The sequence below is a fragment of the Melitaea cinxia genome, chromosome 16, assembly GCF_905220565.1.
Source record: "Melitaea cinxia chromosome 16, ilMelCinx1.1, whole genome shotgun sequence".
NCBI lineage: Eukaryota > Metazoa > Arthropoda > Insecta > Lepidoptera > Nymphalidae > Melitaea > Melitaea cinxia.
The window spans coordinates 11,931,744-12,003,832 of record NC_059409.1 but is presented as its reverse complement, the minus strand read 5'-3'; the positions used below and the strand labels follow the sequence as shown (position 1 = coordinate 12,003,832).

Sequence of the window (72,089 nt, the reverse complement as noted above, 5' to 3'; positions counted from 1 at the left end):
TCTCGTATCTATCTAATATGAACAACATCGGATATCACTTAAGTTATGTTGTTTATGATTTATGATAAAATTACTACTATGTATGGAACTATGGACGATACACATCGAAAAATTCAAAACAATGTATATGCACGAATAATGATGCATCGATTGTCACCGATGTTTTGTTGATACTTTAGCTGTGCATCGATGTTTTTTTTTTCTTCATAATAACGCCCCGGAGAACTTAGTACTACCATATTGTTCATCCTGACAATAACGAACATAAAAACAAACGGTCTAAGAACCGGTGGAAGATCGACCTGCACCGATCTGATAACTCGATGAGACATTTTTTATCAAATATAATTTATAAACAAATATGCCTATGATAACTTGCCTATCAAAAAGTGTTCGTAGCTATTTTTAATTTAATTAATTTTAATCAATTTTCTTTCTTCACCTTCACTCTTGTGATAACCGAATGAGTTTGATCTCAATTGATAGTTTTTCAAACACAGAATATGCCTAGGTGGGCTTGTATATATCAAGGATAAGGCCTTGGTAAATCCATGTAGTAGGTATATATATATCTATACATATAATAAAATGGTAGGAAAGTCAAAACTGTACATTGAATATTTTTTTAAAAGAATACTTGGGGTGTCTACAATCGATACCGAAGCCAAAAATATAGTTTTTAGAATTTTTGTCTGTATGTATGTCCGGGATAAACTCAAAAGGTACCACATGGATTTACTTTAAATTTGGCACGAATATTATTAAGAAGTCGGGTCAACATATAGGCTACATATAATCATGCTATCACCTACCGGGAACGAGCAGTGAACCTTTATTTCCTCAACGCATTCTGTAACAACGTGTAATCTAACGACGCATATTTGACTGTTGTTGTTATTATATTAGTAACCATGCTATATAAGCTAGCTTCACACTATAAAAATCACGCAATATAAGTAACTAAGCCGATAAACATAATTAAATGAATATAAGTAGACGAGGCAATTTTAAAGCAGCGCCATCTATGAGATTTTTCTGTAGATATGAAATGTAAAGAAGAAACGGGTAAATGAATGTTATTTTAAAAGGTATAATCGTAGGTATTTTTGGTGCTGTATAGCGTTCACGCAGACGACGTCGCGGGCAGCAGCTAGTATATATTGATGATGATGATAAGAATAAAATAATCTCTATTTACTATTAAAAATTTATTTATCATTAAAAGTGATTTATTGTTTATGATAAATATTTATGTCAAATGCATTTTGATATAAAGCTGATATTTTAACTGTGGTAGGACACAGTAGGAAACATCCTGCTCAAAATTTGGAGCTGCCCGACTGAGAAGTACCTCAAGCAGGGTTGTGTTCCTATGGTGAATAAGGTGACCAGCTCCTGGAGGGAGGGGGATTAAGGAGGGTCGGCAATGCGCTTGCGATGCTTCTGATATTGCAGGCGTCTATAGGCTACGGTAATCGCTTACCATCAGGTGAGCCGTATGCTTATTTGCCGGCGTAGTTGTATAAAATAAATAAATACATATAACATAGGCCATACGCTACGTGGATATACACAAGTGGTCTATGCCTATAAACCTTTTTTTTACCCTTAAAAATCCATCATGGATACCCTCTGGCGCCAGGGCGCCATAAGGTTATGTCAGACTCCTACTGACTAAAAAATGTAGGTGCTGATATTGAGCTGGGGCGAAGTGGCGAATGCTAGCGCGACCCCATCTCGCCCCACTCAGGCGGACAACTGTGCACACGTGGTGGTTTTATAGTCAGTAGGAGTGTGACATAACCCTTTGGTGCCCTCGCGCCGGAGGGTATCCATTATGGATTTTTCCCACGTAAAAAAAAATAATAGGAGGTGAAAGAAAAAAATAATATAGTAGGAAACTGTAAGACATAAACGAATGAAACTGCGATTGATTGATTCAGCCTTTAATATCTCACAGGCCTCACAGCTGGGCATACGTCTCTTTCTCCATATATGAGAGAAGATTCAGAGCTTCATCCACCACGCTGTTCCACTGCGGATTAGCAGATATATTCCAGTGTGGAACTCACAGTAATGAGTAACGTTCGCTATCATGTGTATATGATAACAACTAGGACCGACAGCTTAACGTGCTCTCCGAGGCACGGCGGGGAAACCCACAAGGACAGATACCCAGACCGGAAATAAATATTTGTACAAATACAAATATCCACTCCCCCGCGATCGCCAGTGTTTAGGTGCCACGTACGCACCTTTATTGTTTTAAGAAATATTACATTTATACGCATAGTACCTGGCTGTATAGTCTTTCATCAAACTTCAAATGAAATGTAGAACAGGGTAAAATTCAAAGAAACAATATAGTTGCTGACGGTTTATATGTAACAGTAGCTGCGTGTATTGAAATACCCAACGTTTGTTCTTTGAAGGCCTTGAAATAAATAGCTATTAGTAACTAGTTGTGCACGCGACTTCGTCCGCGTGGAATATAACAAACAAGTTATTGTTCAGTTGACAGAGTTATAAAAAAAAAATTTCTAAAATAAAAGTAGCTTAAGTTACTCCTTACTACATCTGCTATCTACCAGTGATAGTCCCGTCAAATCGGTTCAGCCGTTTCAGAGGTTAGCTGGACGAAACAGAACGACAGACAGACAAAAATTGTAAAAAATGTTATTTTGAGATATGTACCGTATTCATATGCATTTAGTAAAAAGTGGTTATTTTGTTATTATAAACAGACACTCTAATTTTATTTATTTGTATATATGTATAGATGATAACCTGTATTTCGTATTGAAAAATTTTCTGAATAATATGTTCAACTATGTGTTTCTTTGTATTCACGTGTTTATTTATATATTGAATATGTGTTTATTACATTTGTTACTTATTAAGTTTATTACTTTTTTATTTAACATTACCAAATTTTAGCCTCTTCAAATGTATCCTAACGTCGTCTCCTGTACATCATAATGATAACTGGTATAAATCGCAAACAAGCGTACGGCTCGCCTGATGGTAAGTGATTATCGTAGCTTATACACGCCTGCACCACCAAAAGCATTGCAAGCGCATTGTAGACCTTGCCCCCAATTCCCCCCAGGGGTTCTGGTCACCTTACTTACGAACAGGAACACAACACTGTTTGAAAACAGGATTAATGTCTTGCTGTACAGTAACAGTATTATTTAGCTGTGATCTTATGTAAGGTACTATATATAGTACTATATATAGTAGTACTATATATAGTACTATGTATAGTACTACCCCAGTCGGACTGCTCCATATTTTGAGCAGGAAATTTCATGCTGTGCTTAGTTAAACTAATATTTTACCGACTAAGGAAAAATAATTAAGGTAAATTACCTTAGTTATAATACTAATAAGGCATGTTGTGTCCGTCAGATCTCCATAGTGTAGATGCATTTGACCGCCCGTGTGACAAGCCGGCTGGCCATATAAATGTTGGATGCGACCTACAAATTTATGTGTTAATAATAATAACTTAAATTTAGGTATTTCTATACTAATTACTATTTAATAAAAATGAATTATTTGGTTTTTTGTTTGTTTCAGATGTATGAATAAAAAATGACTGGACTGATTTTTAAAGTCTTTTACCCAGAGAATGCCATATTATTACTGAGTGACAAAGGCTATATTTAAATAGAATATAATGCTATTTAAATACAGCCAAAATAATGTTATCCACGCGGGTGAAAAGCTGGGAGTGTAATTTTATAACACTTATAGCTTTTTACAATCGATGAGACAATAAATAAGCTGCAAACTATATAAAAAAATATTGTTAATGTGTTCTATCGTGTTTTAAGAAATAAAGCCGATGCAATGAAGCACGTACAGATACAGATAGAAAGAATAGCGTAAGAAAGTCTAGATATGGGTTTGTTATGATTGTGATAAGCGAGTATGTTCTAAGAAGCACAAGTCTACTAGTCACTAGCGGTATCGCGGAAGTGCCACTGCGTCCCTGTGATTCCGCCCAGGCGTATCAAAGGGACACCCCAAAGGTTTTAGTCCGTGCGACTCGGACATACCCTCCAGCTCCCCTAGGCTGTAGGCATCCGTTAGGGATTTCCTCTAGGTAAAAAAAAAAGGTCCAGCGTTCGGTTTGATTAGCTGGGTACTGTAATGATAACTTCCGCTAGATTCTTAATTAATTTTAACCTATTGTAAATTTTTATTTAGGGTAATAATAGGGCTAATAAACACATTTCAATGTAAAGGCCTTTAGAAAATAAATAAATTAAAAAAAATCATACTTATAGATTAAATATACACAAAAAAAATATTTTTAACATAAACAATACCCATGAATAATAATTTTTTTTTTAATGTATTATTCATATTATTAAATTAACAGCACTGGCTATTGCACTAGTTCAATCCCCGCACATAGCAAATATTTATATTGGCCATAGATGTTTGTTATGGTCTGGGCGTTTATGCTTGTGTATTGTATGTATTTCAGGATCTTCGACAAAGGAGAAAATCCTACGAAGGACCGTTTGAGTGTGAATAGCATTTAAAAATAATTATTTTTGTGAATTTTACTATATGATAGTATGTTTCATCACATATTCTTTTACTTAATGTCATACTGTTATCACCTCTCATTACCACAATTTAAATATTAGATTAGGTACTTTAAATTAAGTATTTCTTTTAAGTATAATTGATAAACGAAACTCATTTTGCAAAATATTATTAACATAAATTCTTAAATGCTAAAACACCAATTATAACTGATAAGAAAACAAATGGCAAAATATACAAAGTTGATGTGAATTTGTAAAATATAGTCCTTATATTTTTTTATTGTAATCATCTATCTTACCAGTATTAAATGAAGATGATCTACGGAGTATCCCATGAACTTCATAGCCTTTTTTTATTAGAAACTCTGCTAAGTAGGAACCATCCTACAAAAAAATAAGATTTCGTTATACCAAAATAAATCAATTCAATAAATATATTAAAAAAAAACAATGCCATGTAATCTTAGATTATTATTGAATATTACACGAAAAGTTTGTCGTATCAAATAAATTATAAAAACAAGGCATAATAATATTATACCTTGCTATCAACAAACTGTATAAAAATTCGTAAAAACTTCTACGTACTTGTCCAGTTATGCCAGTTATTAAGGCTACCTTCTTGTTACCGTTCGAACTAGATCCCTCACCAGACATTTTGTAAATTTTTGTTTAATTTAAAAAGGCCGTAACATAAAACACGTTTGCTATTCGCGAGCCGGCAACGTATTAAACGTTGAGTGATAAGCTTATCACTTAAACTTTTACACATACTCAATAGCAATTATACACGCTATATAACTAAAATTAGTCATTTCTGCATGGTTTCTAATAAAATAAAAGACTATTGTAAAATGAAATGTATTTTAGGAATTAATAAAATAATAATAAAATAATGAATATCCTAAGAATTTTTATAAACAAAAATGCGGTATGAAATTGTCAATTTGTCAACATGAAGGGCGCGTTCATAGATTATACACTTATATACTGGTACAATACTGGTATACATGGTATAGATACGTACGACACTCAGAACCTACCCCACCCCAGCCTGCAAAATAATGATACTTGTAATAAAAAAAAATACTAATTGATAGATTTTGAATAGCTCGATTCAACTACGTTGTCCTTTTAAATTGCTCATCTTAAAGTATTTAATTGAAAATCAAAAAAGTCGTTGAAAAATATTCATTTATCAATAATTTCAAACTGCTATATTTTTTGATGTATACAATATTTTAAAGTACTCAAAGTGTTAATAAACTGCTTAAGTTGCATTTATAATTGCTCAAGTATAGGTTCGAACAGATCCACTTTCCTTAATTTTTAAATAAATATAAATAGTTTGAACAAATAAAATAATACTTTTGTAAAAAAAAAAGATACTAATAGATAGACTTTAAAATTATTGATAAATGAATATTTTTCAACGACTTTTTTGATTTTTAATGAAATAATTTGAGGTGAGCAATTTAAAAGGACAACGTAGTTGAATTGAGCTATTCAAAATCTATCAATTAGTATTTTTTTATTACAAATATCATTATTTTGCAGGCTGGGGTGGGGTAGGTCCACTCAGAAATTAAAATTGATGTATCACGACCTCCCCCACCAACAGATGGCATGCACATACAATTTTATTTCTATAATAATACTACAGGTGGCGCTATTTATTTCTTTTTTACCAGAATGACTATTAATCAAATAATATACTGTATGTACTTTTGACTTTTTCCACTTATTTATTAATATAAAGAGTTTATATTAATAAATTGGTGGAAATAGTGTGAAAAGTATTTTATATGTATTTATCATTAATTTTCATCAAAAAGTAACAAGTACGTACATTAAGAATATTTAATATTTTTTTGTGTCACGTATTAAAATTTTGATTTCAACTTAATTCTATTTTACCTAATAATAACAGAAAATCGAGGGTTTAAAAATAAAACACCAGTACCATATAGAATTTATAAAACTGTTGTTTATTTTCGTCTTTAATTATAATAATCGGATGCTTGTTTTTGAACATGGTCATTCCTATCAAAATTTGAAAATTTTCCATTTAATAATCGATTTTATCCCAGGCACCAACTGTATACGATCACCTTAATACAAAGATTGCAAATAAAATCAACCAAATCAACTCTATGTCTCTCACAAGTTATTATGCTTACATAAGTTCAATGTAGGGACAGTATTCCTCGTCAATTGTCTGCTTGATGATTTGAAGTACTCCTCGAAATGTTTGTGGCATATACGAAAGGAATTGTAAATATAATTGTGTCCTCCCATTTTTCTTGAATTGTATTGTCAAGTACAGATTTCTGTTGGTTAAACTTCTCTGTATGAGGTTATTCTCATTTGGGAAAGCGATGTAAAGGTCCTGAAATTTTTTAATATTCTTAAAATATTGCTTTATACATAAAGGTGATACTAAAGACACATAATAGTGAATTCTAAATGCAATTAAAGGAATAAAAAGAGTTAATTATTACATCTATTTTATTAAAGGTGTGATTTAAACAGTTTGCAAGGTATTTGTATCTTTGTTAGCAAAAAAATATTATTGGTTAGCTAGTAGTTGGGCAGCAACATATAGTCAGAAAATATTTCTAAATCAGTTTGCAATTTTTATTATCTCTGAACAGTATATAGTATTTTGTTTTTGTACAGCCGAATATATATAAAAGCAGCAATGAGTGACTCATGTTAATTTAAATTTTGGTAAGCACTCAAGAGACTAAGCAAATATTTAATTTTGTGCTAGTAATATAAGCCTTAAAGATAATAATGCCTACTGAAATAGTAGGCCAAAAAATGCCTTACTGTGAAATTAAATTAGAACAAAAAAAATTCGAAAGAAAGGGATCCCAAGTTCAAGTATTACGTAACGCAATTTGGGGGAAGGGGTCTTGTAAAACGTTACGATGCGTTACAGGGGCGGGAGGGGGGTTTGAACAACGCGTTACGTAACACTGTATTTTATTTAAATAAAAAAAACTAGAGTATTAAAATCTCCCAAGTTGGCAAACCTTTTCGTTTATGGTTTACGGGGAATCCCCCGATTGTATTGTACGGCATTTTTATTTTGCTCTCTCAAGTTGGCAACTCACGGGGATTCCCTCACTGAATTGGTACATCATTTTTATTTCGTTTTTGAGGTCAGTATCCGTTAGGGTTTACGCAGAAGCACATTGCTCTAGTCAGTGACAGAGTTGTTAAAGTGAGTTTATTATACGGTAATGTCCTCGAACGAAGGAGATTTGTATAATCAGCTGTTTTTGGCCTATAAAGGCTCTCATGCTGACTTGTCAGCACAACTTTGTCAAAAAAATGCTAACGAAATTTGGAAAACGGCTAAAGAAAAACTGAAAAATAAGGAAAAGTTTATAGAACATATAAATGATGGTAGGTATACAAGAGTTCAAGATGAAGGCCACGAAGAAGAAAGCAACAATGCTTAGTTATTTTACACAGGTTAGTTCACTGCTAAAATGTTTATATAAATACATTATTATATAAATAACATTTACATAACCTAGATTTTCTTAAAAGGACTGGTCATAATTATTATTTATTTTTAGTTACTTATGAAATCATCAAGCATGCCAGCAACACTTTTGTCAACAAAGCCAAATGTCCCCCCGATTTCGCGTACTCTTCAACAAGAACAGGTTCGTGTGTACATTTTTTCAGTACAGTTTGTCTCGGTCTGGGTGTTTATTTAAATGAGATATGGGGTATAAATATTATTGTTCTGAGTAAATACAGTACAGGGAATCCTAGTTTGCTGTTGTACGACGGCATATTGTATCAGAAACTAAAACTTTGTTTTTGTGTACTTTATAATTGTCATGACGCGTTTTATTGGGTTAACTGCGTCCCTGAGGGTCGCGGGTTCAAATCCTGCTAGGGGAAAACATTTATGTGATAAACTTAGATGTTTGTTATGATTAGTAATTGCACCAAACATTATTATTAAACATAGCAAAAAGTTATTTTTATGCAAATTTACATGATTACGAAGTACATAATTCCAGATTCAACCTGTATATATATACAAGGTGTTAGAAAAAAGTTATTTTTATGCAAATTCACATGATTATTATTACATGAGCGTGTAATCTTTTGAGGAGTTGAACATTTAAATCTCAAAAAAAATTTACTTCTCCATACAAACTGATCTCAGCTGATCGCGGCGCTTTAGTATGGAGAAGCCTTTTATTTTGAAATTTCGATGTTGCTTGTATATAATGTGTATAATATGTTCTATATCGCATGTCTTAATAATACCTATTCTTACTTTATTTTTATTTCGATTATAGAATTCGGATTCTGAAGCTTCATCTGCGTCTTCATCTCATAAGGAATTGACTGTCGGAGTTGCTGAAAGAGAGAGCACTGCCTTTAAACGAAAGATGAGCGATGATGAGCAAAGTGATACTTCGATTGTTACGGATAGAACTAAAAAACCCGGCTCAAGAAACTCTTATGAAGAAAATTGGCCTTCTTCAACAAAAAATAAATCTTCTTACCGAAGCAACAGTCACTGGCATAGCCAAGGATAGTGTTGAAGAAGAAATAAAAAAACTACGTAAAGAATTAAAAGAAGATGAAAAATTCTTAAAGAAAAAAAGAGGTAGTGCCAACCGTTCAAAAAAATTTAGAGCCAAAGAAAAACTTGAAAAAGTTGAACGTCAGAAAGAAAAAAATGATGCAGTAAAACCTCGATCTGGCCCTGGGTAGCCCGCTTTGGTTGACTCGCAACCTGCTCTCCTGGAGACTATAATTAACATTGCTATCCATGGCAGCGCTGCTGATGAGCGCCGCAGAACAGAGATGATTAGGTGTTGTCACACTCTATCCGACCTGCATGAGAGGCTGTTGTTGATGGGATTCCAAATTTTTCGAAGCGGCACATATCTTCTTTACTTCCACACGTTTCTAACACTCAAGAGGGAAGGAGGCACGTACGCACCGTACCCGAGAAGTTAGCAAGACCACAGACCGAGATGCACAAAAAGCATGAGGATTGAGAATTCTGTACTGCTACAATTAGGTCCTTGAAATCACTCGCCTCGCTTCTGAGATCGCAGCAAGTATTTGTTCTCCCTTAAGCCGATAAGGCCCGTGTACCAATAGGTTTACCGGCAGTGAAAAGTCAAAGTCCCCTTTTAATGCACATGGAATACAGAATACTTTCACCCGACCATGACTAGGTCCTGGCAGAGCGCCACAAACTTATTCCTTCTGTATACGCCGGCGACAACGTGGATTCTGACGGTTTCGGCAAGGACGAAGCTGTTGGTTACAGCGATCCGACACACATATCGCATCCTCCACAGCGAACTCCCATGCCTATGATTTCGAAACACTTTTATCAGTGCCTGCATTTAAACCCTTAATGATGACAGAATCGAACACAGTGAAGCCAGTGATTATCATTTTTGTAGATGGTGGGCCTATTTCACATCCCACAAGAGTGTACAACTACACAGTCGTTACGTGCATGGGTAGGCTGCCCAAGACCATCGTGAAAGTAGAATACGGCCACAGTGACTTGCTGCCAGAAGGGCAAATGAGTTTCTTTGCATTGTGCGCTGCTGTGAAACATCGTCTGAGGATGCCGATTGGCTCAACGAAGACGAAGTTGATGCAAGTAGCTTAATAATTCCCGAACCCTCTTTGTCTTCTCTCCGGATACCAGTAATGAAAGAGTCTGAGTGGCTGGCAAACTCGTGGACAGAGGAGCAATAATTCCAATTGATTAGTTTTTTTTTTTTTACATAAAGTACCTGCTTATTAAAATAATATAGACGTTTTTTTTTTGTTTTTGTTAAGAATACTATTAAATTTCATTTATGTTTATGTTTCTAATTGCATTTTCAAAGTTTAAATTAAACATGATATTTTATTGAAAGAGATTATAAGTTAAAAAAAAGCTAAAATAGAAAAATGCATGAGAAGTACATTGGTGGATGAAACCAAAAAATTACAGGGCAAAGTCAGAAAAACGGCGTGATTAAATGTTAGATTTCACGAATCTTAACAAAAAAGTTTATTAGGACTTTGAGCCAATTTAATATATTTGAAACTTAAGTAAATGTTTATTAAATTATGTGCGATTATTTACTAAATAAATATATGACGCAATAGATACGCATCTATTGCGAATTAGAAATCTAATGTTTTATTCATTAATCACTACCGCAAACGCGATTAGAACAATAACAAAAGTAATTTAGCGACTTTCCGGTAGTTTGTTCAAAAAAGTTGTGACATTTGGATGAAAATGGTCAGTTGGGTGTTACGTAACGTTTATAGGGGGGAGGTGGGGTACAGGAAAACGTTACGGTGCGTTACATGGGGGGAGGGGGGGGGGTCAGAAATCTTCTAAATTTGCGTTACGTAATACTTGAACGCCCCCATATATGCAGCTTTATTTTTACAATCATCCCACCCACTTTTAACAAACACTGTTGATTTTGAAAAAAACAACACAATCTATTTTTATTGCTAACCAAAATTTAAATATGAATTCCAATCAATCCTGCTGACCAAATAATTATTTTGCAGTATGAATGTTTATTTTGCAGATACTTAATAAGACAAGCTGCCTGCGTATGTTTAAATTACTATTATTATGATTTTATAAAGAACAAAAATTGCAGCCTGATTTTTATTATGGCTAACAAAATCTTTGTATGCTGGCCAAATGATTTAAAGACTTTTTTTTTGCTAACCAAATTTTAAAATGGCATACAAATTAATTACTTCTTTTTTATAAATAATTTTACTAAGTCGAATATTACTCTTGGTATAATACTTAATATCTAAATACTGCTTTGAAACGTTTCTTTAAATAATTGGATTACTCACCATCGATATCACATTTAAAATAACATTTTAGTTAAGCTGGTTTCGGCATCTTAAAATACTTTATCAAAATTGCAAAAATTGTAATCCGTGTAATAGAGAGCCAAGCTATCAGTCATGCAATAAGGCCGGGGTCCAAGTAACAAGCCAGGTGATGTCGTAACACGTAGAAGATCAAAAAGTCCGTAAACAAGCCAAAACGTAGAAAATAACACAATAAAATTAAAATCACAACGAAACCTACCCAACCCCAGCCTGCAAAATAATGATACTTGTAATAAAAAAAAATACTAATTGATAGATTTTGAATAGCTCGATTCAACTACGTTGTCCTTTTAAATTGCTCACCTTAAATTATTTTATTAAAAATCAAAAAAGTCGTTGAAAAATATTCATTTATCAATAATTTCAAAGTCCTATATCTTTTGATGTATATAATATTTTAAATTGCTCAAAGTGTTAAAAAACTGCTCAAGTTGCATTTATAATTGCTCAAGTATAGGTTCGAACAGATCCACTTTCCTTAATTTTTAAATAAATATAAATAGTTTGAACAAATAAAATAATACTTTTGTAAAAAAAAAGATACTAATAGATAGATTTTCAATAGCTCAATTCAACTACGTCAAGGAGGAGGAGGAGGAGCAGAAGGAGGAGAAAGAGGAGGAGAAGGAGGAGGAGAAGGAGAAGGAGAAGATAGGAGAAGAAGAGATAAATATAATCGTTGTAAATAGCGCATAGTTATAAATAGCGCATCGTTATAAATAGCGCTATTGTTATAAATAGCGCATCGTTATAAATAGCGCATCGTTGTAAATAGCGCATCGTTGTAAATAGCGCATCGTTATAAATAGCGCATCGTTATAAATAGCGCATCGTTGTAAATAGCGCATCGTTGTAAATAGCGCATCGTTATAAATATCGCATCGTTATAAATAGCGCATCGTTATTAATAGCGCATCGTTATAAATAGCGCTATCGTTATAAATAGCGCATAGTTATAAATAGCGCATCGTTATAAATAGCGCATCGTTATAAATAGCGCATCGTTGTAAATAGCGCATCGTTGTAAATAGCGCATCGTTATAAATAGCGCATCGTTATAAATAGCGCATCTTTATAAATAGCGCATCGTTATAAATAGCGCATCGTTATAAATAGCGCATCGTTGTAAATAGCGCATCGTTGTAAATAGCGCATCGTTATAAATAGCGCATCGTTATAAATAGCGCATCGTTGTAAATAGCGCATCGTTGTAAATAGCGCATCGTTATAAATAGCGCATCGTTATTAATAGTGCATCGTTATAAATAGCGCTATTGTTATGAATAGCGCATCGTTGTAAATAGCGCATCGTTATAAATAGCGCATCGTTGTAAATAGCGCATCGTTGTAAATAGCGCATCGTTATAAATAGCGCATCGTTATAAATAGCGCATCGTTGTAAATAGCGCATCGTTGTAAATAGCGCATCGTTATAAATAGCGCATCGTTATAAATAGCGCATCGTTATAAATAGCGCATAGTTATATATATATATATATATTATATATTCTTGATCTCTTAAGTCGAAATATACTATTATCAGTATCCATTAGAGTTCTAGCCAGTTGGTTTTCGTGCCGGTCTAATTTATATTTGTACGCTTTACAGGAAATATCAATCTCCTCCTTGATTATGGGTGTTTCCAAGGATCTGTGTATTTTTTTATTTTGGGTAAACCAGGGAGCATTACTTAAAGTTTTTAAGGCTTTATTTTGAAACCGTTGAAGAATCTCAATATTGGAGTTGCTGGCCGATCCTCATATTTCAAATCCATACATCCATACTGGTTTTATAATACATTTATAGATCAACAGTTTGTTTTCTAAACTGAGTGAGGACTGTCTTCCAATTAGCCAGTACAGGTTTTGTAGCTTAAAGTTTGCCTCATCTCTTTTGGTCTTTATGTGGTCCTTCCAGGTAAGCCTCTTGTCAAGGTGCATCCCTAGGTATTTGACTGTAGTATTCTGAGGTAGGACAGTTCGATCAAGTGGCACTGGTGGACAGTCACCTCTTTTTCATGTAAAAGTAACGTGGGTAGATTTTGCAGCACTTGCTTTAATTCTCCATTTCCTCAACCATGATCCAACCTTTTCTAGGTGCCTTTGGAGGATTTCCGATGCTATACAGGGATCCCTATAGCAAGATAGTACTGCCGTGACATCTGAGTAGGCAGCAGTTAAGACGTTATTGGAAGTGGGTAAGTCGGCAGTAAAAACTGTGTACAATACTGGAACGAGTACAGATCCAAACTGGTGTTCTGGTATAATATTTTGCTCCTCGAGTATCGGATGGAGCCTTAACTAACGTAACTTTACATAAGAGTGAATTAAGTATAAATGGCATAGGTGGTAGTTTAAAATCCGAAGGTTTTGTCTATTTGACATTAAAATGGGAAGGATTTAATTTTAATCATAAGTTCTACGTATTTAGGAATTTACCATGTAAAGCTATAGGTGCATGTAAAGGGATAGGGTGTATTAGGTCAAAAAAAATTTAAAATAAATAAAGGTGTATGTGTGTGTGTGTGTAATGTAGGTGTATAGATTATAATACACATATACTATCTTTAAGAGTGGGTCAAAATGAGGTATCTTTACCAATGCATTACTATCATCATAATTTAACAATCGGACCGCGATGTGAAGTAATAAAGTATTTACCTACGCACGTTAATTATGATTGTGTCATATACCCAAAAGATTGTGTCATATACCTATGGGATTAAAAATTAACCCTTCAGCTTTTAGTAGATTAATGACTATAGCAAAGTCAGGCCTATGAAAAATGTATTGTTTATATGGACGATTTAATAATATTCGGTAGAAACCTAATCGAACATAAGAAAAAACCTAATGACTATTTATGTATTTTCCAGACTACGAAAAGTAAATTTAAAATAATGCATAAGTCATGTTACCGGATCCTGAAAAGATTCGCGTAATTGAACGTTACCCGACACCGGAATGTGCGGATGACGTCAAGCGCTTTATTGCATTTAGTAATTATTACCGTAAATTTATTCGTAACTTTGGTGAAATAGTTTTACCATTAAATAAATTATGTCGAAAAAATGTTAAATTCGAATGGACACCGGAATATAACAACGCGTTTGAGCGCCTTAAAAAATTACTTTCTAATCCACCTGTATTGGATTATCCATTTTTCATCAAAAAAACGAATTTATTTTACCAACTGATAGTTCAGGTTTTGCTATAGGGAGCGTACTATGCAATGGTAACGAGAAACTGATTGCATTTGCGAGTCGGGGTTTGAATAAAGCTGAACTGAATTATGCGACAATTAAAAAGGAGCTATTAGCCATTGTATGGTCGATTAAATATTTTAGACCTTATTTGTATGGCAAAAGTTTTGTTATTCGAACCGATCGCAAACCGTTGTTATACTTATTTAATATGACTAATTCATCTAGTCGTTTGACAAAGTTTAGACTTTTATCAGAGGAGTATGACTTTAAAGTAGAGTATGTTAGGGGTAGAGATAATGTGGTGGCGGACGCCTTATCTAGAATAATTATAACATCAGATGAGTTAAAAGAAATGAATAGTAAGATAGTGTGTGTGTTAACTCGAGCACAAGCGAGAAATAATGAGAGCAAGATTAGTAATTCTTCTTCTTCCAGTGATTAAAGGACTGATCAACCTAAAATTGCAGAAGTACTTAAGAAATGCGATTCAGATGTAGAGTTTATTATTTTACTTGACCAGAAACTGCGTAGTATATTAAAAAATCGAGATGAAAGCATGATTATTTCAACTAAAAGAAATTTATGTTATTTTAAGAGTAAGAATACTATATTTGCAAGACAATCTTCTTTATCAATAAACTCGCAAGACGATTTATTGAAAGAACTGGCAATTTTCTGCAAAGACTTAGAAATAAAAGAAATAGTATTAAAGAAAACGCGTAAAAATAAAGCATTTATTGAATGGTTAGCTAAATATATTGCTAAAAATAAAGAAAAGAATATACACCTAACGTTCAAAGAATATTCACAGAAGACGAAAAGAAAGTGGTGATGAATGATTTTCATTTATTACCTAGTAGTGGTCAGGTAGGTGTGAGAAGAATGCTTAATAATATTAAAAAATATTATTATTGGCCTTCATTAGAAAATGACGTAAAGATTTATGTAGGTAAATGTGCTCAGTGTCAAAAACAAAAATATACAAAAATTCATAAGGAGCCACTGTCGATCACAACAACAGCATCATCATCATTTGAAAAACTTTTTTTGGATATAGTTGATCCTATTGATAGGGATAGTCCGGATCGATAGTGGTTTTTGCTATATGGAACAATGAAAGAAAACAAACAAAACAACTTATGAAAAATGTCTTTTTTTTTAGAAAACGAAATGGTATCAACTGACAAATTAAAAATTGACCATGAAAAAAAGTGTATTACACAAAAGTGTAAGGGTAAGTTTTATTAGTCAGTAATTATCGGTTAAGTAATATTATGTGTATGTTAATGACATATTAACTTATTAATTATTATAATTATAATAGGTCTCATTATTACTTGCTTAATAATAGGTACTAAGAAGAAACTATGATAATAAAATAATTTTTCACAGACTCTACAGAGAAAAAATTAAAGTCAAAGAAATATAAATTTGTGAAGCATGTAACAAAAGTTACTGAGAATAGTTTGGGTCTGACAGTAACAAAAAGGCTTCAACAAGCTGTTTTATATAGACATATTGAAGCATTATTTAAAAACTTTGGCCTTCTAAGCAAACAAGCACAGACATCTGTAGAGCCCTCATTAGAAATTCACTAACTGTGAAGTGGACGATGGAGATAGATTGATTGATGTGAATTTTTTATTTGAAGATGAAAATAATTAAAATAATGACAATATGAATCATAACATAATACCATCCACTTCACAGGAAGATCATGTTCCAAAAAATATGTGGTCCAAAAAATATGGGGTCTATAGCGAAAGACGAAGTAATCCTAGAAAATATAAAAGTCCAATGCTCAGCCTTTACTGCAAGATACATTTGCCGAAAAATGACGAAAAATGTTAAATGTAAAATGTGCTTGGAGACATAGACAAGTAGCTCTACAGAGGATAATATTTATTCTTATATCCGGCATAGAGAATACAAAGTTCATATATATATAATTATTTAAATAAAAATGCTTGCCAGAAGACAATTGCAATAAATTTGAGAAAAAATTTAAATATTCTTAGAGACTTAAGAGACTTAAACCCTTTCACTGCTTCCTTTATATCTTCAACCGCGACCTACCCCACCCCAGCCTGCAAAATAATGACATTTGTAATAAAAAAATTATGTGGTGTCATGTATTTAGGAAATTTAGTATTTTAGAAAATAACAAAAATAATTCTAAAATAAAAATAATAATAATAATTCAAAATATTAAGTGAAATAAAAAAACATGGCTTTATTTATTTTTGTCGACAGTATAAAATTACATAAATATTTAAAAAAAAATTACTAGTAATATTTTAGTTTTACAAACCTCATATTATACAGTCGTGTGACTGATATTACGTCACTTCCGTTATATATTTTTCTTACAGTTTTAATCACTCATTTTTTTCAGTTCGCTCGCCCAGTTAAATTTCAAGCCTGCTGTAAGGAACTTCGTTCCAATAAAATACTAATAGATAGATTTTCAATAGCTCAATTCAACTACGTTGTCCTTTAAAATGGCTCACCTTTCAGCACATCTGAAATTTGGTAAAATCATTTTTAGAGTAGATACCAATTATTGGAGCTGAATTTTTTTCAAATTCATTAAATGAAAATTCTTTTATTATATTTTTATGAGCTATTTTATCATAACCTATATTAGGGTTAATAGGATCCCGAGGTCTAGATATAATTTTTTTTTTGTATGATTTATTAGGATTTTGACAAATATTTACTTTTTTACTAACTTCTGAATAAGATTTATATGACGTTCGTATCTCTTTATTAGCCTCTGTATATGATACACACTGTTCAGAAATAAGTAATTTAATAGATTTTTACCTATTCAATTCAGGGCACGCTTTACTATTTGCCATATGGTTGCCGGAATATAAACAGCAAAAATAATTATTTTCATTGGCTTTGCATGATTCTGATGTGTGCTCCTGACCACACTTTAAACACCTTGGCTAAGACCTGCACTGCAATTTTGTGTCTATAACGACAACATTTATAGCATTGAATTGTGGGAAAGATCTAAAGCTCGACTGGAAGAGAATTGTAGCGTATAAAAATTTTTTTTGGGAGGACTTTGCCATCAAAATAAATTACTACAGATTCTGTGGGCTTCCACATAGTAGCAATTACACAAATTTATATATTGTAAAATATATTTATATTTTGATAATTACTTAATTTAATATAATTAATTAAATACAATTATTTGTATAAGATTTGATACTTCTTAAATAATAATTATTAAAATATAAAAATCACCCCGAGCACTTCAGGACAGGGAATTAAATAAAAATAAATAATACAAAAATCAAAGGGCCGTCCGCGATCCAAATGTTTTCAAAGCCAGTTAAAATATCGTTCGACCTTGCAGAGAGACGTGCAGAAGATAGCAAACAAACAAGATAGAAAGAGATAGACTATATTTTGTTTGTTACGTCGTCGCTACGAAAAAATGATGGGCTTTGTTTAGATTTGGTATCTCTTCTCGTTGAACAGACTTTAGAAATACTTTAAGTTACTTTAGAAATATATAAAATTCTCATGTCATGGTGTTAAACATTGAACTCCTCCGAAACGGCTCGACCGATTTTAATAAAATTTTGTGGGCATATCGGGTAGGTCTGAGAATCGGCCAACATCTATTTTTCATACCCCTAAGTTATAAGGGGGGGGGGGCATGAAGGGTGTTAATAACATATTGGCAAAACAACGTTTGCGGGGTCAGCTAGTTTTTTATAATTTCTTCTGGGGACCATTCTTTTGGCACACCCCTAACGATACTGATTCTAATAACGTTAAAAGATGTTATAAAAGCGTGATAACTATTTTCAAGAAGCAGGCTATTATTTAAAAATGAGTTCACATCTTTAAATTTATTAAATGCTACAGAAATTCTGTTTCGTCCTATCTTTTTCAAACTGCCATTAATAATATTATATATCTTATTTTTTATAAGAAAATCTCCGAATGTGATTGGGTGTAAAATCACTCCATCGTTATCGCCTTTTGTATTTTTTGAACATCAACTAAAAATGGAGACACGTCATTTTCATTATAAATATTTCTGCCTATGGGATTTTTAGAGACAGTGTTATCAGGTTGGAGCTGTGATTGTGGTACCGAAACGGGAAAATCTTTATTATTTTCATTTTTATTAGTCTCATCTGATTTTTCAGACTCCAAACAATGACAACCAACTTTTTGATTTCCCGCGTTTTTTCTAACTTTCTTATTACAGTGTTTGCAAATTTTATGAAGACGAGAACTCTTAAGTGGCTTTTTAGTCATAGAGTGGTCAGTTTCCATACTCGATTTATCGTAAAGTATAGTAATGAAATGGCTAGGTTGCGGAATACATTGTGAATTAAAATCATTCCTATCACCCGGGTTCGGAGGTTTGTTCATTCTATAAAGTAAAGATTTACATACACATACCAAAAATAGAAAAGAAACAAACTATAGGTCTACCAGGATCTGATGGCAAATTAAAAAAAAAAAAATAGCGATTTTCATATGGCAACAAACAAAATGTCATTTGTCAACTGAAATTTCGAGGAATTATTTTTTGTTTGGCTTCAAATTTCCTTTAAAAAGTGGTGAAAATGTCGAAGAAACCTCTTCGATCACAAGCAAGAATTATTGTTTTCAATGTTTATCAAAGAATACTTGATGAACAAGGTGCAGAACAAACACAATCATCGATATTGAGCCGTGTGCAAGCGTTGACTGGTTAGTAGGAATGACACGTCTTGATACTTTGGTTTGTTGCATTTTTCGTGTGTATTATATTATGTATACTAAACTTTGGTTTATTTCAGGGGTTTCTAATACTACCATAAGACGAATTGTTGCTGAAGGCAGATCTAACAAAGGCGTATTTAGTACGCCCGGTAAAAGGTGGAAAAGAAAGAAAGGCGGAAAGGTGGCAAAAAAAATAAACTTGGATAGTTTTGATTTAGAATTGATTAGAAACAAGATAAATGAGTTTTACACTGTATGAAAAGAAATACCCACTGTCATGAAATTGCTACAAATTCTTCGGGAGGAAATCATTTTCAATGGAGGAAGAGAATCATTACGGTAACAAAAATGAATTTCATTTTCTCAGAGTTTGAATATAATCCAAAAACATAGTAATCTAAAAAACAATTTTATTTTGTCTTCAGACTTATTTTGAAGGACATTGGATTCGAATTCGTGAAGTGCCAATCAAAAAGGACTATTTTAATGGAGCAACATGACATAAAGATACGCAGATTCAAGTATTTGGAGCGTATGCAAAAGAATCGAGAAGGCGACGATAAGCTAGATGTGGTTTATTTAGATGAAACCTACATACACGGTTCATGTTCAGTGAATAAATGCTGGCAAAATAAAGATGTTGCAGGCCCATCCAAAAGTATTTCGGCAGGGCCTAGATGGATCATTGTACATGCTGGTGGAGAAAATGGTTTTGTGCCAAACTGTTGTTTGGTGTATAGGTCGAAGAATACATCTGCTGATTATCACCATGATATGAATAAAGATAATTTTATAAAATGGGTTACGGAGAAGTTGATTCCTAATCTTACAAAACCTTCTCTAATTGTCATGGACAACGCCAAGTACCATTCTGTACAACTAAACAAACCGCCTACACAAGCCGACCGTATTGCTGTTATAAAAGAATGGCTTCAATCAAACAATATCCCTTACGACCCCCACACAATACAACCGTAATCAAGTATGATTCCCAGGTTCGTTATATCAGAAACACGAGAAATTAATGTGACGTTAAGTTAGGAATCAAATTTATAGACTATCAGAATTTGAAATGGTTCCAAATACTGCACATCCATAAAAAAGTCTTCATCGAAAGAGGAAGACGAGGAAGACGCAGTATTTATGATAAACCTTTCCTCTTGCATCTCAATTAATCGATTCTGTTCTATGAGCTAGCCTTTCTTTATAAATTTTGCATTGGCTAATCGAAATTATTAATATTATAGTGTATTTGTTTTGATTCTTTTATATTTTTAAAATACCTTAAAATTTTTGTTATTTCTCTCAAAATTATTTTGCTAAATGTATTATTGTTATAATTATTTGTGAAAACTTGTTTGAAAAATGTGTTAGTGGTATGTTGTGTATGAATGTACTATTGATTTTGTTTGTTCCCAATAAAAATAAAATAAAATGTAATAATTAATTAATAAACTCATAAACAGAGTAATTGGAGTTTTCATCTAAATTTAGTACCCCACATTCGCCTCAGTAAGATTTCAAAAAATTATCCTTATCAATAAATTATAAATAAGGAAAAAAAATTATCAAAACGTTTTATTCCAATTTCCCCAGTATTGCTAGCGTCAATTTTTTTCCCCTTTTTGCCATCAGATCCTGGTAGACCTATAAATACAAAACTAAATAACAAAATATATACACTTTACACCTGTTCTGAAGTATATTTAAAGTAATTTTAATAGTAGCAAGAAAAAACACAACCGCGCGCGTTCAAGTTTCCCGCTCATCCTCGACAATTACAATTAGTGAATTACAATTTTTTTGCCCAGAGAATCGGCATAGCGATTCAACGGGGAAATGCTGCCAGCATTCTTGGCACAATTCCACGCGGACATGATTTATACCAAAACTATCTGTAAATATTTAGTTCTTAAGTTGTGAATTGTAAATATGTATAATATGTTTAAATAAACAAAAAAAAAAAAAAAAAAATTACAATCATTTCAATGACATTTTATAACTTATTTGTTTTTACTATCTGACTATCTGTAGTAGTAGTGAATATCTTTGGTATATCTACTGTACTCTGTACCCAGTATATAAGTGTATAATCTATGCTCTGTACTGAAACGTAACGTCGTAAAGGTTTTTAAGTTATTATTATGATATGAAATTTATAAAATTGTTATAAAAGTTCAAGAATAAACCGAATTAATTATTTAGACTGAAAATATAAGGTCAGCTAATAGAATACAACAACATTTTAGTGTACAATAATGTGAACGCATGTCATTTTATAGTTTTATTTTCTGTAACGCAACAAGTCACAAAAATTGCTTCAAGAGTGGGGAATAAGGAAGAGTAAAAATGCCTGAAATTAAGATTACCCCTCTAGGCGCAGGCCAAGATGTTGGTCGAAGTTGCATACTATTATCGATGGGCGGCAAGAACATTATGCTGGATTGCGGCATGCATATGGGGTACAATGATGAGAGACGATTTCCAGACTTCTCTTACATAGTGCCAGAAGGTCCCATAACGAGTCAGATAGATTGCGTCATAATTTCACATTTCCATTTAGACCACTGTGGAGCTTTGCCGTATATGTCTGAAATGGTGGGTTATACTGGCCCCATTTATATGACTCACCCTACTAAGGCGATAGCACCGATTTTGCTAGAAGACATGAGAAAAGTGGCAGTAGAAAGGAAAGGAGAATCAAACTTTTTTACGTCTCAGATGATAAAAGATTGTATTAAAAAGGTTACCGCAGTTACTTTACATCAGTCTGTTATGGTTGACAATGAGTTAGAGATAAAAGCTTACTATGCAGGTCATGTGCTTGGGGCCGCTATGTTCTGGATAAGAGTTGGGTCTCAATCTGTTGTGTACACTGGCGACTACAACATGACACCAGATAGGCACTTGGGAGCTGCATGGATCGATAAATGCAGGCCAGATCTCCTGATTTCCGAGTCTACTTATGCAACTACAATAAGAGATTCAAAACGCTGTCGTGAGAGAGATTTCTTAAAGAAAGTTCACGAGTGCGTAGAAAAAGGGGGAAAGGTTTTAATTCCTGTTTTTGCTTTGGGCAGAGCCCAAGAACTTTGTATCTTGTTAGAAACATATTGGGAGCGTATGAATTTAAAGTACCCAGTTTACTTTGCTTTGGGGTTAACAGAAAAAGCTAACAATTACTATAAAATGTTTATCACATGGACCAATCAAAAGATTCGTAAAACATTTGTACAAAGAAATATGTTTGACTTCAAGCATATCAAACCTTTTGATAAGTCTTACATTGACAATCCAGGAGCTATGGTAGTTTTTGCGACCCCAGGAATGTTACATGCTGGTTTATCATTAAACATATTTAAAAAATGGGCTCCATATGAGCAGAATATGCTGATCATGCCTGGGTTTTGCGTCCAAGGAACTGTTGGACATAAAATTTTGAATGGTGCAAAGAAGGTTGAGTTTGAAAACAGGCAAGTGGTGGAAGTCAAAATGGCCGTAGAGTACATGTCATTTTCTGCGCACGCTGACGCAAAGGGAATTATGCAACTTATTCAGTATTGTGAACCAAAGAATGTCTTATTAGTACATGGAGAAGCGCAAAAAATGGAATTTTTAAAGGATAAAATTGAGAAAGAGTTTAAGATCAGCTGTTTCATGCCTGCGAACGGAGAAACAGCCATAATTAATACTCCTACAAAAATTCCTATTGATGTATCATTAAGGCTTTTAAAGGCAGAAGCTGTTAGGTATAATGCACAGCCTCCAGACCCCAAAAGGAGGAGAGTTGTTCATGGAGTTCTCTGTGTTAGAGATAATAGACTATCATTCTTAGATATAGATGAAATATGTGATGAAATAGGTATTAATAGGCATGTTATTAGATTTACTAGTACCGTTCGCTTTGATGACCCTGGGTCAGCAGCAAAAACTGCAGAGAAGCTTAAAACATTGCTAGCAGAAAAACTTCAAGGCTGGTCAATAACTATATCAGATGGCAATATATCAGTTGAATCTGTTCTGATAAAAGTAGAAGGTGATGATGATAACACTAAGAGCATTTATGTTTCTTGGACTAATCAAGATGAAGACTTAGGTAGTTACATTTTAGGATTGTTGCAATCGATGGTCCAATAAAATTAGTTCTTTAAATAATGTTTATTTTTATTTTGTTAATTCTTTAATAAATTAGTTTTAATCTACAAACACCAAGTTTTATCATTATTGCATTTCCCTTGAAACCACAGATACTGTAGTTTGTTCATGTGATTTAGTTCTTTCATTTGTTCTTCATTTCGTGCGTTAGGTTTCTGAAAAAAAAAAAACGTTAATTAATGTTGCTATCTGTCAGTAATATTATCATAAACTTACTTATCTATGGGTGTTGTAAGGTAAGTAGGTGATAAAATACTTGTCTGACATAGATTGTAATCTCTGCTATGACCTATTTAAGTAGTCTTAGTTATTTTATGTATTTACATTTATTATTAGTTAAATATTATTTATTGCAATCATTTCAAACAAACTTACTTTTACAATAATTCTTCTAATGAAATATTTCATTAAATATAATTAACCAACTTACGTTTTTTATACTAGCCGACACATACGGTTTTACCTATTATGGTTTTAATGGTTACTGCTCAGCTGATACCAGTAGGTATGTGTCATAGCAAAATGTTCATAGAAACAGATCAACAAATATCATTTCTTAATGTTAAAAAATATTTCTTGTGTGTACTTTAGTTTGTGTAAAATGACTAATCTTTCCTAAATATTTCTCATCCTTAACCGGTTATAGGTAACGAGTAATAATGCTTCGATTAACATAGATTAAACTTACCATTTCAGGTGGGAATAACCTTCTAAAATCTCCTTTGTGCAGATTCTCTCTATGAGCGTTCAACAAATTACTTTTTAGCTTAGGCTCCAGGCACGGTCTACATAGTTTGCATACATCTAGTGCCTCGCAATCTTCTTTGCATATGGTACTGCACTCGTGGCTATAAACTGCTATATTTTTTTGTGCTGATATCATATTGTTAGCAGTAGCATTATTGCTAAAAAAAAGTAGTAAGTAAATAGAAAATAAATTTAGATCTACATTTTTAATTGATACGTACGTAAATGTGTAAAATCTAAGACTTGTATCATTTTTATGAAATCAATATGTCCTAATAATCGTTCTCTGTGGCTTAACAGAAAAAAAAAATATCCATTTTACCAAATAAAAATAATGTGAATTGTTTCTAAATAGTTAATTAATATTTTCGAAATTCAAATATGCATTTAACCTATTTATACTATGAGTAAAATGATCTGTAAATACGAATCAATTTCATGCCATGAAAATCCTTTTTTACCAACAGAATAAAATGATGGTTGCTGACATCGTTTAATAAAAAAGTTTAACGACCACACAAGATGGGACAGGCCTCCGCCTCGCATCTAAATAAATAAAATATTGAATGTAGTGATAAATCTATATTATCATTATTTTAGCCGTAATACCTACTTATTGTTAGTGATATTTTATCATTGTGCCGTCAAGTCCCATATTATTATACTTAAATATATTTTATTTTAACGTCAACGTATTAATAGGTACTTTTTAATATACTGTAGCAAATCAAAAGGAAATAAGATTTACCACACGCTAGGAGCTGGCGAACTTTGAAACACTCTATTTTTATTATTAATAATTTTTTTGATAATTACGAACACAAAAAATAATTCTTCTTTTTCTTTTATAAACGGACTCTTAACTAAGCGCCTTTGCATGCTTTCATTGTAACTACCTTTTGTTTAATTTTATTTCTGTGTTATTGTTTTTTTTTCCTTTTTTTTTACTTCATAAAAGTGTTTGATTATATGTATGCAAGAAGTAATAAATAAATAAATAAATAACTGATAAAACTAACTGATACTTTTAAACTTTTGAAAACTATGAGTGATAACATATAACAATATATGTATTATAATTTTTATATGTGTCTTATTACATACATACATACATATAATCACGCCTCTTTCCCGTAGGGGTAGGAGGAGACCACTTCTTTCCACTTGCTACGATCCTTACATACTCCTTTCGCTTCGTCCACTTTCATTATTCCCTTCATACATGCTCTTCGGTTTAGGGTACTCTTGACCTGACCTTTTTAACCGACTTCAAAAAAGGAGGAGGTTCTCAATTCGACTGTATTTTTTTTTTATGTATGTTACTTCAGAACTTTTGACTGGGTGGAGCGATTTCGACAAATTTTCTTTTAATCGAAAGGTAGTGTGTGTCATTTGGTCCCATTTAAATTGATTTGAGATCTAACAATAACTTTTCGATCTACGTTGTTTTATACCGCATAACTTTCTACTGGATGTACCGATTTTGATAATTCTTTTTTTTGTTGGAAAGGGGATATGTGGTCACATATAAATTTTATCGAGATCTGATAACTACTTTTTGAGTAATCTTTGATAACGCGTAGTTACGTTACGTTGTATTACTCGTCGATGTAATTGAAGTTGGTTTTTTTTTTCGTTTGCGAGCAAACACAATTATTTCAAGTCATCCCTTATTTGGTATCGGAACGTCCGCCTTTTTTTTTAAGATGGGGAAATGCATTTACGCACTAACCCCGCCACACGAATGTGACGGGAGTGTGGAACTCCACTAAAATCCACTAAAATCCACATCTTTTTTCCGCCGGCACCTTAGTGTGGACGCCATGGGATCGCTTTCGCACACTACCACGACGCCTCCCAGTGATGGCCTTTCGGCCCCGTCGGAAGGGACGCTCAATCTTTCCAAGTCTCTCTTCTCCTTTTATAATGCTCCCATCTTGACTCCTGATTGTACTCAGTTCTTATGTTCTTCTTGTACGTGTCTTATTGACGTACAAAAAAAAAAAAAATTTGTCTTTACTTATCAGTCATCGGTAAAAGAAAATATTAACCCACCTCTTTACATTCTGTGCAACTCCAACAAGAGTGAACAGGTTGTACAGAACCTGCTCGTATAGAAGCTGGTTAGGAGGATAGTGCGCAGAGCTCAAGTTAGGAGACATGTTGGCTTCTAATAAGTATATTTTTAAATCTTTATCAATTACCAGATCGAATCGCATCATTTCGAAGAAATTGTCTTTAGACGGGTAGTTTTTCAGCTGTAAAAATGTACTTATTTGTATAATTATCATTACAAGTGCAACATCGTGGAGTTTCAATACTTATTAGACTGACTGAGATGTAAAATTAAAGTTAAGGTATAACGCAGATAATCTTTTTTAAAATAGACACGGTAATTAAATTAAATTAGCGGGACAAAACTTATAATAATTAGTCTAGTTCATTCAAGTAAAACTTATCTGTTTCCTTTTTTCATATATTAATGCAGAAAATTTGTATCAACTTTATCAACTAATAATTTTACAGTTTATATGTTTATCTTACGATTATATTGTTTATGATTGTATCTTTGAAACGAGTTGATATAATATATCGAATATAATAAATGTTTGTCTGTATGTGCTTTATAGACAATTCGTAAACTATGCATTTGATCATGTCATGATCTTCAGCAAAGTGTTGTGCATGATCTTACAAAGGTTGTACAGGACATAAAAATGCGTAGCAACCCGCACAGGGTACAGCTAGTATTAAATATAGGTATAGAATATTAATCAAAATATTGAATCAATATTAATATTGCTTTAATATTTTGAAATATAATAGCAAATACTTACAGCATCGATAATGTGGTGTTCTTTTTTAAGGAATACTTCGGAAATAGCTGCTTGCACATCGTCCCATAACCGAGTTGTATTTTTTCCCTAAAATTTGGTGAAAAAAATAATTTAAAATAGTGTAATTAAGTTGTGAAAATTTAAAAATAACTTAAATATGAATTGCTTTGTTGATATTCTTTCAATATCAAGAAGTACCTAGTTCTAGTAAGTAGGTACCTCGCTGTAAATAATGTTAAAAAAAATGTATGTAATAAATCCTGTGAACATTATTACAGAACGAAAATTTTGCTAAAAACTCCAAAATTTTTTTTTTGTAGAGATTGTGTGCTATCACTAATTCTTTTATTAAATAATGTTAGTGTACCTAATCAATCTTCATTAATGTCAGTAAAATAAAAGATATCAGCTATTTTAAGTTCTGTATTTTCATTAAATCATTATTGGTAAATTAAGCTAGTACAACAATATATTGTTAATAATATAACATTTAAAATACCAAGACATGAGAAATAAAGTATTTAAAATAAGACATCCTCTCTGTTGTAGTTTTGCATGATGCGTGTATCGTATGTCACGGGCTCAATTCATTCATTATAATAATATTCTAACAAGTATTTGTTTCCGGTCTAAGTGTATGTTATAGTGGGTATACCACCGTGCCTCGGAGAGCACGTTAAGGTCTCGCTTGTAATCATAGGTACACGTTAGCGTTCGTTACTCATAGTAAGCAATATGTCCGCTAACCCGAGTGGATCAGCGCGGTGGATTAAGCTCGACCCTTCCTCCATGTATATGAGAAAGAGGCCTATGCCCAGTAGTGCCGTTTCTGAGATTTTTTTCCATAGGGTGGGATATTACAGACTAAATCAAATAATCCAAAATATTGATTTTAGTTTTAGCTACGGATTACTTTTACGGAGATAAGTTAACTACATATAGTTTAAACTTAATTTTAGTATAACATTAAATGAACTGTCTAAACCGAATCATGGTGAAGAGACTTATCAACATAACTTTCCACAATAATAAACAAAACATCTAAGATAAGGTGTATATTGACTTATATGTTTCATTTTATATATTTCGACTCCGAATAGTTGCGTGTTAGAATAAAATATAGGTAGGTACATATAAAGTGTACAAGCTAAAGTAGTGTAAACTTGCAAAGTACATTGAAATCGCGACAAGGTAACTCGAGCTGCGATGGTGACGTTGGATGACAATCGATATGTTAGGGCTTAATTCGTTAATCCCATTGCGTTTGTGTCGGTGGGGTGATCGACATAATAACATGTAGTGGCTAAGCGAGGCGCCAGGTTAAGCGCATGCTGACTGCAAACGTTACTTTTTAATCCTTGCTTAAGTTAATAGCGGTGTTTTTATCGTTTTAATGGTTCTATATTATTAAAATACTAGGTAGTAATGTATATTCCATAGCTTTATTTTAATTTCGAAGCAATAACAGTTATGTACATTATAAACCTATATTACCAAATAAGGAGGCATGTCTATTATAATCGAAATAATCTGCAGTAGAATTACCATGACCATTATAGCGTCACTAACTTACTATCTCAAAAATATACACGAATAAATAACTAATTAAAAACGATGTTTACTTAAACATAATTTTTATTTCTTTAGCTAGCTTAGCAACTTTCCTACACACGTCAGTCCCATAAGCTATATTTGAAAAAAAAAATATATAAAAATAAAGATTTTTTCTTCTTTTGTTTACTTAAAGGCATTTCTCAGTTTCCCTATTACAGCATACTCGAGATAATAATTTTCACTATTATGATCGATTTGTTATTATCATCGACAATTTGTTGTCGATTTTTTTTAATCATAAAATTTGTAAAAACTTATTATCAGTGATGATATATAAAAAGATAAAGATAAAGACGTTCCTAACAATCATAAAAAGTGTATATATGTAGGTTATGTTAGGTTTTTTAATTCACTCTTATCTTTTTATTTTTAACCGACTTCCAAAAAAGGAGGAGGTTCTCAATTCGACTGTATTTTTAACCGACTTCCAAAAAAGGAGGAGGTTCTCAATTCGACTGTATTTTTTTTTTTTTTTTTTTTTTTTTTTTTTTTTTTTTTTTATGTATGTTACATCAGAACTTTTGCCCGTGTGGACCGATTTCGACAAATTTTGTTTTAATCGAAAGGTGGTGTGTGCCAATTGGTCCCATTTAAATTTATTTGAGATCTAACAACTACTTTTCGAGTTATATCTAATAATGCGTTTTTACTTGACGCTTTTTTCGTCGACCTACGTTGTATTATACCGCATAACTTTCTACTGGATGTACCGATTTTAATAATTCTTTTTTAGTTTGAAAGGGAATATCCCTAGTTTGGTACCATGATAAGGAAACCAGGATCTGGTGATGGGATCCCAGAGAAATCGAGGGAAACTCTCGAAAATCCGCAATAACTTTTTACTGGCCGTACCGATTTTGATAATTTTTAATTTAATCGAAAGCTGATGTTTATCATGTGGTCACATATAAATTTTATTGAGATCTGATAACTACTTTTTGAGTAATCTTTGATAACGCGTAGTTGCTTGACTATTTTTTCTTTCGTCGATTTACGTTGTGTTACTTGTCGATGTAATTGAAGTCGGTTTTTTTTTCGTTTGCGAGCAAACACGATTATTTTTTTTTTTATGTATGTTACATCAGAACTTTTGACTGGGTGGAGCGATTTCTACAAATTTTCTTTTAATCGAAAGGTGGTGTGTGCCAATTGGTCCCATTTAAATTTATTTGAGATCTAACAACTACTTTTCGAGCTATATCTAATAATGCGTTTTTGCTTGACGCTGTTTTCGTCGATCTACGTTGTATTACTCGTCGATGTAATTGAAGTCGGTTTTTTTTTCGTTTGCGAGCAAACACAATTATTTATAGTAAAATAATTTAAAGAGACATAGATTATAAGTATGTAAGTAGATATAAAACTACCACCAAAAAAACCCAAGCTATAAAAATTAAAGTGTATTAAATATAACTTCAGTAATGGAATAGGTAATATCTAATAACAATTAATTGTAACAACATGATAACATTTGTCAAATCTACTTACAGTACATAAACCTTAAAGTTCGGTAAAATATAGAAGGCACTCAAGATAGAATCGTAATATATTTAGTTTGAAACGAATGGTATAGTACTTGAAGTTCACATTGGGCGCAAGATTAGGAAAGTTAATGGTGACAAAGGTCGTAACCTCCTAACCCAGGTAGCCTGTTTACCAGAGAATGATAATAATGTATACAATACTATTTATATAACTAAAATGTTTAATTGAAATTTGTTACCTATATTACAAATCCTTTCAAAATACGGTAGATAAAACAATAATTGTTTCATCTATTAATTAATTTATTAACTTTAAACTATCGTTTTATCCTAATTAAATGAAATATAAATAATTATCTTCTACTTTTAAGGAATCACAGGCCAAAAATTGGCCGAGATTTTCAATAAATAAAAAACAATTCTTACGATGATGACAAATGAGAGAAGATCCAATTAGTAAGGGAGTTTATCATATAATCCACATTTTATTAATGATGAAACATACACATTTCTTTGTTATCTATAATTTGTATACGTCATAAAACGTATTGCGTACAGGTAGCCTTATCCTCCCCTTTTTTTAAAGTGCGTATCGCGGTGTCGAGTTATTTATCGTCTCCTGAACGGATTTACACGGCAAATGCCAGCTAATACACTCAACTCCTGTTTAGTAATTAGCAAATAGAATCCGATGTATACCGTTGTAAAACTATTCGACCTAAAATATAAATTTCTTTAATAATTTCACCTAAGGTGGTGGTGGTGGGTAAGGTTTCCAGGAATTCCAATTTATTGTTCTAATTTATTGAACTTTAGGCCACACGACGTATTGCAGATTTGTAGAGTTGTTTAAAAATTATGTTTCCAAAATACGCATGGTTAATAGACAGCCGCTAGACTAGGTAAATTTTATTAATAAGACCGTCGCTGATAAATATTGAGTATCTAACAGGTTCTTAATTTACCATGAACGACTGATGATTGAAGAACGAATCTTGTAAAAGAGGATATGACTCTCAAAATTTTATTAATTTTTGGAATTAGATACAGAGATCCATACGTAAACATCGATTTTTTTTAAATTTACTGAAACGTTTCGAATCCACCATTGTGATGCAATATAAGAAATAAGCAGGACACATGTGTCTGATTATTGTTAAGTAGGCTAAGGGCCTGCTTCACTATTTGCTGATAAACCTTTCTAACATATTACGATATATAACAGATAAAAGTTTACAATCTATATTTTCACTTTATCTGACAGATATTTTGATTCACTTGCAAATTTTCCATGCTAAGTATGAGTAACGATCGGTATAAGGTATTTATGATAAAAACACACAACAATATTTATGATAAAAACATACAAGGACAGATAACCAGACCGGAATAAAAAAGTTGGAAAAATACAAATTACTATTCCGAGCGGGAATCAAAACCTAGGCTTAGGTGCCCACACCCACCACTATACCAGAGCGGTTCTTATTTCTATTCACAACCTCTGAATTTAAAAGTTTTTGTTTATAAGTTGAAGTGAAACAAGTCCAAAGGACCTATTTGAGTATAATATCTACCAGTAAATTTAAATGCGAGTTTAAACTCTCTGTTTACTTACATCATTTTACTAACCATATTTTGTAATCTATACGTGTTATTGTTACTACGGCTTATATGTAGCGTAAGTTTTCTTTTTAATATTCTGTGACTACCAGTGGGGAACTATTGGTAGCTTTTTATTACTATATAATTTTGTACATTGTATTTCTCAGCTGTTGTTCCTCCCAAAAAAAAAAAAAATAAACAAAAAAAAATAAATAAACTTTATCACATCATCATCATCACTTCAGCCTATCGCAGTCCACTGCTGGATATATGCCTCCACAAGTTCGCGCCAAAAATGGCGTGAACTCATGTGTGTTGCCTGTCTTCAACCTGTGTATTTCAAGCCAGCAGCTAGATGGTTATCCCGCCATCGGTCGGTTTTATAAGTTCCAAGATGGTAGAGGAACTTTGTTATCCCTTAGTCGCCTCTAACGACACCCACGGGAAGAGAGGGGGTGGCTATATTCTTTAATGCCGTAACCACACAGCATAAAAGCTATGCAATAGCTTAAAAACATATTTTTTGTTTTGTCTAAGTTTTATTAAAATTTTTATATTTTTACAAATAAATAAAATTGTAGTGTCTGTTTGTAATATTAATATAACCGCTTTTTACTAAATTCATATTCACTTTTACTAAATTCATTCAGGTATATGTATACACGGTACATATACCAAAAAAAACAATTTTATAATTTTTGTCTGTCTGTCTGTTTCTTCCGGCTAATCTCTGAAACGGCTGGACCGATATTGACGTGACTTTCACTGGCAGATAGCTGATGTAATAAGGAGCAGCTTAGGCTAATTTTATTTTAGTTTTTTTTATAATTGCGAGCTGCACAATAACTATTAGTTAAATTCCACGCGGACGAAGTCGCGGACACAGCTAGTTAATAAATAAATTGTTACATATTCATGTACTAAACAAAATTGTTAAATTTCACTTACTTTAGACTGGGCATAGTGATCAAAGGCCTCCTTCATACTAAATCCCAACGCTGTGTACGGGTGCGCCAACGAAGGCACCTCCCATGTAGGAAGGTAATCATCACCTATCACGTACTTGTCGAGGTTGGTTGGATCGAAGGGATAATATTTTGCTGGGCAGTATCTGAATATTAAAAAGTCTATTTTAATAAGTTCTATGTTTTGTTAATCAAATGTCATATGTATCACTTTAATAGATAAAATTAGTATGTTACATTTTGGAATAAATACGAAATATATAGATTAAATAAAAAAGCTTGTAGTTATTGTAGTTCATTCAACTCATATTAGCGCGATGTGAAGGAGTATAAAAATACAACAACATCTTTTTGTGGTTACATAAGCAGAAACAATTATTTGACGAGACATGTTAAGCTGTTATGACCATAATGTTTTATTTACAAAAAAATTATAAATATGTTAAATAAACTGGCCCGGAGCATGTTGAGGTACGACACAGCATCAAAAGCGGGAGAAACCGTTTTGGGAAAGTACTTCAGCCTTACAGAACATCACAACGAAATAATTCTGCCCCCAACTAATGTTGTGTTTTTTAGGTAAGTAAGGTAGCTAGAGCTTCTGGAGAGGGATTGCAACCCTGTATATCAGGAAATTCCTGCTCATGACCTTGAGCAGACCGACTGGGGTACCTCGACCTTACAGAAGATCACTGCTCAATAGCACTGTTTTCAAGCAGTGTTATTTAGCTGTGTTCTTGTGTTTGTGTGTGTGTGTGTGTGTGTGTGTGTGTGTATTGGTCGAGGCTTTTGGGGGCGCTTGCGATGCATCTGGTTTTGCAGGCTTCTTGAAGCTACTACGGTAATCGTTCAGGTGAGCCATACGCTTGTTTGTCGACCAAGTTGTATTAAAAAAAAACCTCACATTTTTAGCTTGAGTAGTGTACCTATTACATGATTATGTAGTATTACATGACGTAACACCAAATATATTACGATTACTGAACGACATTTAGTACTATTTTAGAATCTTGAACTGTTATAAAATTTTAGATAAGTGTAAAAATAAAAGTGTGTTATTATTATTAATTATTGCGCCTTTTAATCTTAAAATCACAATCACAATCAGATTGTTATCTTTTAATCTAAAAATCTTAAAATCACAATCAGGTTGTTATCATGTACACCTGATAGCGATCGTTACTCAAAGTAGGGAATATATCCGCCAACCCGCATTGGAGCAGCGTGGTGGATTAAGCTCTGATCCTTCTCCTACATGGGGAAAGAGGCCTATGCCCAGTAGTGGGATATTACAGGCTGAAGCGTTTAATCTTTAATTTTTAATAAAAAAAATTATTATTAAATAAAAAAATTTTAGAAGAATGAAATCTTATTGCATATATAACATAAATAAGTATTCCACAGATTGCGGAATTTCTGTATGGTAAAAAAGGAGATTGGTTGGTATTACTGTATTACCCAAAAAGGGCTTCAGAAGACCTAAGTGAAGACTGTTTTTTGCACGACTGTTCCATGAAACGTAATCGAGAACGAGCTCTGCGAGCAGTCTGGTAGGCCTAGCGCCCCAAAGTTAAACCATAAATGTGATGTACAAATAGGTCCTTAATCGTTGTATATAATGATTATACATTAATTTAGTCCTTCTTTGTAAATATTATCTACTTCTACGAGAGCTAAGTCGTGGGAAACTGCTAGATATATTATAACGGTACGTCGACCCAAACTTACTGTATTTGAATAACAAGCTCAAGGGCTCCAAAATAATTTTTTTGGTCTTGAACAGACTATGTAAGTAACTGCTCCCGAAAAAGGCTATTAAAAAAGCCATTCCTTTCAAGACTTTTATTTATTAGAATTCTGATAAAAATGTCGTAATAAATTACAAGTACAATTTTTGTACACATAGTTAGGAGGGTTTCATTTATTTATATCGTACCTTCAATATGTCGGAATAAATCGGATGTTACAAGAAATATTTCGAGCTTAGATTGTGAAAAAGATCAATCTTGAAGATCACTTTCATAGATTAAAACATTGTAAAAACAGAATCGGCTGCTTTCTTAGTGCTATTTTTTATTTAATGTCGAGATAGTAAAGAATGGCCGCTACTTCACAAGATAGTCGTTGTGCTCTATCTTTCAGATCATTCAGTTACTTTTTTTGAAACGAATAAAATTGACTATTAATGGCTCTAATCTCTGAATACGTTTGTGTATGAGGGAGTGTGTGTTCGAGTATGTATGAATGTCTTATATTGTACAGGTACCGCCTTCCTAACGGGTATGTGTATAAGCACAAACATTGTGTTTGTTTTTTAGGATCTTCCTACCATTCTATGTCGTTGGTCCTGGTTGTTTTCATTAGTAAAAGCCAATCCGCTGGGGAGCAGCATAGCGGATGAAGCTCAAACCCTTCTATACGAACACATTGTGACTTTGCTGACTCCAACCCCTCTATACAACTAGCTGTTTGATATGTAGAGGTTGTTTCTGTTCAGTTCAGTAAATAGATATATTTGTTTAGACAGAAATCGAACAAGTTTTGCGAATAAGTTTCTCAGTTATTAGATTAAGTTAAAAGACATTTTGGTTTTTTGCATATCTATATTGATGAATGATTCTTTATCATTAAATGATTTCTTAGTAAAATATTCTCACCTGAACAGCACATCTCCTTTGTACCAATAGACTCTCAATGGATCAACAGACGTTAGGACCACGTAGACGCCAATGTCGAACTTGTGACCATCCACTAAGAATGGTTTTTGAACGTACTCCTGCACGAAACTTTCGCCGCTTGACAAATCAATTGCAGTCACGTTCTTTAAATACACACCGCGGTGTTGATTGTGCTTTTCCAGAAACACTGCATTCCTATTTTCACTCGCGTACTTTAAAAACTCTTTGGTATTTTTTGGTATCTTGAACGCTTTCGGAATAAATTTTGAATCGGAAGTCGCTAAATCAACCTTATTCGTTATGAATCCTGTTCCTGGGAAGTGATTGACCTTCTGATGAGTTTTTAATCTGTGCATATTTGGGTATAGAGAACGAAATGGGTAATCATGAGACCAGAAGAGAAGCCAAGGAGTTTGGTTGGTAGACTTCTCGTAACCGATCCTCTCTAGCACCAGATGAACGTGTTTCAACAATCCGTTTTTATTATCTACATCATTGTGTGCAGAATATACCCAATAGATCTTTCTGTCGACATTATAATCTTTGCAAACATTCTGCTTTCTGTTTTGTACGTTTATTATTTCTAATAGTATCGCTAAAGATACACCTATTATACATATTAGAAAAAATATATTTGTGTGTTTGTCGTTTTTAATGGAATTGTCGTAGATATTCGCGACTTTTTCCTTTTTAGTATTTTCTGGTATATTTTCTGATATATTTTCATTCCGATCCAGTAATTGTTTGTTCTAAAAATAAATTAATGTTATTAGTTGAATGATATATTATATACAAAAATCCAGTGAGTTTGAAAAAGGTTACATTAGTTGATTAATCTGACGTACGTAATCTGTGATATATGTTGTCTAACTATACTCATAATCTTGTTATTTCCATATTTGTGATAAAAATGTACTAAATTAAACAGAGGACTATGTAAAAAAAATAACAAGCAGTTTTAGTTCGTTAAGAACGACGTTAGCATTTAGTTATACCTATAGGTTTTTAGTAGAATATATAAAAATGATTTTTTTTGCGAAAATATAACACTAGCTAGTTGTATAAACATACATTATTTATAATTCAAAATATAACAAATGTAAAAAACGTAATGTTTGAATTTTATAACTTAAAAAAAATACAATTTGCTTAGATCTTTTCCAGAGAATTATTTTTACATAACTAGCTCAATAAACAAGCGTGCGGCTCACCTAATAGTAAGCGATTACCGTAATTTATAGACGAATGTAGTAACATCAGAAGATTCGTAAGCGTGTTGCCGTGCCTACCCCCAATTCCCACCAGGAGCTCGGTCACCTTACTCACCACCAGGACTACAACACTGCTTGAAAGCACTATTATTTGGCTGAAGGGGAGGGGCGGGGTCAAAAGTAATTTATTTAAAAAAAATCCCCAGGAGTTCTTGTTACCTTTCTCGCCACAAGACACAATAATGCTTGAAAGCAGTACTATTTTTATTTTTTCTAAGCTGGGATATTTTGTTCGGTCGAGCTACTTCCCCAGTCGGGCTGCTCCAGATTTTGAGCACGATACTTCCTGCTATGCCCTAGCTTAATTATAATAATAATAAAGAAATAATTCAACTTATTTTTTTTTGTTCTAATAAATTGAACACATTTCTTATATTCGTTTTAGAACATGAATTCTGTACATATAATTTAATATTTATTATTCGTGACTAAAATCCGAGAATCAGTATTAGAGTGACGGCCTCTATTTCGATGCAAGTACCGCTAATTTCTCAATGCTTTTGTATTTCAAATTCCTCTCCTGCCTGGCAATTACAAGAAAGCATAGTAATAAAACACATCCCTATGGAAGAAATCTCATAAAACATGGACAAATGCAGTCTACGAGATCTCTTATGCTCTCATAAATCGGTATGAGAATTTGGTCTGCATTTGTCCATTGTTTTATGAGATTTTTTCCATAGGGATGTACTTTCTTTTGCTGAAAGTAAGAATAGATGTAAATAAAGAAAACTTGCATCTATGTATTTGTTCGTATAAATTCTAATAATTATGTTAATAAATAAAAAAACCGACTTCAATTACATCGACAAGTAATATAACGTAAGAAGACGAAAAAAGGGTCCACAGTTAAATCAAAAAGCACTCGTCAGATCTCGATCCAATTTAAATTGGACAACAACCAACCGCTTCTGATTAAAATAAGAATAATCAAAATCGGTACACCCAGTAAAAAGTTATAAGGTAACACTTATAAATATACAGTCGAATTGAGAACCTCCTCATTGTTAAAGTCGTGTAAAAATAAAGAGAAATGTTTTGGGACTCTGGAAGACGATTAATACAGAAGGCATGTATTTAAATCTTTTAATCCCCGTATTTCCAAGTTATATTCTAACTAGAGACCCGCTCCGGCTTCGCACGGATATAAAATAAAATATAATTATAATATAACCTATGTCAGTCACTGAAAAAATGATTGAAATCGATCCAGTAGTTTTGATTTATTTATTACTGCCCGTGGCCCGCACCCGTTAACTTTAGAGTAAAAGCCGGCCGGAACCGCCGCAAACGCTACGTACCGCAATTTTTGAATCTGTAATATCTTGAAAATATTCATTTAAATCATATGCTGTAAAGGACCATATAGATCTATATTAAATCAACAATGTATTTAAGGTATTTAATTAGATAAGGATTAATGCTGTATTGGTTAAAATCGCTTTGAAAATTAGCCATTATTTGTCGTAAAAAGTAAATGACAAAAAAATGTTATTGTGGGATATCCATAACAGATAGAGACTATACCATAGCGGAGTTTTCTGTAGACCTTTTCAATGTGTACAATACTTAGTACATTATTTTGATAAATCTCGTAGGGTTCAGGCTGCGTTTGCAATGTAAGCGGAAAAAATGTAATTATTTACGACATCACATTAGAAACCTCAAAATAACAGTATTTCTCCACTATTTAATGGATGTTATTATTCATATAAACCTTCCTCTTCAATCACTCTATCTATTAAAAAAAAACCGCATCAAAATCCGTTGCGTAGTTTTAAAGATTTAAGCATACATAGGGACATAGAGACATAGGGACAGAGAAAGCGACTTTGTTTTATACTATGTAGTGATATGGCCTATTATATATAGAGATTTATAATGAACGCGTCTACACCGCACTATTACTGTTAAGTGATGTTAAATTAGTTTATTGCAAATATACATACTAATATTGTTGTTGTGTTGCTATATTTATTTATTTATACTCTTTTATACACCAAATTCATTACTAAACATAGTTTTAAAATAGTTCAGATTGTGTAGCACCATAAGCAAATGAATTGTTAATTACCCATTTCTTCCAGGAAATCCGATATATTATATACTAGCGACCTCTGTGCGTCCATATTTTATTACACGATAAGTATTCACCAACATATCATAATATACTAAAACCTTCTACGAAGCACGCTGCATCTTATGGTATAAGTATTATTCCGATCGGTTTAGTAGTTTTCGCGCCATAACCGAACAAGAAACCGGCTTTCGATTTATTAGTATAGAAGATATTGTTGTACCAAAGAGTGAATATTTTATTTTTTATATTTAATGTATTACTAAAGCTATTAATAATTTAATAATTGTACACTACAAGTGAAAGACAACAATTAGGCTAATTCTAAACTTTGCAACGTAAACATTTCCGGGACACATTTACGCATTCCCCACATGCCATCAGATGTCTTTGAACTCAGCGGGAATTCTTGTATTTTACGGGAATATCGACGTTACAGTCGTAGGGTACAGCACGTAATATCAAAATCTAGAACAGCTTTCAGCGTTTTGTTTTCTGTGGTTAGGAAGGACGCCAGAGCTCTTGGGCAGGGTTCAGGGCTAGGGTCATCCATGCGCTTGCAAAGTTTTTGGTTTTGCAGAAGTCCATAGGCTACACGCATCCGCTACCATCAAACGGACTGTTGAGTTTCGCAGTATAAAAAAACACTTTTACTCTTAATTTACTACATAGAAGTAAAGTAGTTCTCAGTAGCAAGAATTTCACAGTTTAATTTATGATAAAGATAGATTTATCACGAAGAAGGAAAAAAAACTTAGTATTTAAGTAGTAATTATGTATTCTATCAAAGCAAGCATTTGTTTACTTAACTTTTGTCTTCTTTCTCGTTCTTAAATATCTTAGTTAACGTTGTTTATAAGGAATAATATTAGGTATTATAATCTATTAATAGTAAAAGAATATAGTGAAATGAAACAGTATAAAGATTATTCTAAATCGTACAAATAATATTTCTAGTAATGTTATTATAGGACAAAACATATAAAATTATACATAAATAAATAAAAAAGTACTTACATCTTTTTTGGTGTGCTCCTTTTTAAATTTAATGTTACCCATATTTCTTACTAGTTATTCATTGTTTAAATCAAAATTCACATATTTACTATGTTAAAAATAAATAAAAAGACTAGTTTTTTTTTTTATTTGCCGCGTAACCTGCGTACGCGCAGAGATGTCTGCAAGTATGGCGAGAATGTATTCATTCACGATAGAAAGAGACAGCTCAAAACATGTAATGTTAGAAAGAGACATGTATAACTTTCTAAAACCGCTTTTTAAGGTCACATCAATGGAATATGTATATACTAGAACATTATGTATCTAGGACTGTAGGTCTTATAGACTGACTATTAAGTACTCACATAAGGATTGACCTTCGATTAGGGACTATTACTGGGGAATATATCTGCCAACCCGCAGTGGAGTAACGAGGTAGATTAAGATCCGAACTTCCTAGATGGAGAAATAGGCCTATGCCCAGGAGTAGGATGATACAGGCACAATCGTCGACCGTGAAAGAATTTATGTAAAATTTAAAAAATCTTTTGTAAAATTATTGTTCGGTAACCTAAAGCCTAAAGGGCCTAAAGTCTCTTGATAATTTCAAATTTGTTATAATTTAATGAGTCTGTATATTATATTTTCTTCTTCTTCTTTTTACTCTTTTCCAATAACTACTAAATCGATTGCAATTAAATTTTGAGCCAATATAGAAGATCCAGAGTAATACGCGGGCCACTAATTATTCCATCATTTATATAATTATGACTAGCCCGTTAGCGCAGTTTGTAGTTGTACTCCTTTCTGCTCCGGGAGTTGTAGCTTCGATTCCCGCCTGAGTCTGGGTGTAATATTTGTATATAAAAATATTTAGCTATATCAGCCATCTGTTATCTATATAACACAAGCCGTTAAGTTGCTTACCGTATTAACAGACGAGTGTGTGTATGTTATAAGATATTTATATTTATAACCTGAAATTTCCATATGATCGAAAGTTTGGCGAGTAAAACCGCAAAACTTAGCTAGTTATAGTATTATTGTTACTGAGTTATGCACCGTGACCTCCTGGAATGTATTGCACTAATGTGGGTCTATGGTTAAGCCACAAACATCCTGTACGTGTGACCTGAATTATTTACTTATTACTATAATAAATATGATATATTTTAATGAATAGAAAACTACATCGCACATACCAGTGGTAAAGCTTAATAATCATTTATTTATGTGTATTGTAGATTTAATTTATTACCTTGTTTCATTCTTCAATTCATGCTTTTATACAACTAGGTCGGTAAACAAGCTCACCTAATGGTAAGCGATTACCGCAGTTTATATACACCTGCAAAACCAGAAGCATGGGTAGCGCGTTGGCGACCCTATTCACAATCCACCCCAGGAGTTCTGGTCATCTTACTCACCAACAGAAACACAAAACAACTTGAAAACAGTATTATTTAGCTGTGATAAAAACAATTTTAACAACTTAGTATCGGAAAAGAAATTCATATAAAATATATACATATATTCCTTAAAAGCAATCAATGCTATTAACGATCAATCGCATAAAGCGAGGCGACTGGGATCTGTTTGTGGTATTATCTTACTGATTGTTTACAGCGACGGCAGACAGGACGGCGGGCGCCGGGATGCTGAGGTGCGGTGTGGTATGTAGCTGTTGGGAATATCTAAGAACGTAGCTTCGTGATTTTATATTATGCTACGTAAAGGTTTCAAAAAAAAAAAACCAGACAGTTAATATTACTTTATCTACCAACTGTCGTAATATTATATGTATAAAGGTTAGTTTAAACAGATTTGTTAGTCTATTAAATTATAGCTAAAAGACAGGTGTTTATCTAGTTATCTAGTTATCTTAGGAGTAGGCGACCATATTTTGGCTATGATAATGACATGATAATAACCATTTTCGGCCCACTATAGATTATTTTGAAACGATTATAACAAAAATATTAATTACCTTCATGTTTAGTTATGCTGGTGGCATATGTCAATGTGCTGGGCCGCGGTCTAACCTGTAGATCACTTGATTAAGCACTTAAATAATAACAAATGCTGGTATATATAAAAATGTCCTCTTTGAGTAGAAACCATACTGACTTTTGATCTTAATCGAACTTTCGTCCCAGTACCAGAACGGCAGCCCCATTTGTTGACTTTATATATATTCTATTAACATTTAATTTAACATTAATTAGACACTAAAATAAAACTTTAAGATGAAATAACTAAAAACTTAATATGACACTAAATGTTACAAATTCTAATTACCTACTAGTTTTTATTAATTTCAATTTAAATTTGAAATAAAAAATTAACAAAATGCCTTAGCATTCAACGGGGAAATGCTACCAGCATTCTTGGCACAATTCCACGCGGACATAATTTGTACCACGAATATATGTAAATATTTAGTTGTATATGTGTAATATTTTGTAAAATACAAAGGCACGGTAAACGTTATATGGCAATTGTTTAAAGTAAATAATTTTAATGTAGGTAGCATTAAAAACAATAAAGTACCTATAAACTAGTTTTTTTTTTTTTTTTAAATAACATTAATAAAAAGTATATTTCTACGAGACAACATACTCTGTCGCGTCCGACGGTCGTAACCGGTGTCGATGCGTCTGCAAGTGCCATCGATCGGCAAACGCACCCGAATCGCGGCTCGACACACCGACGCCGACAACTAAACTATTGTGACAACCACACGGTCCACAGCATTCGCGATAATACGAGGCAACTGACAACTGAATAGGACGATGAACTGTGAAACTTGCTGTATAATTTTTATTGTATTTACATATCTACCGGGATAGTGAGCTCGAAAAAATCGTACTAAAATAGTTTTTTCAACTTTGGATAGTAGAAAATGTATAGCATTTTCAGCATAAAGCTTAATGTGTAATCTATGTTTTATGAGTGTGTTAAACAATGAACAAATATAGATTTGTTGAGGTAGGCACCAGGATATATCCTGCTTAAAATGTAGAGCAGCCCGGTTAGAAAAATATCTCAATTTTACAGAAAATCATAATAGAATAACACTGTACTGAAGTAGTGTTGTGTTCTAGAAGCGGCAACGCCCTTGCGATACTTCTGGTGTTGCAGCCAACTATAGGCTGCGGTAGCCGCCTACCATCAGGTTGGCTGGAGTTGTTTGTCGACCTAGTCGTGTAAAAATAAGATTATCATCACTACATAGTATAAAACAAAGCCGCTTTCTCTGTTCCTATATCCCTATATCCCTATGTATGCTTAAATCTTTAAAACTACGCAACGGATTTTGATGCAGTTTTTTTAATAGATAAAGTGATTGAAGAGGAAGGTTTATATGTATAATAACATCTAATAAATAGTGGAGATATACTTTTATTTTTGAGGTTTCTAATGTGATGTCGTAAATAATTATATTTTTTCCGCTTACATTGCAAACGCAGCCTGAACCCTACGAGATTTATCAAAATAATGTACTAAGTATTGTACACATTGAAAAGGTCTACAGAAAACTCCGCTATGGTATATGTCTATCTCTTATGGATATCCCACAATAACATTTTTTTTTGTCATTTACTTTTTACGACAATTAATGGCTCATTTTCAAAGCGATTTTAACCAATACAGCATTAATCCTTATCTAATTAAATACCTTAAATACATTGTTCATTTAATATAGATCTATATGGCCCTTTGCAGCATATGATTTAACTGAATATTTTCGAAGATATTACAGATTTAAAAATTGCGGGACGTAGCGTTTGCGGCGGTTCCGGCCGGCCGGGGCGGCGGGAGCGTGCCTATTAGTATAGTATAAAAAGTAAATAAGTAAAAATGTAGTGTATGAATTTAGATATTCCAAAGATAGCAGGAAATCTTCATGGTTTAGGGAAAGAAGAATTGTTTTACTCTAAACTTAACGCGTGCGGGCAGTAATGAATAAATCAAAACTACTGGATCGATTTTAATCATTTTTCCAGTGAATGACATAGGCTTATATATATTTTATACCCGTGCGAAGCCGGAGCGGGCCGCTAGTTTAGAAATAAGGTAGATTTTATATCTGTATTTTATTTGTTATATCAAATAGAAACTAAGATTAAAAAATTATGGCACAGATTTTAATTATTAAAATACAATCAGTGGAATAAATTTATAGTAACGTCAAATGGAAATAACAAATACGTCATCATCATCATCACTTCATCCTATCACGCAGTCCACTGCTGGACATAGGCCTCTCTAAGTTCGCGCCAAAAATAGCGCGAATTTATGTGTTTTGCCCAGGGCAGGCGGGTTGGTGACCGCAATACGTCATACTAATATTACTAATATTGTTAGCGATCGTCTATCGTCTGTCGTCTAAATGAACATATGTATGATAATCGTGTTTGATTGCTAACGAAAAATAAACGATTTCAATTGATATCGACAAATAATAATAGGTACAACGTAGAGTAGTCGAAATTTTCTCAATTATCATCGCATTATTAGGAGTAACTTAAAAAGTACTTACTCATCAGATTTCGATCAAACTTAAAGGGGACCACACGACAAGCACTCGCTTTTGGTTCAAAGAATCATCTATTACTACACCCAGTAAAAAGTTATCGAATTGAGAACCTACTCCATTTTGAAGTTGTTTAAAAATATGGCTTATGGTATGATAATGTAATAATTGAGTTTAGTTTTAATGACTAGACAGAACTTACACACTGACCCTCCCGCTTCATTTTATTAAATACATACACAGTTATCGACTTTTCTATTTGAATCAATCTCAGCATTGGGTAAACCATTTTCATAGAATAATGTTTTGTCTATCATACTTAACTGAAGTAGGCACGTGGGCGTGACCTTTCTCTAGGAAATTGGGAAAAAAGATCCATCCATGAAAAAAATTAGTACCTATTAAAGATAAAATATTACACATAATTATTATCATTATATTATCTCGAATTTAATACAAATAGAAAGTATATTGTTCTTGAAAACAAATTACTCAACTACTTCATGTTTTTCTGTACCTTTAGATGTAAATATGCAAGTAAAACTTACAATGCTTTGAAATTTTTTAACATTATGGTAGGTAATTTAATTTTAATTATAAACTAATTGTAACATTTTTATTATTTAACCAGCTTTTTTGGTGACTGCGTGCGAGAGAAAAAGTTTATCAAGATGTTTTGTTAATACATAATTGTGTTTGCTGGCAAAAGAAAAAAAAAACCGACTTTAATTACATCGACAAGTAATACAACGTAGGTAGACGAAAAAATAGTCGGGTAAATACGTATTATTAAAGATTACTCCAAAAGATGTAATCAGATCTCGATGAAATTTAAATGAGACAACATTATTAAATTAAAAATCATCAAATTCGGTACACCCAGTAAAAAGTTATGCGGATTTTCGAGGGTTTCCCTCTATTTCTCTGGGACCCCATCATCAGATCCTGGTTTCCTTATCATCTTACCACACTTAGGACACCTCCTTTCCAACAAAAGAAGAATATCAAAATCGGTTCATAAACGACGAAGTTATCCCCGAACGTACATACACAAAGAAAAAGCACGGTAGATACCCCTTTTTACATAGAAAACCGGGTGTGTGACCATGTCATTTTTTTTATGTGTGTGTGTGCATGCGTGCGTGCGTGCATGCGTGCGTGCGTGCGTGCGTGCATGCGTGCGTGCGTACATGGTGTCCAATTTTATACCTATATTTAGATCAATATATTGTTTTAAATTTCCATGGTTCTTAACATTATTTGAATTCGTTTTTTCGGGATTTATACCATGTACCTTTTTATCTTTGAGGCTCCGATATTTATATTTAGATCACTTTCGTAAATCACTTCGAAATGGAATCTCACTAATTGCGTTCACGATATAAAGCATACAAAAAAGTTTTACCAGGTTCCTAAATTTATAGTGTCCTGGCTATCCGTATGGCACTGACTATTCGCTTAGACTACCAGCAATTACAAAAAAATTAGGAAGCTAACATATTAACGGCCATACAAAACTTAACATCTACAAAAAAACTGTCTTTTTAACCGTATTCAAAAGAGGAGGTTCTTAATTCGACTGTATTTTTTGTTATATGTGTAACCTCGTAACTTTTTACTGGGTGTACTGATTTTGATGATTCTTTTTTTATTCAAAAGCTGGTACTTTTCATGTGTTTTTATTTCAATTTGACTGAGATCTAAACAGTTCTTTTTAACTTTTTTAATACGATTAACGTTGCATTACTTGTTGATGTAAAGTAAGATTTTTTCGTTTGTCAACAAACATAATTATTTTAAATTTCTATAAAAAAACAAAAAAAAACTTAAAAATGTTATAATTAGTGAAGTGTAAAATATACTTTATAGTACTATACTAAATATATTAACAATTTCCGCTATTAGTTTCAAAAATTCAAAACTTATATAGATCCTTTAAAGTCAGTCACATATAGTAGATATGAAATAAAATAACTCGTAATAATTATGAAAAAGTTGATTTATTATTATAATTATAATAATTATTATAATACAGTTTACAATAATTACAAGCGATCACCAAACGGGGTGAAAAAAAACTGCATATTTAATTAATTAGGCCGCCAACGTGCGATGTGCGCCGGCGGAGTGCGGCGGTCGGTCGTGCGGCGGTAGCGGCGCGGCGCGCGCGCGTCTCGAGGGTTTGGCAGGTCGCGGAACGAGGCACAGGGTCGAGCGCGACGGGTCTCGGTACCGCGCGCGTGACGAGCCGCACCGGAACGCAAAATGTCTTAGCGGCACCGCACCCGCGACGCGGATCGAACGCGGGCGGTCTCGTTATTCGATTTTAGGATATAGTCTTTCGAACGCGAGGAACAAAATATTACACAAGTCGAGAATATTATTTATAATCGATTCGGATTAAATCGGATTCGAGCGGCGAAAGCGTACCGCGTGAGCGGCGGGGGAGAGGCGGGGCGACGCGGCGGAGGCTATGTACAGAGCCGCTACGGGCAGTCGCACTCCTCGACCACCATCTCGGGCAGGTCGCGTTTGATGATGTTCGAGTCAGCACCGAAGTAGATGAGCGAGAGCGCGGAGAAGCGCACGGGCGCGCAGCACGCGGCGCGCTCCAGCCGCGCCGCTTCCACCACCTGCCGAGTTCGTTTATTAGTCGACGGTGTACAAATTTAATAGACAAATATTTAAACATCACAAGCGAATAAAAAATAAAAAAGATTATGGGGTGTCATGGGACACCAGGTAGGAACGAAGTTCCTTCGGATAGTATAGAAGCAACACAATTTAAAAAAAATGTTGAATTTTATATATATTTTCTAGTTCTTGATTTTTTTTTTTTAATTTCGTTGGTGGTTTTAATTAACTACATAAAAGTATTTAGAAAATTTAGTATTTTAGAAAATAACAAATACCGTAAAATAAAATAAATCAAACAAAATAATAATAATAATAATAATTCAAACTATTAAGTGAAATAAAAAAACATGTCTTTATTTATTTTTGTCGACAGTATAAAATTACATAAATAATTTAAAAAAAAGTTTACTAGTAATGTTTTAGTTTTACAAACGTCATATTATACAGTCGTGTGACTGATATTATGTCACTTCCGTTATATATTTTTCTTATGGTTTTAGTATCACACTTTTTTCAGTTCGGTCGCCCAGCCAAATGTCAAGCCTGCCGTAAGGAACTTCGTTCCAACAAACTCACCTGCGAGTGATAATTGAGGTAGGGTTCGCACGCGCCACGGCAGTAATTAGCGTAGTAGCCCTCGGGAGCGACGATCCAGTCGTCCCAGCCGAGCGCGCGGAAGCTCACGTAGTAGGTCTGCCGGCAGCAGCGGCCGCGCGCGGCGGCGTCGCAGTCGAGCGCGCGGCGGCGGCGCGGTGCGCGGGCGGCGACGCGCATGCGCAGCAGCGGGCGCGCCGCCGCCGCGCCGCCGAGCCGCAGCCGCACGCGGCCCGCGCAGCCGCTGCAGTCCACCAGCAGGCGCAGCGGCCCGCGCGCGCCCGCCGCCGCCCACCGCCGCGCCGCGCCCGTCACGTCCACGCGCTGCCATCCCCGCCCGCCTCTACCGCCTACGCAACGACGCCGGACCATATTATCGGGTAGATAATACATAAAATCTTATGGAACAAGCCCACACAGTCGTCTGTTCCTATGATAAGCAACTTAATACTCGTGTTAAAGTAACAGTTAACTGTTATAGAGTTCTTAATGTGATAGTAAAGTTAGTAATAGCCTGTAACGAAATTACTAGAATTTGTGATCTTGTCGACGATAAAATGTACTTACCCCCGGCGTCCGTAGTGCCGGCGAGCTCGCCCACGGTCGCGTTCCCGTGAACTGTAAACGCCCAGAGCGTATAACGTAGACGGCGAGCTTTCGGAGTCGCCTCGGCCCGTACCATTAGCTCGGCTGCCGCCACCGTCAGCCCTTGCTCCGCCTCCGCTTCCTGACCCAGGCGGAACTCGATAAGACGCTGGCCATTTAGCGTCTCACCTAATGACAAAAACAACTTTTTCGTTCAAATGACGGTTCCAACTCCGTGTGCCAAGTGACTCTATGTCCCCTACCTAAGGCGAAATGACTTATCAAACAGCGGTTGTGAGGAATAGGATAGGATGGGAGGGTTAGGTCGAGTACACACGTTTGTCGCCTTTGGCTGTTGGCTACACTAGCCCGGACGCCATGTGTACCCGTCCAAAATGCTCGAGCACACACGCCGTTTCGAGTTCGTGCTACCGTGCGTACAACGACATACAATAGTAAGCACCTAATGTTCGGATTGGAAAGTGTATTCAATATATGCTGCATCACAACTGCTGTTTTGCTACTCGTTTAAATAGATAAGTATATGAAAATTTTTGACTACGGAATATCCAACGTTGTAAAGAGTTCCCCACGCAGGCCGACAGGACTGCACATCATGGTGCCTGAAAAGAAATGATGTAATGAAATATTTGTTAAGAAATTACTTTAATTTTACAGATATGTATTAATTTTTATTAAACAATTAAATAATTAAAAAATATAGGTTATATATATTGATAATTTATAAATGTAACCGAATTATATCAGTGGAAATAAAGAAAAGACACTGCATGCACTAGAGATGCCCAAGAAAGTAATTTGTATCGATATATCGTATCGCAATGTATCGCATGCGTTTGTATATGATATACATTTGATACACGATGTCCTCGAATCTGATTGTATTGATAATATGGATACATACGATATTTTTAATGTTTTTATTATTAAGAAATAATAAAGATAAAATTGTAGCTATTTAGTCTACTGTGTTAGCGCTTTGCTTAGTGATCATTTAGACAGACATTGAGTTAAATGAGTTAAAAAAAAAAGAATTAGCAACATTAATTTTTTAATGATAATAACAGTACAACAACAACAAGTTAACACGATCAAATCCTATATATATATGTTTGCTTCTGTATTGAAGTGATTTAGAATAATATATTCAATAATTGTGTTTGCTCGCAAACGAAAAAAAAACCGACTTCAATTACATCGACGAGTAGTACAACGTAGATCGACGAAAAAATAGTCAAGTAACTACGCGTTATCAAAGATAACTCAAAAAGTAGTGATTAGATCTCAATAAAATTTATACGTGACCACATGACAAACATCAGCTTTCGATTAAATTAAAAATTATCAAAATCGGTACACCCAGTAAAAAGTTATTGCGGATTTTCAAGAGTTTCCCTCGATTTCTCTGGGATCCCATCATCAGATCCTGGTTTCCTTATCATGGTACTAAACTAGGCATATCTTCTTTCCAACAAAAAAAAGAATTATCAAAATCGGTACACCCAGTAAAAAGTTATTGTGGATTTTCAAGAGTTTCCCGCGATTCCTCTGGGATCCCATCATCAGATCCTGGTTTTCTTATCATGGTACTAAACTAGGGATACCTCCTTTCCAACAAAAAAAGAATTATCAAAATCGGTACATCCAGTAGAAAGTTAAGCGGTATAATACAACGTAGGTCGATGAAAAAAGCGTCAAGTAAAAACGCATTATTAGATATAGCTCGAAAAGTAGTTGTTAGATCTCAAATAAATTAAAATGGGACCAATTGGCACACACCACCTTTCGATTAAAGCAAAATTTGTCGAAATCGGTCTACCCGGTCAAAAGTTCTGATGTAACATACATAAAAAAAAAAAAAATACAGTCGAATTGAGAACCTCCTCCTTTTTTGGAAGTCGGTTAAAAAGCAAAACATGCAACACAAGGTTTTGTACCTCACAAAGTTCACCATCTCATCTAGTTTACAATGAAGTTTTTCATTTGAGTGGGAAACAAATACAAAATCGACCACTAACGAAAACGGAATGTTAATATTTCTGTAAAAATGAAGAAAGTAACTCTAAAGGATAATGTTTTAAATTTCACTGTTCTTTGAATTGAATACCTCTGTGACATACTGGTTCTTTAAAAAAAAAGCAATACTTGTAGTTGAACAACAATAAAATTAAAACGTTCAAGATTCATGTTATGTGCATACAAATTCAATCCATCCAAAAATTTAATATTTTAAATCATATAACATAAAAAATCGACACCCGTTTTTTCAAGGAGTTTAATACTTTTCCTTATAAATTGTTGTCTGACTAACGAACGAAATGAAACAAATACGTTATTTCAAGTTATTATAAAACGAATCGTACTGTAGTGACCGCGCTGTTTATAAATACTGGATTAAACACCATGCTTCGCTTATACATACTCAGCTTTGATTGGCATGTAAGACTAAGGCGGCCAATTGGCCAGTTTAAAATTAGCCATGGTACACAGGGTTGAATAATTCACGGCAGTGGATCGAACGTGTCGCCAGTGCAATGTTATGCAACAAACTTTATTGATTACTATGCCCTCTTTAAATTAGTTTACATATACGAAAACTTAATACTTAACGAAGGTCTTCAGGTAGTGAGTACGGACTTACGCTTGATCAACGTTTTACGTCGTAGAAGTAATTGAAAGGAATATAGCATGTATTATGGCAAGACTTAAAGTAAAAATTATTAAAATTGACTGATGCTTTACATTTTAAGGCCAAGATATTATCGCTCAGATTTAATCGTTGCTTTTCTGTGTGCAGTTAAAGTAGGTAGGTACGTTAATATTTGAATAGTGGGGTACATTAGTTTTGTTCAATGTTTTGTAATATTTAAAATAGAAAATGTTATATATGCATGTTAGGATAGTTGAGTATAAAAAGTGCCTGAAATTGGTTACATATTTTTAATTTTACTTTAAAGCTAAGACATAATTATTGATTAATGATATAAAATGTAAGACAGGTCCATGAGATCTAATTTTCTATCTCAATGCAGCCTCATAAAATAGTCGCCAGTGTCAACTGTCAAGTTTATCATTATAACAATAGGTATTTCGCGAACCTACTTAACAAAAGTTGCCGTTGTGTTTCATATAAATTATTCTACACATGGTACGCTTTTATAAGAAAGTCTTAGAAACTTGTAAAATCCGTATCTATAACCTGGTAAACAAAGTGTTTATATTTCATAATAAGTGCTTGTTTAATGCGTTTTGGTTGGAATTAATTTTTTTTTTCATTTTTTCTACTACACCATACCTATATTTTTGAAGTGCAACTTCTGTAGAATCGATGACACAAAAATGTGTCACAATCAAGTAAGTAACAAAATGATAAGTCGAAATTGATAACCGTATATATATATATACATATATATATATATATATATATATACTTTTATGTGTCTTCGCGGATAACTTCGTCGTTTATGAACTCTCTCTCTACTCTCTACTTATGTTATATTATGTGTCGATGTAATTGAAGCCGGGTTTTTTCGTTTGCTAACAAACACAATTATCATTTTCGAGATGCTTAATGTAACTCATTGACAATCGTACCGTTTATATAGAACAACGGTTATTATCATTCCCTTATTCAGTAAGTGCATACAATTAAATTTCTATAGCATTCACTAGAAGATACAACAATGTGTTAAAATTATCTTAATTGTTGTTATTATGTGTATATATATTTATAGGAATTAGTTTATCTAACGTCTATCAATACCACAAAAGAATTTGTTTGCATTTATGTTTTTAAACTAAAAAGAATAATAAAAAATTGGTATTAAAAAAATAATCAAAAACAAGATGGTGATAATTAGGATACAAACTTAAGCAATATTTAAATAAAGATTTAGGATGTACATATATGAAAAACAACTTTTGAAGGCTTAAATATTCTAGACACGAATTTTACAGATTTACTCGACTAGTTCATACAGGTTTTTACATCCCACAACATCGATTTTGTATGTCTATTCTTTTTGTTTTACTTTCCATTTAAAATAACAATATACATAGGCTCTAAACTGCACGTTACATTTCCAGAAATCATCAAATATGCTTATCATACAGGTGATTTAATGGTAAGACTGCAGATCGACAGTCCTGTGACTGCCTGACTAGCTTGGCTCTGACGCTCAAATTAAAAATTATCTAATTTAAGCAGGCTTCAAAACAATTATAAATCATCAGTTTACAAATCAAAATTATATTTGTTTAGTTTGAATTAATTTTAGTTAAGAGTGAAGCCACCGGTTAGAAATGTACTCGTAGATTCTGAAAAGAAGAATCGGTAAGAAACGCACACTCTTTTACAAAAAAAACTATTTTTAACCGATTTCCAAAAAAGGAGGAGGTTCTCAATTCGACTGTATTTTTAACCGACTTCCAAAAAAGGAGGAGGTTCTCAATTCGACTGTATTTTTTTTTTTTTTTTTTATGTATGTTACATCAGAACTTTTGACCGGGTAGACCGATTTCGACAAATTTTGTTTTAATCGAAAGGTGGTGTGTGCCAATTGGTCCCATTTAAATTTATTTGAGATCTAACAACTACTTTTCGAGTTATATCTAATAATGCGTTTTTACTTGACGCTTTTTTCGTCGACCTACGTTGTATTATACCGCATAACTTTTTACTGGATGTACCGATTTTGATAATTCTTTTTTTGTTGGAAAGGGGATATCCCTAGTTTAGTACCGTGATAAGGAAACCAGGATCTGATGATGGGATCCCAGAGAAATCGAGGGAAACTCTTGAAAATCCGTAATAACTTTTTACTGGGCGTACCGATTTTGATAATTTTTAATTTAATCGAAAGCTGATGTTTATCATATGGTCACATATAAATTTTATCGAGATCTGATAACTACTTTTTGAGTAATCTTTGATAACGCGTAGTTGCTTCACTATTTTTTCGTCGATCTACGTTTTATTACTTGTCGATGTAATTGAAGTCGGTTTTTTTTTCGTTTGCGAGCAAACACAATTATTTTTTTATGTATGTTATAACAGAACTTTTGACTGGGTGGAGCGATTTCGACAAATTTTCTTTTAATCGAAAGGTGGTGTGTGTCAATTGGTCCCATTTAAATTTATTTGAGATCTAACAACTACTTTTCGAGCTATATCTAATAATGCGTTTTTACTTAACGCTTTTTTCGTCGACCTACGTTGTATTATACCGCATAACTTTCTACTGGATGTACCGATTTTGATAATTCTTTTTTTGTTGGAAAGGAGATATCCCTAGTTTGGTATCATGATAAGGAAAGCAGGATTTGATGATGGGATCCCAGAGAAATTGATGGAAATTCTTAAAAATCCGCAATAACTTTTTACTGGGTGTACCGATTTTGATAATTCTTTTTTTGTTGGAAAGAAGATATCCTTAGTTTAGTACCATGATAAGGAAACCAGGATTTTAATAATTTTTAATTCAATCGAAAGCTGATGTTTGTCATGTGGTCACATATAAATTTCATTGAGATCTGATAACTACTTTTTGAGTAATCTTTGATAACGCGCAGTTATTTGAGTATTTTTTCGTCGATCTACGTTGTATTACTCGTCGATGTAATTGAAGTCGATTTCTTTTCGTTTGCGAGCAAACACAATTATATTATAAAATTTCGTCGTATCTTGCATGAAGTATCTACAGCACCACTTAATCCACGTCTTTATCATACATATTAATACACTAAGGTTAAGATGTTTGCCTCCCTTTTGAGATAAAAAGCTCACAATCACTCCACATATATTATATATCATTTTATAGATAATTGCTTGCTCTATCGGTATCCACAAAATTTAAATTATTTAAAAAGGAAGGCTAGGTATGCTTTAAGAAGAAGAAAGGCAATTTTTTTTCCTCAACTCAACACAGGTGAAACCGCACCGTCCAGCTAGTGATGAATATAATCTTGAACTGAAGAATATGCTATACCTATTAAATTATTTTTGATATAAACTTTGAATGAGGTAAATGTCTAAGTTTTTTTTTTCCTGCTTATTTTTCAAATTTTTGTCGCTTATAGCCTAAGCGTGTGTTCTAATTTCTATATATATATTTTTTCTGTTTTCTTTATTATTTTTATTTTCTCCGAATAAGTTTACACGCAAAAAAGGTATAAAAATAGCTATTGTTACTTTACCTTGGGACAATATCGATTACATTGTTTTGTTTATTGTAATAATATAAACATGGCTATTTTTGTTAATTCGCATGTATTTGATGATAAAAAACATGGACTAATTGTAAGTAAAACATTTTTATTCGTAAAACAAAGGTTTTTTTTGTTACAAAAATACACCATTTACAATCTAAATCTGTAAGGTGGACCGGATTCTATAAAGCTTCTGAGATTCCATCTGCTTTCTATTTTTTCTAGGCTTGCTTTAAGTTATCTATTTTATTTTTAAATTAATGTATTGCCACAGTCAAGTTTTTCATTTTAAGTGACATAATTATGTAAGTACTGAAATTATTCTGTGTTCGAACTTGAAAGTCTTTAACAAATCGTTTTAATAATTTATTAGATCATTTTAATTCATTAAATTATTATTAAAATAACTTTTAAACAAATCATCATCATCATCACTTCAGCCTAATATAGTCCACTGTTGGACGTAGGCCTCCACAAGTTCGCGCCAAAAATGGCGTGAACTCATGTGTTTTGCCCATAGTCACCACGCCGGGCAGGCCGGTTGGTGATCACCACAGTTCCACTAACACCATAGAACTTAAAAAGCCGACCTATGGCGGAATAACCATCCAGCTGCTGGCTTTGAAATGCACAGACCGAAGATGAGCTGCATCGTCTTCGGTGCGACAAAGCCAAGCCCTTCAGTCACCAACCCGCCTACCCAGCGTGGTGACTATGGGCAAAACACCTGCGTTCACGCCATTTTTGGCGCGAACTTGTGGAGGCCTATGTCCAGCAGTGGACTGCGATAGGCTGATGTGTGTGTGTGTGTAATAAAAACATTATAACGTTTTCATAAATACGCACAAACAGAATAAAAAATACATCAAAATGTTGGCACTATTTAAGTGTTTTAGTAAAACTACTACTACTACTAACTACTGAAAATTAGGTCCGTCTGATTTTTTGAGAAGGCTTTAAGTTGGAAACGAATTCTACGTGTAGCTATTGTAGATTAGTAAAAGTGTAGGTTAGCTAATGTTAAGTAACCTAGCCTAGCTAGCGAGGTTGACAGATGACCCCGATACATTTTGTAGCCTGCAATTTACTGTATTTCATTATATCTACGTAGTTAATGTTAGCTTAGTTCACTATCAGTATTACCTGTAAATATTATTATGCAAGTTGCATGTGATTTGTACGATATAGTGTACATAAAACGTAGTAGCCACCAAATTTGATATTCATATTCGGAAGTATAGGTATATTAAATCAAATTATTAGATATAGCCAAATACACAAATGTACAAAATTATCGCTAAAGGAGTGATCTCTTCCAGACAATGCTTAAGCAAAGAACACGAAAAGAATAAAGCGGAAGGAAGATAATTAATGAATAGGTATATTTCTAATAAAATATTTTCATGTTAGAGAAGTTTTTGTAAAAAGTCATTTAGAGAAATTATTAGTGAAAAACCAACAGCAATGAAAATCTGTAGAACCCTACATTGACGTCTAGTCTCCTTATCTTCGAATCTGCTAAACCTTACTTATTTTGGAAGAATTTTGATGAATAATAAATCTTTGATCTTAAATGGGTATATTAAATCTTCCAATATAGCGCGTTCACTTACACTTTATTTACGATTCAGCCTGTAATATCTCACAGCCGAGCATAGGCCTCTTTCTCCATGTAGGACAAGAATAATAGTTTAATCCACCCCGTTGGCCTACTGCGTGTTGGTGGTTATATGCCTACTATGAATAACGATCGCTATCATGTGTTTATGATAAGTACCGAGGCACGGTGGAGGCACCCACAAGGACTAACAACCAGACCGGAAATAAATGTTTGTATAAACATAAAATCCACTCCAAGCGGGAATCGAATCCGCGACCGTCGGTGTTTAGGCGCCACCGACAAGGCACACGCACCACTACGAAGGGGCGAATTTTTAATAATTTTTGTTCGTAACAATTATTACACAGAGGTCGTTGTACCCGAATCAGGTGATCGCAATCATAATTATTTTTCTTTGAAATTTTACGTTTCGCGTTAATCGGCGATCACACCAGTTGCGTGACTTACTCCCTTCTTCCATTACAAATGTCTTGATTTAACGTATTCCGCAATCATAGCTCTTAATTTTTTTACGACTTAACTGCAGAAAATTCGATAGAACCTACATTACTTTGGGCAGAATTATAAATTACTTAATATTAGCACGCAACTTGCTACTACTAGACGTTATATTATTATTTTTGTAATAATTGTGTTTGCTCGCAAACGAAAAAAAAAACCGACTTCAATTACATCGACAAGTAATTCAACGTAGATCGACGAAAAAATAGTCAAGTAAATACGCATTATCAAAGATTACTCAAAAAGTAGTTATCAGATCTCGATAAAATTTAAATGTGACCACATGATAAACATCAGCTTTTGATTAAATTAAAAATTATCAAAATCGGTATACCCAATAAAAAGTTATTGCGGATTTTCGAGAGTTTCCCTCGATTTCTCTGGGATCCTATCATCAGATCCTGGTTTCCTTATCATGGTACTAAACTTGGGTTATCTCCTTTCCAATAAAAAAAGAATTATCAAAATCGGTACATCCAGTAGAAAGTTATGCGGTATAATACAACGTAGGTCGACGAAAAAAGCGTCAAGTAAAAACGCATTATTAGATATAGCTCGAAAAGTAGTTGTTAGATCTCAAATAAATTTAAATGGGACCAATTGGCACACACCACCTTTCGATTAAAAGAAAATTTGTCGAAATCGCTCCACCCAGTCAAAAGTTCTGATGTAACATACATAAAAAAAAAAAAAAAAAAAAAAAATACAGTCGAATTGAGAACCTCCTCCTTTTTTGGAAGTCGGTTAAAACAATACTGATAAAAGAGCGAGAGGAGAGAGATTAAAAATTACAATTGTCAAGTACCTACACATATAATAAACTCGTATTAATGGTTGGAATAAGTATTATCATTTTGTTTAGAGGTAGTTCGAAATTATTTTTAGATTTTCATTTTTGAAGTAAATAATCCGGAGGCATACACTTGCGCTCACTTTAAAGGTTTCTGCTATCTTCATTCTTGATAGCAGAAACCTTTAAGGTGACTGATATATTTAAAGATTAATGTGTTTATACAAACAAGTATACAAATTCAGCCTTATATGTAATATAAAGTTCGGATACACGTGTTTAATACGTCTACGAAGAGTCTAGAACGCATTAAACAAATTTTGGTTACTTAATCATTCTTATAAAATATTTAATTATAAAAAGCTAATACAGAATAATTTTTCTAAAAGTCTAAAATAACAGAATTATACGCGTTTTTCGGCTATGTTATCGTTCATTTAAACACGAAGGTCAACCGATGTTATTCGTCTCGAAACAATTTTAATAAAAAAACCCTGATTTTAGGTTTCCAAGCGTTTTTTATTCTAGATCAGGGCCAATCGACAAGGACTGAATAATTATAGAAAAATATTCGTGTAATATATTCTCTATAAAATTCATTGTATTATTTTATTGTATAAAAATATGAATAAGGGAGAGTTATTGTGATTTGGACGAATCAACGAAGACCCGTCCGCCCACTGAGCACACATTACTGCCAAACAATGGTTTTTTTGTTGTATTTCGCGATGTAAGTTAGCTGCTTAGAACAGAAATACACATCCCACACAACATAACTTTTTTATATGCCCTAGTTAACTGCGTTAATTAAATGAACCTATTTATTAGTAAAACACATATAAAAAAAGGAAAAAGTCAGTCGCCTTGAGAAACTAGTCCTTTTTTTAATCGGTTAAAAAAGGATAATTAACACTTGTGTATTTTGTGGAAATGGGAGAGTAATATTGAAAATTCCTATATCAAGTCACATATAAAAAAAGATAAAGTCGAATTACGAACCTCCCCCTTCTTTGAAGCAGGTTGAAAATGAGAGAATTTATATGTATTATTTTTATTTTATTTTAAAAACTGAAACAAACTATGATGACAAAAGTGAACTAGTTGGCGACCCTTTTAAAGATCAGTTTTCCTAAAATCTAATCGTCAAGTCATTTAGAACGTTTTCTCTGTATGAAAATGGTAATAATACGAGGGCTTCAATTACTATTTCTATTGTTAGTTGTGATAGCAAGTGCTTATACAAAAATATTAGAAATTAAATTTACAGCAGGTACTACGTAATTACTTAGTCCATAATACAAGATTTATAGCTAAATTTAGGATGTCTTGTTAGATTCTGAATAGAAAATTCATTGTAATATCTCAAGGCTAAAAATATACATAATATAAGAGCTATTGTAATGATCTGTATTGAAAATGTATTTTTTTCAATCTTTATCAATTACGGGGCAATTAGAGTGTGAATGGCGTGATATAATTTAACATTACAGAGAATCAGATGATAGAAATATTAATGGAATCCGTTTAATACACCTTTGTTAATAAAAAATTCATTATTTAAATTATTATTTAAAAAAAAATCGTTAAAATAAAACTCGTTATTTTTTATTTAAGGTTAACTTTTGTACTAATGTAGTAAGAAAATATGGATGCTTACGTGTATAACATTTGTTTATCGAGGATTTTTAAAGGCTTTTGAACGGAACACTACGGGTCATGTTCAATAATATTTTCATAAGTTAAGTGACGTTTTCTAAATTATTATGCAATAATTACATTATTTTACATATTTTAAATCAATAACATATTAGTGTGAAATTTAAATTTTTATAAATATTTTACTGAAGTTAGTGTAACTTATGTTTAGTTATTTCAGATTTGCTAAACTGTTCTATCTCTTTACTGTAGGTAGTTTTACAATGGAACTAGAGTAGAGGAGAGTCTGTAGTTTTAACTGTTTTATGTATAGCAATATTCTTATTAATCGTAGGACGTTACAACTATATCTATTTAAACAACTCATAGAAGTTTTGAAACCATATTTGTAGAGTCCGATATCAGGGACCTCGAGAAAAAATTTTTTTTTTGCTTTATATTGATTATAATAAAGAAAGAGGTAAATGTCGACTAAGTATATGTACAAAATTATGTACGGCCATATAAGAATGTCCTACAAAAGTACTGTTTTCTATTTTTCTAATTTCTAAAATTATATTAGATATATAATAGATTTGTACGGCACCATTATCAAATTCTAAACAATAAATTGATAGAATTATCAATTTATTCTGTACAGATAAACCAAATTCTTTTCAAAAACAAAGTTTGTTTAATGTTGACTAGTACTCTTTTTTTTTTTACAATTTAGACAAAATATATATGAAACCTCTCTTCCCGTGGGTGTAGTAAGAGGCGACTAAGGGATAGCACAGTTCCACTACTACCTTGGAACTTAAAAAGCCGACCGATGGCGGGATAACCATCCAACTGCTGGCTTTGAAATACACAGGCCGAAGACAGGCAGTAGCGTCTTCGGTGCGACAAAGCCAGCCCTGCGGTCACCAACCCACCTGCCCAGCGTGGTGACTATGGGTAACACACATGAGTTCACGCCATTTTTGGCGTGAAGTTGTGGAAGCCTATGTCCAGCAGTGGACTGTATAGGCTGTAATGATGATACAGATAAACTATTTTTTTTCAAAACAAAGTTTGCTTAATGTTGACCATTACCACATTGTTTTTTTTTACAATTTAGGCAAAATATATATGAAGCAAACATTCTTTTGCTATTTAATAAAAACTATAAATAAGATACTATTCATTCAAAGTATACTCGAAAATAAATTAAAAATTTCGCTTCCTCCAAACTTATGATGCCAAAGTAAATAAAGTTTATAAAGAAAGATTTTTGCGAGTTTTAAAAATTTTAAACTGATTACGCCGGACATAGCTTTTTAAAGGAACGAAATATTAGATATATTTCATTTCATTAATGGACTAGTAAACTGTTCTCTTTTCTCACAAAAACCGTTTTTAGTTAATTTGAATAAGCTAAATTTAATATATATATATATATATATATATATATATATATATATATATATATATATATATATTAGTTTCACCTAGCTTAATTATTATTTAAAAATTAGTCCTTATTAGATGAACCTAGAATTTAATGATGCGGTTTCGTTATTTTTCCAAAAACGAATTAATTGTAGTCTTGATTAATAAACTATGAGTGAATTAATAATAAATAATAAAAAAAATATTATCATAAGAAGAAAGAATAAATGATGAGTACTTTACTATATACATATAAAGTTATTATAATTACTCATATTTTGATTCTTCATTTTTATGATTTCAAATACTAATTAAATATTATGTATTTTTGCTATAACGTTATTATTAAATATGTATTTATAGTATTAAATAAATGTAGTGAATGTATAAAGCGCTTAGAAACTATAGAAAAATAAAGAAAATTTATAATTAGTACTTTTTTTTGTAAAATACAATTTGTTAATAAAATTCAAAGTTCATTAAACATGAAAAAAAAAGGTTTCTTTCGTTACTATACAAAGCATCGTGTATGTGATCACCGATTTTAGACTTACCTTCACGTTGGAAAATTATCGTCGTTCGAGTTACGTAAAAAGTTTTCCATTGATACAGACGAGCAGTCTCCCCACCGGTGCCCGTGTCGCGACTGAGTGGTCTTGGAAATTCCTCGCCTTATATACTCCGAGGGTGGACATGATTCACAAATCGCTGGAAAGCTTTCTGCGGCTAGCGGTTAGCTGGGGTGGGTTTTTGTTAATTTCTTAAGAATGCAGTATCGTTAGCGTTTCGATAAAGATTTTATCCATACTTGCACTGTTGTACGAGAGTTAGGCAGCTTAGTTAAATAGAAAACAATGCAATAAAAAACACACGATAATACTATCACATATTATATGTATATATAAAGAAGAAATTGTTACGTTTTTCTCATTCCGAAATATAATATATTAGTATAATGGTTGTATAAATAATATTTATGTAACGATTGTACGATTTAATTTCCTAAGTAAATACACATGCCTACGCTGTAGACGTGCTACGAATCAACCACACGGCGCTACACGCTAATTTGTTGCTCATTGAAACAGAGATAAAAGTATTTGAGATAGTAATTTATTTAAGTATATTATTTACATGGTGTTTTAAGTTATATTATATTTATTATTATTGTCTTCATTTATATACTCTTATATATATTAGCAACAATAATAATAAAGTAGATTAATTTAACTTTCGTACATAATTTTAACAGCAGAAAATATCCTGCTCAAAATCTGGAGCAGCCCGACTGGAATTACCTTGATCTTACAGAAGATCACAGCTAAATAATAATGCTTTCAAGCAGTGTTGTGTTCCTGTGGTCAGTAAGATGGTCAGAGCTCCTGGGGGGATTGGGGTAGGTTCGGCAATGCGTTTGCGATGCTTCTGGTGTTGCAAGCGTCTAAACGCTACGGTAATCGCTAACGATCAGGTAAGTCGTACGCTTGTTTGCCGACCTTGTTATATAAAAAATTTATGGTCCTTGGGCTGAATAATTTATACTTGTATGTTTTTATTTTTCTTTACCTATACATATATTTGCAATAAAAGTAATATCAATTATTTTAATATGAAATTAAATCTGAATTTCTTTAGTTCAATTTAATTTTTATAAATATTATGCGATTTCTATATATTTTCTTAACAGCTTTATTGCAAACCTTGAAATGTCGAGTCAATAAAATACAATATACAAACTTTGTAACTTTATTGCGGTAGGCCGTACCGTGAAGGCATAGCAGGAAATATCCTGCTCAATAAAATCTGGGGAATCTCCACTGGATAAGTACCTTAATCTACAGAAGATTACAGCCAAATAATACTGCTGTCAAGTAATGTTGTGTTGCATTGTTTAGACCAGCCCGTTGGCGCAGTTTGTAGTGGTTCAGCTTTCTGTTCCGCGGGTGGCGGGTTCGATTCCCGCCTGAGTCTGGGTGTAATAAAATATTTTGTAATAAGTACGATTTTATTTTTGTGTTACCCTCACATTAGGAATTCTAAACCTTGTTTAAAATATTTTGTATTTATATATGTGTGTGTGTGTATGTGTGTGTGTATTATTATTTCTATGTATATTTATCAAAAAAAAAAATATAGTTATAACAGTCGGCTATTACCAACAATTAAGTTGCTTACCGTTAGAACAGACGACCGTATGTGTATGTTATATTTAAAAAAAATGTTAAGTAAGGTAGCCAAAGCTTGGGAGGGTCGAGGGCAGGGTCAGCAACGCGATTGCGATGCTTCTGATGACGCAGACGTCCATAAGCTGTAAGCTACTAAATGGTATGACTAGAAAACTAGAGAAAGTGTTTTAACCTTTTACGAATTAGTTTGTTAATAATAAAAGTGATTTCACTACGAGACTCAGATTTCTATCAGTAATTGACTTTGGCTTTTTGTGTTTAACAATTTTATTTCAGTCTAAATTAATATTGCTAATTAAAGTGAAACAATGAAAGTTGGACTATTTTATGCCTGTTTTCAAAATTAACTTGAGACTTTTATCTGAAACGCACCGATGAACGCCCTTCTTGTGTTCTCCGCTCTAGGTGACATTGGCAGAATCAACCGTACTCCACTGTCACAACTGAAAACCATCAAACCAATCAATCAATTCGAGCTAAATTGATGTACCCACATAATTTGTTTTGACAATTTATTGGCATCTGAACAGAACAGTCTTAGTCAACATCATAATATGTATAGACGCTTTATAACAAATCACTTTCGAGCACTTTCGTTCTCGAAAGAATCCAAAGCAGCTTTTTATATGGCCTTTCCTGTGAATTGGTGACCTTTTGGATACCTGAAATTTTCACAGAACATATATTACTATAACATAATACAAAACTGTGACATGGTTTTATAAAAGACAAAACAGCGTCACGTAGTCTAGCGGCCCTCAATCAATTCTTGGCAGTATCCCAGTCGTTGGTACAACTGTCGACAGAGCGGCGCCAGTTGTGAGCGCATCGAAGATTTTTTTTTTTATCGGCCGACTGTTTTGTCGTACACAACTTTATGTCACAGGATTTTTCAACAAATGCCTCTTTCGCATTCATTATTCGTCTAACATAGCTTTTGTATTTCCTTTTACAATATAAAATTACGTAGTTAAGATTGGGGGCCAAAATCGATCATGCCAATAATTTCTAAGTAAAAAAGTACAGTTTATTGAATGTTTAAAATACAGGTCAACAAATATTTTTCTATATACCTATAATAAAGAATTAAAATTATGGACATACTGGTTTTATCAGAGTTTAAGAGATTAAACGTATGTATATTTTGTCGTTTACTGTACTGTATTTTTAAAATGTTTTTAACTATTTTTAAACAGCATTTGATGGCTTCCAATTGCGACTTCCAAGGTGAGTAAATACCTGTCTAAAAATATGGAATTACCTTCAATATTGCTTATATTTACTAGTTATTTTTGTTCTCATCTCAAGTTTCATTTTGGGGCGTATTTGATTAACTTTTCTTCTTGGGCTTGTGTTATCTATAGATTTCTTAGGAAAATAGAATCTTACTCTGTGAAGCCATGTCCATACATACCTACTTTACTTTTTATCATATTTTTCGTAATTTCTCTTTTTATAATCACTTTACAATTTTCACAACGTCCTTGTCTTTTTTCCGTGCACGTATATACTTCAAAATTTGTAGTCTAAAATATTAATTACAGTACAGCTGATAATAAAAGTTTCATTTATTATTTAAACTCATGACTTCGATCTCGCTCGTACTATTGACAGAAAAATTTGTTTGTGATCTGGATGTAAGTCCTTACAGGACAGCAAGTAAAGCAATTAGTCCTGGATATTATAATGAACACATTTTTGTGGTTGCCACTATTAATAAACAAATAATTAGTTCGTCAATCTATACAAATAAATAAAATTGGAGTATCTGTTTGTAATATTAAAATAACCGCTTTTTACGAAATGCATATGGATGTATATGTACGGTGCATATTCCAAAATAACATTATTTACAATTTTTGTCTGTCTGTCTGTTTGTTTGTTCCGGCTAATTTCTGAAAAGGCTGGACCGATTTTGACGAGACTTTCACTGGCAGATAGCTGATATAATAAGGAGTAACTTAGGCTACTTTTATTTTAGAAATGAATTTATTTTATAACTGCGAACAAAAACAATAACTTTTGTTTGTTAAATTCCACGCGTTCGAAGTCGCGGGCACACCTAGTTAATAAATAAAAGAAAGGTAAATAATCCGCTCAACTAGTGGTGAACATGACGCCTAAACATCGACAGTTGCGGGTTCGATTCCCGATCAGGTTGGTTATATCTGTAGATATATCTGTTTCCTACCTGATTCTCGTTCCTCACAGGGTAGAATAACTTTCTAATCGTGGTAGGTACTCTGCTCGAGTACCAGCTTGGAAACGCATTATTACTTGAAACAGGTCTAGTAAAGCTTAGATGTCGATAAAAGTAAATTTAGACTCTAAATTTTATTTCGAAATATTTTTAAAAATATTTATTATTTATTATCTACTAGCGACCCGCCCCGGCTTCGTACAGTTGCAAAAAGTATCAGTGTTCCCCTACTATATTATGCATGTATTATACATATAAACCTTCCTCTGGCGAAATTTACCTTCGTATTCTAACGATATTGTAGCCATTTTTTCATTGCATAAAACAGGGATAAAACGACATTTGCTAAAAATGAATCCTAGCTATATCGATTTATCGCCCCCGAAATCCCCTGCATACTAAATTTCATGAGAATCGTTGGAGCCATTTCTGAGATTAAGATTCTATATACACACAAGAATTGCTCGATTAATAGTATAAGATAAGACAAGAACTAACTGAAATGGCTATCGATAGCAATAGTCTAGTTTTATTTTGTAATTAATAAACTTATAATTATGTCAGATGAGGTAACGCATTCGAATGTGAAGTGAGTACTTAATGCTACATTATTGGAACGAAGTTCCTTACGGCAGGCTTGACATTTGGCTGAGCAACCGAACTGAAAAAAATGTGATACTAAAACCGTAAGAAAAATATATAACGGAAGTGACGTAATATCAGTCACACGACTGTATAATATGATGTTTGTAAAACTAAAATATTACTAGTAAACGTTTATTTAAATTAGTTATGTAATTTTATACTGTCGACAAAAATAAATAAACACATGTTTTTTTATTTCACTTAATAGTTTGAATTATTATTATTATAATTATTTTGTTTGATTTATTTTGTTTTACGGTATTTGTTATTTTCTAAAATACTAAATTTCCTAAATACTTTTATGTAGTTAATTAAAACCACCAACGAAATTAAAAAAAATCAAGAACTAAAAAATATATATAAAATTCAACATTTTTTTTTTCAAATTGTGTTGCTTCTATACTATCCGAAGGAATTTCGTTCCTACCTGATGTCCTGACACCACATAATTAAATTTTTCTATAAAATTGTATTTGAGATTACAGAAAAATTTGTAAATGGTTTTTTTTATATTAATATACTAGCTGTGCCTGCGACTTCGTCCGTGTGGAATTTAACAAAATAGTTATTGATCAGTTCGCTGAGTTTAAAAATAAATAAAAAAATCTAAAATAAAAGTAGCTTAAGCTACTCCTTATTACATCAGTTATCTGCCTGTAAAAGTCCCGTCAAAATTGGTCCAGCCGTTTCAGAGATTAGCCGGAACAAACAGACAGACAGACAAAAAATTGTAAAGAATGTTATTTTGTAATATATATGTTTTTATAAATATACCGTGTATTCATCCATATGCATTTAGTATTAAGCGATTATTTTAATATTATCATCCTTTTTAACCGACTTCAAAAAAGGAGGCAGTTACTCAATTCGACCGTATATATATGTATTTTTTTTAATGTATGTTCGGGGATAACTTCGTCGTTTATGAACCGATTTTAATTATTCTTTTTAGTTGGAAAGGAGATATCCCTGGTGTGGTACCATGATAAGGAAACCAAGATCTGATGATGGGATCCCAGAGAAATCGAGGGAAACTCGAAAATTCGCATAACTTTTACTGGGTGTACCGCTTTTGATAATTTTTAATTTAATGGAAAGTCGATGTTTATCATGTAGTCACATTTAAATTTCATCGAGATCTGATTACAATTTTTGGAGTAATCTTTGATAATGCGTATTTACTTCACTAATTTTTTGTCTATACCTCCATTGTATTACTTGTCGATATAATTGAAGTCGTTTTTTTTTCGTTTGCCTGCAAACACAATTATTTCACATTTTACACACAACATGTAATATTCTTAAATCTGTGTTAATATTTAAATTACACATAATTATCAGCGTATCCGACGGCTTGAAAAACATTAACAAGACCCGCTTAACATATATAACCTATATATTATTCTTGTTGATTTGGAATGTTTCAGATTAAACTAAATTATAATTCATATGAAAGGGTTACACACATACAGCCTAGAGAATAATGCTAATATTTTAATCCACCGATAGTAAACCAATCAACTCCAATTATATCTTGTCATCATTGCGGCATTCCAGCGGGCTTAATATGAGTTGGTACGACGATGGTGACAAGAGTTGTCTAATATTTAACGTTCATTATATGGTGTTTACCCAAACTACCTTAACACTTCAAAGCCATGATGTACCAATTTAATTTAAAAAAAAGGTCTTCTTTTTTAAATTGGTTAAGCTGTAATGTACGGTTCCAGTTATAATTAAGAGATCTAATGAGACAAGTTTAAAGTATCTAATTATGAGTTTTGAGTTTATCTGTTTAACAATTAAATATAATGAATTGTGAACGACTTAACAAAATGTTGGTAATTGTTTTTGAATTGTTTTTAATAAATAATGGTTTTCAGAAATAAGGTTGTAGTTAGTGTCATAAATACTTTTTTAATAACATTAAACTCTACACCTATTTTAGATAATCATTAAAAATACCTATAGGTATACATTTCATTCACTTTGTTACATAATGAGTAGTCCTTTGAGTAATAACTCGTAGGTAGTAGAAGCTAAAAAGATTTTCGCTACCTTTGAATAGGTTACCTATTTTTTATTTTTTTAAAGTGTTGTGTGTTTGTTGGCAAACTACATAGAATTCTTCAAATCTTATATTTGATAAAATATAACACTAAAAATTAAATAACTTAGGTTCCCTGTAATGCTAGATTTAAGTTTTTTATGCATTAAGTAAAATAACTAAATAAACTGTTACCTCCAACATTGACTTCTGTTAGAAAATCACAAAAGCATTAGTATACTGAAATATTTAGACCTAAATTGGAATGATAAAGGAATAGACGGATGAGAGAGGATTTTAACTTCTAGCTGACTTTACACCTACTTATTTTTGGTGAAAGTAAGATTCTACGTTAGTGGAACTTTTCTACCTTTACCAGGTTTTAAAGATAAAAGTAAAGATAAATTTTTAATTTATCAAGCATAGACTCACTTGATATATTAAAAATGAATATAATAATAAAACTATACAACACAGAGAAGTGAATATTATTATAGTAAATAATATTTATATGAAAGAGTAATTTTAAATATTAGGCACATGCTTATGAACTTTACATTCGCGTGCATACACATAACAGCAAAAATTATGAAGCCAATGAAACATTCGCTTGAACGCTTGCACTAATGTGCAGCGCAAACTAATACGATTAATGAAATCGTGTGTAATATTTTCTGCTAACCTGATCAATCCATTTAGCATATTCCTAATAATTCTAGGTAAGCGTTGGTGTTTTGTTAAAATTGTCTCACTGTTTTTTTATTGTTTTATTCGTCAAACAACAAATGAAATGTTTTGGTTAAGATTTTTAAAAAACTTATTGTTTTTTTTGTTTACGGATAGTTTATATAGATTATAAATAACTATATAATCACCAATTCTAATAAAATGTTGTTTAAATTTTTATTTGAATTATAAAACTTGTATTTACTTATATGTAATATAATTGTGTTTACTGGCAAACGAAAAAAAAACCGACTTCAATAACATCGACAAGTAATACAACGTAGGCAGACAAAAAAATAGTCAAGTAAATACGCATTATCAAAGATTACTCCAAAAGTTGTAATCAGATCTAGATGAAATTTAAATAGGTATGACCACATGATAAACATCGGTTTTCGATTAAATTAAAAATCATCAAAATCGGTACACCCAGTAAAAATTATACGGATTTCGAGGGTTCCCCTCGATTTCTCTAGGATCTCATCATCAGATCCTGGTTTCCTTATCATGGTACCACACTTATGATATCTCCTTTCCAACAAAAAAAGAATTTAACTAAAAAATGTTTAAAAAAAGAATTATCAAAATCGGTTCATAAGCGACGAAGTTATCCCCGAACATACATACATAAAAAAAAATATATATATATACATATATATGTACCATATATATACGGTCGAATTGAGTAACCTCCTCCTTTTTTGAAGTCGGTTAAGAACTAGTAACTGTAGTTAAAAGTAAAGACGAGGGGTCTCCTACAAATTGCTAACTACATATTTTATTCGTCTAGTTTTTGGGTGTTATTGTTGTTAGTGTCTTTCGTTCTTGTAAAAAACGAAAAATCTAAAAAAACCTACATCGTTTTCTCGGTTGTAGTTAATTCATACACCAATATAAATAAGTAGATATATATAATTGAGAATAAATTTATACTATAATTTGTGCAAAATATTTATCAACTAACGATAAGTGGCGCTGTTTTAAACCGGGAGTACAAAACGAACTTGGCTCTAGGACTTAGGGAGTGTAAGCCAATCGCTTTACAGCGTGCTGTTTACTAAGGGTTTTTCTTTACTATGGGTTCTAAAAAGGGTTTGTTTGACAACGAATTTTTTTAACAGTAAAAGTTTAAAAAGTTCAACGGATATATTTAATAATTCACAAAAAAAGTTGAAAAATGATTGAAGATCAGACTAAAACACATTTAATAAATGTGTTATAAATGTACATAGAAAAGATTTATTTAATTAATAAAAATAGTCATTTTAATCAAGAAAAGGTATAACTCAATTCCTTCCAATTAAATGGACCACCCGAATATACACACACATCAGCCTATCGCACTGCTGGACATAGGCCTTCACAAGCTCGCGCCAAAAATTGCGTGAACTCATGTGTTTTGCCCATAGTCACCACGCTGGGTAGGCGGGTTAGTGACCGCAGGGCTGGCTTTGTTGCACCGAAGACGCTGCTGCCCATCTTCGGTCTGTGTATTTCAAAGCCAGCACTTGGATGGTATCGGTCGGCTTTATAAGTTCCAAGATGATAGTGGAACTTTGTTATCCCTTAGTCGCCTCTTACGACAACCACGGGAAGAGAGGGAGTGGCTATATTCTTTGCTGTCATAACCACACAGCATAAAAGCTATGCAATAGCTTAAAAACATATTTTTTGTATTATTTGTTTTTGTGTTACCCACATATTAGGGAACGAGTACATCGTCCAATAGCTTAATTGGCTAGAGCACCGACACGGTCAGTTGGAGATGCAGGTTCGATCCCCGCTGGAACGGTCAATTTTTGATACGATATTAAAAACATTTAAAAATGCTTAAAATATATTTTTATTTTTGAAAAAAAAACTCAATAATTTTAATTATATTTATTCTCATACGCAACATCAACAGTCTGAAATGTCTACGAGTACATCAAACATCTAACATATATAGATTTCTAGTGTATAATATCGATATATTTATGTAAATACACATATAAATATTTTTAAAGTTACAAGTTAAAATATAGTCTATAAACATTGTAAAGGAACTACAAAATGTCGTATAGTTATTGAAACAGGTTTTTTTTATTGTAAAAAAAATTGATTGATTATAGTAAAATTACAGATAATAAATAGAAAAATATAGTGTAGAAAACTTTTTAAACAAGATACACAGTTTTTTTTTTAAATTTCGAGTCATAGATTAATAACGTAGATAGAAGTTTTATTATAATCTGTAACCTAATACATTAAATATGACCACATTTATATTATTTTTAAGACGTTATTGTGCAATAAAATTTACTTTTATTATACTGTTTGTGCGGTTCACGGCTAAATATCTTATTTTTTTTATTATTGATTTTTTTTAAATTACAATACGCCAATAATTAATATATCTTAGGTCAAATTTAAACATCCACACATTATTATTATTACAGACATTTACGATAAACACTGTTAAAAATTTTAATATCATGGAATTTCAAAGTCGATTTATTTTTTCCTACGAAAAACTACCAATAATTTCAAAATTCTACCGGCTACAATTAAAGTGTTAAATACCATTCCTTCAATAATGAAACATCTAAGTTTTTTATATTTAAATAGGTACATAGAAATACGTATAAATATGTAGGTGGTAAAATATAGACTACATACAATTTTGTATTACGACTTTACAACAGATATTTTGTAGACGTTCCGCCTTAATAATACGGTATGAACATTATTACTTTTTAGAATTATTGTAAAATAAACATATCTGTGTTCAGAATATTTTTATATCAGTAACATACTAAACTATTTTTATAAAAAATATTTAGCAGGTACCCTCAATAGGATCTGTAGTACAGTGGAATAAGTAGTAGTAGATAGAACACAGAAATCACCACAGAAGTCAATCTGCACCAGCGAGTATAACGCCTTACAGACTACTATTTTCCAATCACCCCTTATCTGGTTTTGGCCTACATTTGTTAACTAGCCTCTTTTTATCACACACCAATTAAAACATAAATTTTAGTTCAAACTAGGCATAAAATAATTTGAAATAGGTACCAAAGACATGCGGACTGTCCGAGCAATGGGTCATCGATCCTTATGACATCAGATGTTTTAAGTTTTTAAATCTTTGACAAAAGCTCACAATTGATACATTTTGTATTTAAGACAATAAGTGTATATGACTTAAAAATAAATAATTTTAATTTAGTGCATGGCAGAGTTACGCTATTGTGGAACTCTTGATTATCATTGATTATAATAGTTTTTGAACAAAAATCCACAACCGGTTATATACTTTAAAATAAATTGAAAATTAGATTAAATATATTTTTATTTTGATATTACGTGTAATAAATATTGTTTATTATGATAAAATACATATTGTTACAAATTAATATCTTATTATACAAGAAAACATACTTTAAAAAAATTAAGGTAGTTCCAGAGCCATGACACAGAGCGAGTCATGCGGGGGTGGCACTTTGAAGATGGGTATACCGCTACTGTCCCGGTGCTCCGCGTAGCGGACCTTCTGCAGGACGCGGAGCCCGAGGCTGCTGCAGATGCGTTGAGAGTACGCGCCTGTTGCGTCCACTTTGAACAACTGTAATTAGTGTTTTACGTATTTACTGTTTACAATAGTCTACAGTCTATGTTTTTATTTATATACATGGGCATTTGCCTCACCCTGACTCGAAGCTAAAAATTGATATTTTAGAATGATAAGGATTTTTTTTTAATTTTAGATTTAGCCAAAACCTCTATAAGCAATTATTGAAATAGTGTAGATAGTGAAAGTAAAGTGAAAGTAAGAAGTGTAGATAGTGAGAAATTACGGTAAATAAAAAGAATTT

The 72,089-nt window shown here is 32.7% G+C and overlaps 4 protein-coding genes, 2 long non-coding RNA genes and 1 pseudogene across 6 annotated transcripts in view; 3 read left to right on the top strand and 4 right to left on the bottom strand.

Moving 5' to 3' along the window:
- The window catches only part of LOC123660814, a 6,303-nt gene extending 2,494 nt beyond the window's left edge, over positions 1–3,809 (top strand). The window contains exon 2 of the long non-coding RNA XR_006744250.1: positions 3,583–3,809. This is a non-coding gene — a long non-coding RNA (uncharacterized LOC123660814). The remainder of the gene's footprint in view (positions 1–3,582) is intronic.
- The window catches only part of LOC123660813 (GDP-mannose 4,6 dehydratase), a 10,936-nt gene extending 5,545 nt beyond the window's left edge, over positions 1–5,391 (bottom strand). The window contains exons 1-3 of the mRNA XM_045595848.1: positions 5,154–5,391; positions 4,865–4,949; positions 3,373–3,482 (exon numbers count right to left, since the gene is read on the bottom strand). Coding sequence (XP_045451804.1) covers positions 3,373–3,482; positions 4,865–4,949; positions 5,154–5,222 — 264 coding nt within the window. The 5' untranslated portion in view covers positions 5,223–5,391. The remainder of the gene's footprint in view (positions 1–3,372; positions 3,483–4,864; positions 4,950–5,153) is intronic.
- Positions 3,907–4,273, top strand: LOC123660815. Its single transcript, XR_006744251.1, has 2 exons — positions 3,907–3,954; positions 4,125–4,273. It is a non-coding gene; the product is annotated as an uncharacterized LOC123660815 (long non-coding RNA).
- A 16,301-nt stretch (positions 5,392–21,692) lies between the features above and the next one.
- On the top strand, positions 21,693–23,646 carry LOC123661061 (integrator complex subunit 11). The gene has a single exon (XM_045596074.1). The coding sequence runs from the start codon at positions 21,790–21,792 to the stop codon at positions 23,575–23,577; it is 1,788 nt and encodes a 595-aa protein (XP_045452030.1). The 5' UTR covers positions 21,693–21,789; the 3' UTR covers positions 23,578–23,646.
- Positions 23,584–40,065, bottom strand: LOC123661062 (probable tubulin polyglutamylase ttll-15). The gene is made up of 7 exons (XM_045596075.1): positions 39,888–40,065; positions 35,502–36,271; positions 32,828–32,990; positions 27,180–27,266; positions 26,398–26,600; positions 24,284–24,500; positions 23,584–23,750 (listed from the first exon to the last, which is right to left on the bottom strand). Exons 1-7 carry the CDS (start codon positions 39,927–39,929, stop codon positions 23,640–23,642), a joined length of 1,593 nt encoding a protein of 530 aa, XP_045452031.1. The 5' UTR covers positions 39,930–40,065; the 3' UTR covers positions 23,584–23,639.
- Positions 40,066–46,387: 6,322 nt separating this feature from the next.
- Positions 46,388–56,531, bottom strand: LOC123660949 (inhibin beta chain). The gene is made up of 4 exons (XM_045595968.1): positions 56,519–56,531; positions 48,205–48,411; positions 47,620–47,987; positions 46,388–47,039 (listed from the first exon to the last, which is right to left on the bottom strand). Exons 1-4 carry the CDS (start codon positions 56,529–56,531, stop codon positions 46,893–46,895), a joined length of 735 nt encoding a protein of 244 aa, XP_045451924.1. The 3' UTR covers positions 46,388–46,892.
- A 15,134-nt stretch (positions 56,532–71,665) lies between these two features.
- Positions 71,666–72,089, bottom strand: part of LOC123660948 — a 3,612-nt pseudogene continuing 3,188 nt past the window's right edge.

Coding starts and splice junctions, on each gene's coding strand:
- LOC123661061 (XM_045596074.1), top strand. CDS start 21,790: ATGCCTGAAATTAAGATTACCCCTCTAGGCGCAGGCCAAGATGTTGGT.
- LOC123661062 (XM_045596075.1), bottom strand. CDS start 39,929: ATGGGTAACATTAAATTTAAAAAGGAGCACACCAAAAAAGAT. Junction 32,991..35,501: donor AAAGGAGATGTGCTGTTCAG/GTGAGAATATTT, acceptor TTTAATATTCAG/ATACTGCCCAGCAAAATATT. Junction 27,267..32,827: donor ATCACTATGCCCAGTCTAAA/GTAAGTGAAATT, acceptor ACCAAATTTTAG/GGAAAAAATACAACTCGGTT.
- LOC123660949 (XM_045595968.1), bottom strand. Junction 47,988..48,204: donor CGGCACTACGGACGCCGGGG/GTAAGTACATTT, acceptor GTCGTTGCGTAG/GCGGTAGAGGCGGGCGGGGA. Junction 47,040..47,619: donor ACCTCAATTATCACTCGCAG/GTGAGTTTGTTG, acceptor CGAACTCGGCAG/GTGGTGGAAGCGGCGCGGCT.